Below are 66,117 nucleotides of genomic sequence, written 5' to 3' on the forward strand. Positions count from 1 at the left end.
GTCGAGGCAATTGGAAAAGTGTAATTGTCATAACAGCTGAAGTGGTTAACTTTAGTGTTTGGCACTAGCCTAGATCATCAACAGGAATAAAGGCTATGTCATTAATTTCTACAGTTTGGCCCTCCCCTTAACATTTTTTAGGACAACAAAAAAGGCATGTCAGCACATTCAACAAGAGGTGTGTGTATATGTGCAATGTCCCCTTTCTGATGTTAAGCATCTGATGTCACAGGTGTGTGTGTGTGAAGGGGGCTATGCGCATGAGTTGAGATTACTGCAGTAGTTTGATAGTTTTTTAAACAAAATACATACATACGGAAAATGTCCCCTGTTTAATTGTATCATTTCTGACGGAAAATGTCCCCAGTTTAATTGTATCATTTCTGACGGAAAATGTCCCCAGTCTGATTGTTTTACGATAAGATTTGTTTCGTTCTCCACCAGCTTTTACGAGAAGATTTGCATCGTAAACTTTAAGTCAATATGTTTCCAAAACCCGACAGAGAGAGAGAGAGAGAGAGAGAAAAGAAAGGAAGTTCAATCCTCTTGAAAGAGGTGTCACTTGATGATGTTGTAAATACAGCTACATGTTGGGGAATCTTGTCATGCGAGAGTACTCGGGGTTGAGCTGCAAAGACAAAGCCTGTTTGAGCTTCTGGCCAGCAAAACTTTATTGAAATACTCAACCTATAAAATTATATTCCAATATCAAACTACACAAGCTTACATTACAGATATAAGAGATACATATAAAAGTACGATCTTCTTTCACTTACCAACATCATACATTGTATAATATCTGCCGTTTAGAATGTAATACAGATAATTAAGTATCGAATAAATTCACGATAGCAAAATAATCTAAAATTCAATATTTCAGACTAATACCGTAATTGAAATATATTTTACTGAATTTATTCTAAAATGTCAACATATTAAACTCTATTATTTAAATTATTTTATTTCTAAATTAACTATTACTGAGTATGAAGTTGATAGCGAACGTTGCTTTTACTATAATCAATAATACAATTATAAGTAAATGTGAGTTCTTCAAACAATTAAACTTTCCAATACATTATATTAAAGAATAGCAAAGAAATATTAAAATAATCTAATGTTTAAACATACTGATGTTATGTTAACATCTTAACACTAAAAAATCTTATAACACTAAAAAGTCTTATACAAAGAAAAATTGTACATAGATCATAATCTTACCTGTAAAGACAAAAGTCTGTTTGAGCTTTCGGCCAGCAAAATTGGTGTCAGCCTGTGGCTGGGGCTTTATATACCAGTTTCTATAGACAAAGCCAAATATGGCGCGCGCCTAGCTCTTTGCGAAGGCCAGAATCTCAAGTGAGGCTTCGTAGTCTCTACAGATTATCGTCTAGGTCTATGTACATTATTACGTAAGTACTTCTGCAAGATCAGCGCATTTGCCCTCTAGAAAAATCTATGGAATCTGTCTAGTTCATCTATTTACGTAACCTAGTGAATGTACTTTTTTTGCTGAGTCTGAGATACAAGCAGTGTATGTATAAGACGGTTCGTACTTGATCATAATAGCGTAATCGTTGTTAAATAGTAGTATATAATTGTAATAACGAATAAATGGATTCAATCTCAATATATTTTAATAGAAAATTACTTTCAATATAATTTATCAACTTACTTTTAATACAATTTAGAGAAAATTTCAATCTTGTTAATTGTACTAAAAAATTCTGTCCTAATAATTGTATCATTTCTGATACAGTGTTTATCTGTATGTCTACGTTCCGATGGTAAAAATTCCGATACATTGTTTCTTGGAAATAAACCAAAAAGCCATTGCAAAAGAGATGCACATATAAGATGCATTAGCTCTGTCTCTATACTAGCATGTTACAGTGAAGCCGAGTACACTAAGTTCGACTATATTTACGATGACTAGACGACGATGATTTGCAATGACTAGACGACGATTTCAAAACTTTATCAGACAGTGAGAATGGTATCTTGGACTTTGTACCAGATGACATCAGATAGTGACATTAAAAATATACTGTCGATTAAACAAAATGTGGACTTAACTTTCATTGTGTACGGAATTAACATATTACAGGGTATTGTGAATCGGATCATTCTGAACTATTTTTATACCGGCATGTGACCTATAACTGAATTCATGGATCTATCACATAAGTGATTTTAAATGTCAAACATTGTGGATTTTAATGGATTTAATCAAAACAAATTGTGCGTCGTCAATTATTTTAGACAAATTCACCTTAATAATATAATTGTATATTTTCCCCATTTATCTATACAGTTTGGATTGTTTAGTGTTTTAGAGTGAAACTCTGACTCGCTGAGGACAAATTAACCTTCAGATAGATCTGACTTGCAAAATACATCTCGACTTATAGGAGGGTCAAAGAGAAATTGGCTTTTTGGAGCCCTAAAAATGGGGGGGGGGGCGGTTTATTGTCGAGTCGACTTATAAGCGAGTATAAAGTTTTTTTCTTTTTTATCTGAGAGACAGACAGAAAAACAGGTCATGAGAAAATGCTTCTTTTGAAAATGTTGATGAGCTGCATTTTGGATTTCTACTCTAATACTGTTTCACGAGCTTGCGGTTTTACAGTCCAGTTTGATTCATTTTCACGATTTCAGCACTTAGTAGAATGAGATGTTGCTTTCTCTTTTTTCGCCCCCTTAAATTTCCGCGATTATGGACTCGTTCGAGAAAGCTGCTAAAAAAAACTCCGCCATATGATCCTTTCATATCAAAGCTTTTTGATCTGCTGTAGAATGCAAGATCCTGATTTACATTTCATGACTATAACATCTAGACAATCGGCATCAGCCCTGGTAGTCAAATCAACACGGTACCAGTAAACACAAACTTGTACTTTATAACATCTAGACAATCGGCATTAACCCTGGTAGTCAAATCAATACGGTACCAGTAAACACAAATTCGTACTTTATAACATCTAGACAATCGGCATTAACCCTGGTAGTCAAATCAATACGGTACCAGTAAACACAAATTCGTATCAACCCTTGTAGTCAAATCAATACGGTACCAGTAAACACAAATTCGTATCAGCCCTGGTAGTCAAATCAATACGGTACCAGTAAACACAAATTCGTATCAACCCTTGTAGTCAAATCAATACGGTACCAGTAAACACAAATTCGTATCAACCCTGGTAGTCAAATCAATACGGTACCAGTAAACACAAATTTGTACTTTATAACATCTAGACAATCGGCATTAACCCTGGTAGTCAAATCAATACGGTACCAGTAAACACAAATTCGTATCAACCCTTGTAGTCAAATCAATACGGTACCAGTAAACACAAATTCGTATCAGCCCTGGTAGTCAAATCAATACGGTACCAGTAAACACAAATTCGTATGAACCCTTGTAGTCAAATCAATACGGTACCAGTAAACACAAATTCGTATCAACCCTGGTAGTCAAATCAATACGGTACCAATAAACACAAATTTGTATCAAGCCTTGTAGTCAAATCAATACGGTACCAGTAAACACAAATTTGTATCAAGCCTTGTAGTCAAATCAATACAGTACCAGTAAACACAAATTCGTATCAACCCTGGTAGTCAAATCAATTACGGTACCAGTAAACACAAATTTGTACTTGATAACTTTTACAGAACGACCGGAAAATCTCGTAAGTTTTACAACTGTAACTCTTCAACGATTCAGCAAAGAACATTTATAAAACAGACCTAATTTTCGGAAAATGAAGTTTAATTTGAAATCAGACTGAATTTATGGATAATAACGTTATATTTCAAATCTGACTAAATTTATGGACAATAAAGTTCGATTTCACAGCAGACTTAATTTATGGACAAGTAAGTTCTATTTCAAATCAGAGTTTGATTTCAAATCAAACAAAAGTTATAGACAATAAAGTTCGATTTCAAATCCAACTTAAAGAAATGGAAAATAAAGTGTTTTCAAATCGGGCTCAATTTATGCACAATACAGTTCGAGTTAAAATCACACTGAACTTATGAACAATAGAGACGATTTCAAATCAGGCTGAATTTATGGAAAATAAAGACGATTTCAAATCAGGCTGAATTTGTGGAAAATAAAGACGATTTCAAATCAGGCTGAATTTGTGGAAAATAAAGACGATTTCAAATCAGGCTGAATTTATGGACAATAAAGACGATTTCAAATCAGGCTGAATTTGTGGAAAATAAAGACGATTTCAAATCAGGCTGAATTTATGGACAATAAAGACGATTTCAAATCAGACTGAATTTAAGGGCAATAAAGATGATTTCAAATCATGCTTATTTTATGGATAATAAAAACAATAAAGACGATTTCAAATCAGATTGAATTTAATGGACAATAGAGACGATTTAAAATCAGACTAATTTATGGATAACACATTTCAGTTCGAATCCAAATCAGAGTTCGATTTAAAATCAGGTTAAATGTATTGACAATAAAGTTTGATTTCGCATCAGACCGAATTTATGGACAATACAAATCGAATTCAAATCAGACTGAATTTATGGATAATACATTTCAATATCAAATCAGACTGAATTTATGGATAATGCATTTCAATTTCAAATTAGACTGAATTTATGGATAATACATTTCAATATCAAATTAGACTGAATTTATGGATAATGCATTTCAATTTCAAATTAGACTGAATTTATGGATAATGCATTTCAATTTCAAATTAGACTGAATTTATGGATAATACATTTCAATTTCAAATCAGACTGAATTTATGGATAATGCATTTCAATTTCAAATTAGACTGAATTTATGGATAATACATTTCAATATCAAATTAGACTGAATTTATGGATAATGCATTTCAATTTCAAATCAGACTGAATTTATGGATAATGCATTTCAATTTCAAATTAGACTGAATTTATGGATAATACATTTCAATATCAAATTAGACTGAATTTATGGATAATGCATTTCAATTTCAAATCAGACTGAATTTATGGATAATACATTTCAATTTCAAATCAGACTGAATTTATGGATAATACATTTCAATATCAAATCAGACTGAATTTATGGATAATGCATTTCAATATCAAATTAGACTGAATTTATGGATAATGCATTTCAATTTCAAATTAGACTGAATTTATGGATAATACATTTCAATATCAAATCAGACTGAATTTATGGATAATGCATTTCAATTTCAAATTAGACTGAATTTATGGATAATACATTTCAATATCAAATTAGACTGAATTTATGGATAATGCATTTCAATTTCAAATCAGACTGAATTTATGGATAATGCATTTCAATTTCAAATTAGACTGAATTTATGGATAATACATTTCAATTTCAAATCAGACTGAATTTATGGATAATACATTTCAATTTCAAATCAGACTGAATTTATGGATAATGCATTTCAATTTCAAATCAGACTGAATTTATGGATAATGCATTTCAATTTCAAATCAGACTGAATTTATGGATAATACATTTCAATTTCAAATCAGACTGAATTTATGGATAATACATTTCAATTTCAAATCAGACTGAATTTATGGATAATACATTTCAATTTCAAATCAGACTGAATTTATGGATAATACATTTCAATTTCAAATCAGACTGAATTCATGGATAATACATTTCAATTTCAAATCAGACTGAATTTATGGATAATACATTTCAATATCAAATCAGACTGAATTTATGGATAATGCATTTCAATTTCAAACCAGACTGAATTTATGGATAATACATTTCAATATCAAATTAGACTGAATTTATGGATAATACATTTCAATTTCAAATCAGACTAAATTCATGGATAATACATTTCAATTCCAAATCAGAATGAATTTATGTATAATACATTTCGATTTCAAATCAGCACTTAGTGGTTCAGTGCACGCAGTAGCTCTTTAAATTAAACCATAGGAATTATATAAGTTTACATCAATATGAAAAACACACTCATATACTTCAAAGGATTGAAGAAATATTAAACACTGTTGAAAATAAAAACACATGTCGTAGGTTGGTGTTATGTTGGCTTCTTGATAACATAAAGTAATTTCTTGCTTTTGTTGTTGTTGTTGTTACTATTATTGTTGTTGTTTTCAAGATGTTCATAATGACCGACAAAGATCGGTATCGAAGACGACTTTACTACGATCCTGAAAGTCCAGATGCTTACTTAAATCAAAATCAATCAAGGCTTGAATGTACATGTATTTGAATCAAGGGCAAAGTTTAAATTGACATCCATCTATCTATCCATCCTTTTTGGTGTGATGTATATCTATATTGTCTGTAACTTCTGGTATATGATTTTATTTAATTTTCGTAATTTTTATTGATGGTCGTAAACTGTAAAGAACATTTTTTGTTATAAATTGTGAGCGTAATTTGGCTCTGTTTAAAACGCAAATCACGTAGGATTTATAAATAGTTGTTTAAGTACGTGTTGACAATTAATAATAATAATAATAATAATAATAATAATAATAATAATCGTAATAATAAGACTTAAAATGGCACCGACGTCGTATTTTCTCAGTGACTGATGGATATCGTTGTTTCCAGAATAATTCTGCGGATTTCCATTGGTTGTGTGAGGTCCTGTGAACATAGTTACCGAAAATCCAGTGTATTTTGTCACATTGGTTCTATTGCGAACTGCAGCCGCGATCTAGGATGTATATAAGGAGAAAATTAAGCATTCAATTTCATTCCGATTTCTGGAGTCATTTACACTTTTTATGTTCCTGATGTAAGTCTGCAGACGTTTTTTTTAATGTCGTACTTAGATATTTTTTGAGAGGAAAAACATTTGTTTGGACTGTTCAGTGGTGATAGAAAGTGCTGGACTTTAAAATTATTCTGGAACTGTTATAAATTATTCAAAAGAATTTTGGACAACGCCACCTTGACGACGTCACGACTCTTGGAGGACCAGTACATTTCCGGCATTGAAAATTATAAGGGACTTTTCATTTGTTTAGGACGTTCAAAGACCTTTATAAGGATAAATTTGGATTCACTTCATTATACTGTAAATTCCTCTCACATCTTTTATTTACCACTAAAATAATTAAATTGTTTGTAAATTTTTACAAAACTTTTTGGTTTTGCTTCTTTTCTGTTACTTAAGTTTCTGATCAAAAAGTCGTAACATTTGGATACATACGTACGTAAGTGCGTGCGTGTGTGCATGCATGATGCAGACAGACAGCGATGGATGGATGGATACATAGATAGATAGATAGTTAGATAGATAGATAGGTGTTTGTGTGTGTGTGTGTGTGTGTGTGTGTGTCTGAGAGAGAGAGAGAGAGAGAGAGAGAGAGAGAGAGAGAGAGAGAAGACTTTTAAAAGCCGGATGAATGATAAATAGTATTTACACGTAAACTTAAGGGATGTGATGCATCGCTAAATTGTTGCCTATGAGTTGAAAATTTGCACAGTTAAATAAACGGCTAAAGAAGATTCAATAATTTGCACTATTTTAAGTTTCTACAGTGTGACTGAGGTGGGAAAGAAACAATATTATATAAACTAAAGGAATCAAACGATGTAGAATATTAGATTTTTATAGATAAAGAATTCTTTATTCAGTAATTTACTTCATCGGCACATATTACAAAAAAATACAAGTAAAAAATACAGTGTGGTGTACAGACACAGGATATTTAAAATACCAGAGGAAAAATTTGCATACAAAATCATCACAGGTATAATAACAAAATAGTAAACTTAAAAGGTTTCTACAGTGAGAACAATGTCCTATCATGGTAATAAATGGCATCATGAAAGAAATTTTTAAAAATTAACAAATATGAAGTTTATTCCGGTTAAATCTCAACAGACCTGAAAAACGAATGCATGTAAAAATATACAAGTTAGAATATGAGATTCTAAACAAAATAAAGTGTTATGAAAATCACAAAAATGTTGACGTAATTTAGTGGACATTTAAACTGGTATCAAATTACATTCAAAGAATATATAGCAATCTTGTCCTAAAACAACAGACTCGTCTTCTCATTAATCATGCCTGCAGGACCTTATCATTGTCCTGCGATTCAATTTAATAAAATACATTGGTTAACTTACTTTAGCAATGTTAACACAGCGAATCCATTTAGCATAATACACATTTGCTATGTTGAAACTCACGTACATTTCATTAAACATTTGTGACCGCTCCGGTGGCCTAGTGGTTAGAGCGTCCGCCTCGGATGCGGGAGATCGTGGGTTCGATCCCCGGCCGAGTCATATCAGAGACTTAAAAAATGGTACTAACAGCTACCTCGCTTGGCGTTCAGCATTAAGAGGTTAGTGTTAGGACTGGTCGGCCTGGTGTCAGGATAATGTGACTGGGTGGGACATCATGCTACATGTCTGCAGCATGATGCCCCAGTGCTAGACATCACTATAAACTGCCACATTGCAGACATCGTAGCGATATGACTGAAAAATTGTTAAAGCTACGTTAAAAATCAAAATTACATCACATTAAACATTTGTGATGACTACAATTGAAAATGTGTCACTGGTGACTCTGTGAAAAGCTAAAAATCGCATTGTGACGTGAGATTTTGTTTGAATCCACTAGACCGGAAAGTGTGGATGGCAATGCTGGTTGCGAGATTTCAAGTTTGCTTTGAATGGACAAAAAGTCCCAAATTTAGTCAAATTAGTATTCAAACCATATGTTTATTTTTTTGATACAACAACTTTTGTCTGAATTTTAAACACCTTTATCTGACGACGATGCATTCGAATAAATTAACAATAACATAGATGTGAAGCAACATCTTAAAATTTCGACTACAACATGACTGGACTTAACTCAATGGTGAGAAACAAATACTTCACTTATAATGTACCAGAAGAACTTAAATTTGTACATCACGTTTTCGGGGAGCCTTTATCTGCTGTTACTTTAGCTGCTTATAGAAGTGAATATAAATATATATATATATATATATATATATATATATATATATATATATATATATATATATATATATATATATATATATATATATATATATATATATATATATATATATATGATAGTAGTGTTGAATATTAGAGAATACTGGCAGATAAAGATGAACCTGCTGGCTTGACTTTGTTCTCTCTGGAAAATGGCGATGAATTAAAAGCTGTGGGATAGCTAGATTGACTCAGAGTATATACTCTTGTATAAACCACACCAATGGTTATCAAACTTTTTTTGTCGCGGACTACTTGTATATTGCTGAGGGCCAATTACTGGTCTTTCCTAATGCTAACTACTGCAACTTTTACGCGAACCATCTGAATGAAGCTCGCGGACCACCAGTGGTCAGCGTACCACAGTTTAGGAAGCTGTGACTTACATATCAAGAGCACATGTACGAAACAGAACGTTCATTGCACGGTCTATTTTGTATAGAATCAGACCCTGCCAAAAAGTTAATGTCAATATAAGTTTTAGAACAAAACATTATGGCAGCATTTAAACAATGCATAATGTAACGAGTCTTTTTTTATTAAAACAAATAACAAAAGAGTGATAAGCAACTTCTATTATTAATAATCTTAATATTAAACATATACATATAATATTTTTTTAGTTATGTATCAGTTGTTTACAGAATTTTTAAAAAATCAATAATTCAGGTCAAGTAGAAAATAAACTTGATTTTGGACAAGGTGAAGTCCAACATACAGTACACCTTACAATAGTATATAATGAAATAAAAAATAATTTAAAAAAAATAACTAACAATACCAATTAATAATAGATAACATAATAACAACTACTAGTTTGAAATGAGACTAAATTGTTGGTGTTGATGACATATTATAGTTAGCTACTTATATGGTTATGAAAATGGGTAATACCATAGGATGCAACACGAATTTACAAAAATCCAGTGTCTCATTCAACTCGGATCAAACTCTGTAAGTAGAACCAGTTGTAGAAAAGAACGGTATTCCAAAGTCCGATAAACGATTGATAACAGAACGAAAAGAAATTGTAGAGAACATAAGAGAAGTAAATAAAAACGCATATAGAGACGAAGGATTATAATGATGTTATTAAACCATCTGACGTTCTTCAACACTACAAATGTTCTCGTAATACGTAGCGTTTGATGATCATTATACGTTTGTTTGTTTGTTTGTTAGATTGTTTGTTGTTTTACTTATGTCCACTATTAGCGCTTCAATCTGTTTTTCATACCTTTCAAATTAGACTGCTTACATTATGTTTTCGAATGGACAATTAATACAGAATTTACATAATCAGTTCATTCTCGTGCAACTTGTATAGGGAATAGTTTTTCAATAGGACTTGAAGCTCTGACCTTTCTATTTTGTCGTTACATTCAGCATATGTCTCCATTCTGTCTGTTTTACTGGTTGCCTTTTAAAAACAGTAAGTACTACTTAGGTTATGTCTCTAACATTGGACTGTTTACAATATAACTATATTTAACAAGTTATAGATGTCCTTTAGAAAAACCCATTAGCGTGGACACTTAAGTACAGATCAAGCGAAACGCTTAAGGTGCAATTATTTACTTTTGCGCCGCCTTCAAAATTTCCTCATTGACCTCAAGCAAATGCTAGGGGTTACCCATTAATTATCATCATCTTTATTTCCTTCCATGGAAGATTACATGATATAAGAATAAATCATCTGAATACGATCAATAAATATTTTTAAAAAAAATTAAATTAAATTTTTATAAATAAAACAATCATAAATGCAAACAAAAAACAAATTAATATTAGAATACAAATTCTTACACTATATCATTCAACAAAGTGTTCGTCAAATGCATAAGTTGAACCGCTCCGGTGGCCTAGTGGTTAGAGCGTCCGCCTCGGATGCGGGATGTCGTGGGTTCGATCCCCGGCCGAGTCAGGATAATGTGACTGGGTGGGACATCATGCTACATGTCTGCGGCATGATGCCCCAGTGCTAGACATCACTATAAACTGCCACACTCCAGACATCGTAGCGATATGACTGAAAAATTGTTAAAGCTACGTTAAAAATCCAAATCACGCACACGCATAAGTTGAACCACTCCGGTGGCCTAGTGGTTAGAGCGTCCGCCTCGGATGCGGGAGATCGTGGGTTCGATCCCCAGCCGAGTCATAACAAAGACTCACAAAAATGGTACTAACAGCTGCCTCGCTTGGCGCTCAGCATTAAGAGGTTAGTGTTAGGACTGGTCGGCCTGGTGTCAGGATAATGTTCCTGGGTGGGACATCATGCTACATGATGCCCCAGTGCTAGACATCGCTATAAACTGTCACACTGCAGACATCGTTGCGACATGACTGAAAAATTGTTAAAGCTACGTTAAAAATCCAAATCACACTCATACACTGCATAAGTTTTAGTAACTTATTTGCAGAAGATAGCTGCACACTGCATGACAAAGTATGCTGCATACAGGACGAATAGCTTGGAGTTTTCTTTGTCGATTACACCTGCTGGTAACCTTTTACCTAGAAGGCAGGTCATCTTCTGCAATAAATAACGTAATGTGCAGGCTCAGTGGAAATTTATCAGTAAGGAAATCCCAGAAAGAGTTTCTGAAATTCGACATATAAGGACAAGTAACACAACAATGAAGTATCAAGTCTGTATAAACATTCCCACATCTAATACACATATCAAGCCGTGTTTGAGGAACAGCAGCCCATAGTTTAGCTACATATGTAAATACCTTAGTGTGTTGTCTGGTTTTAGCCGACTGCCACACTAAGGCAGATCGTAAGTATTCGTGTATCGAAGAGAATCTATCAAAATCTGCTTGATTAGACATACGAACTCTCCAGAGGCTATTTTCAAGACCAACAATTTTTGACCTTACAATTTCTTTCCAATTTTATTTATCTGGAATTTCAGAATGATGCAAATAATCAGTTAGATACCCGAGCAAGTCAAACTTCTTTAGCGTATAATATAAATTTGAAATTAACCCGTAGCTTGACATGCATCCGCTCAAAATGAAGTGAAAGAACGCAACGTTAAACACACGTTTAGTATGTACGTTATTAGGCATCAAAAACAATCTGTGTAAAAACATCTATTTTCTTTTATCTATTTCCGACTGCGCTGATGTCCATCCTAGCATTCCCAAGGCGATGTCTGATCTTGTATGTGTTTGTGCGTGTGTGTGTGTGTGTGTGTGTGTGTGTAAGCCGATGCCGGGGGGGGGGGGGAGAGTTAAAAAAAAACAAATAAACGGAATAAATTACGATTTATTTTGTGTAATGTAAATACTGATTTTGATCCCTTAACAATTCCGTCAGTTTAAATACTGCCTGACGTACTTGTTAAAGCATCAAAAAACAGATTAACGGCCATGGAGATACAGAGTAGATCTATTTCATAAAAGAAACAAGGTGTGTGTGGTTTTTTTTTACAGCCATTACTTAATTTTACCCTATTCTAAGTGAGCACAATTCATACTGTATCTGGTAAATACCTATATTTGTCTCCCATAACGGGTAATCAGTCAGCATTGATTTGTATGCAATTAACGTCATTTCTAATGGAAAAGGTAAACTAAAAAAAAAAATCATGCTTACGATTTAAATTTTAGATTTGGACTATATACTTAGGGTGGTAATAATTTCTTTGCTGAATGTATGTCAAATTACTGAGATTTCCTCCTCCTCCTCCTCGTCACCATCACCATAGTCACTCAATTTATCATGTGATTTTCTATCCCGTATTTAGTAGTAGTTGTAGTAGTAGTAGTAGTAGTAGGTGTTGTTGTTGTTGTTGTTGTAGTATAGAGGTTCCAACTCAGAATGATAATTAGTCTTGGTAAGTATTCAGCATTATATTATCCTGCTCAGTATGTACGTGCATATGTCTGTATGAATATGACTGAGGATTAATTGGTTGTTTTAACGTTTTAAAGTGTTACAGATTTTCCTGCCATGTTACAATCATTAAACAATTTTATGTATATTTAATATTAGAATACTATTCCGTTTATTGTATACTTCTTTATGGTAAATCAATTTAACATTTCAGTTCCATCTAAATAAATTAAATTAATAACTGTATTATGTAATGCCAACCAAAGAGTTAGTAAATATATTTGATTTTATTGTCTTATTTTTCTAGTCCGATGCTACCACATTCATTTGGACAAATGTATGTGTGTGTCCATTGTAAACTGCTTGTATTCTCTTTGTGTATGCATATTGTATGCATGTGTATATGTGTTCGGTTTAAATTTATTTGTTTTTATTGTCTTAACTTTCAAGCACAATTTTGACACATTCATACTGGGCAAACGTTGTTTCTGTAGCACGAAAAAATTATTCAAATATATTTATTGAGAATTACATAAGTGTGTGTGTGTGTGTGTGTATGTGTGTGTGTGTGTGTGGTTTGGATTTTTAACGTAGCTTTAACAATTTTCCAGTCATATAGCTACGATATCTGCATTATGGCAGTTTATAGTGGTGTCTGGCATTGGTGCATCATCCGGAGACATGTAGCCTCATGTCCCGCCCAGGTACATCATCCTGACACCTGTCCGACCACACCTTCTTAATGCTGAGAAGCCAGTGAGGCAGCTGCTAGTACCATTTTAAAAAAAAAAGTATTTGGTATGACTTGGCCGGGGTTCGAACTCTCGACCTCCACGGCGGACACTTTAACCACTTAGGCCTACATAAATGTAACAGTGTTGCTATCACAATTATTTCTAATTATTACCGAAGTGCAGATGGCTATAAAAGTTTACTTCCTATTAAAATAAATTATCTTTCAAGATGGCAAGAGCTATCTGACTAGTACAAACAGTCGTGTTAAATCATATCCGTTTCGAATAAATCGATTAATCTAAAAATGCTCAAGCAAACTGTACCAAGAAAATGAACACCACCACCACCATTTTTAGACATAATTGCATCATATTTTCCCCACACCTGATGCTATCATCAATTTAAACGACGTTAAGTAGTTTTATGTCATAAACCCCAAACATTTTCCAATCACAGTGTGCTATAAATAGAGCGATAATGGGTTTAATTATGCATAGCCTATTTAATCCCCTTTAGAGTGATTGTCTGTTTACCAGTTACCGAGATAAACGTCTTGGTGGTACTTAATTACATAACACGATATTATCGCTCCTCTAGCCCTCTATGACGTCACACTGTGGCTAACAGCGTACTGGACGATGCTAAATGGTCCTAACAAGAACGTTATGAGTTAGTAAATATTCGCACCTTGTTTAGTATTCGTTTAGATGTCTACTACATGCCACGCCCAGACAGTGAAACTTTTCGCTCACAGTGTCCTTTACTACCGTAGAGTCTGTCTAACAGCGTATTATTAAAGGGACCGAACAGGAACGTAATAGGGGAGTAAATATCGGCACCTTGTTTAGTATTAGTATAGATGTCTACTACATGCCACACCGAGTCAGTGATTTTACTGGGAATATATAGGTATATAGGTGACAGGGTACTTACTATCTGGTGAACTTAGGACACTGCGGGGATATCACAGACTGACTCCGTCCTTTACAACAGTCGAACGGTGTGATGACTTGTTATTATATGCATGTATGTGTGTGTACATTCAGGTATATTAGTAAGATGTGACCCTTGCTTGGATCCAGGCACCCAGAAATTATTTTCTTGACTATAAGTGTATGATACACATCGAATGACATGAATTAAATTAACGCCAGGATTTTAAACGTCTCATTCTATTCGGAGTTCTTTACAAAAAGTTAGAGGCCAATTGATAAACTACTTTTTGAAAAATACAATATGACGGACAGTGGTTTCAAGAAATGTGGATTTATAGACGTGAAACAACCGGCAAAAACAAGAGGCAGAAAAATGAAAGTAAGTATCTCATCGTATGTATGTATGTATGTATGTATGTATGTATGTATGCATGCATGCGCGTATGTATGTATGTATGTATGTATGTATGACTTTATTTGTTTCCTTTGCAAAACAAACTGCATTCAGCTATTGTCAGTATTACATACACCGGTAGTAAAAGGAACATGAGTGTGACATTAAAAAATAAACAGCACCAAACATGTAATACATTTATAAAAGTACAATGTTTTTGTTTCTAAACCCCCGCATTAAGTTTACATGTTCTCTCTCAATTTCATTAATGTAATAGCCAATATAGAATCACGTGACATAAAACAATATCTTATTGTTAAAGCAAGGCATTTTAAAGAATAGTCAACACTTTAAACATAAGTATGCGGTAAACCATATAATTAATATTTTGATTATACCATCTGTTTCATTTTAAATATAGCTGTTAAAAACTAATAAAGTATATTAAACATAAAATAGGTCTTAAGCATACAAGGTGTTCAAAGTATGTATGTATGTATGTATGTATGTATGTATGTATGTATGTATGTATGTATAACTTATTAAGATAAAACTTGTGTAGATAATGCTCTATACGGGTTTAAAATTTGAATGATATATTTTCTTGTCTGGATCTGGACTCATTGTTGTCGTGCGTTTTCCTGTCTTTTTGAAAATAATTTAGTGATTGTATTGTTCGTTTTATAGAGATAATGGTCTCTTTTTATAACTTTCTGCTACACTATACCTTAGCCAGCGGAAGTTTTAAGGTTGTGCGGGCCCGGAGCGAAATGAGGACAATGGGTCCCCAAAATCTAATTTATATATGACTGTAGAAAAATACAGGTTTGTTTTCAAAATCAATTTTTAAAAAATAATCTGCTTTAATTATATTCTGTTTTAAACAAACTCCAACATTTTTCGAGTCCCCTCCTCCAGCGATCGCACGTTTGGCACAGCTCTAAGGCCGCTGCTGCTTGAGGAAAATACTGTTTTTATAAATAGCATTTAGCCCTCGTAAGATAGTGTTGATCTTTAAGAATAATCTTAGGTTAATCATTATAAACATCGGTAGTAACAATAACAACATTTGCAACAATGAAGACTGAACGGACATGAAATATATTCATCTGTAAGGAGTGAGTAAAGGCTTGACATCGCACATAAAACCGTATCTGTCAAAAACAAGCAATACAGAAAAACCGTTATCTTTAAAAAAATAAGCAATACACAAAAACTTTCAAAAAAATTAGTATTGCACAAAAACGAGCTAGTGACACAAAATTGTACAGGTTCTGCAAAATGTTCTTCTTGGTATGGCTTGTCGGACAGCAAATAGTCTAATTCACAAATAACCGCAGTAGTAATGACAGCTACTTCTACGGTGACGATAATGACAAAGTCGACAACGACGATAACAAAAGGAGCAGCAGGAACAATTCCAAAACAATAGTAGAATGCTATGATATATAACAGAAGATACAATCACTGGCCACACTGTGCCCCCTATCTCCATACATCAACCGGTACAAGGACAATCATGTCTCCATTTTGCTTATCATGTACACAGTTTATGACCGATAAAGTATTGTCCCAGTATAATGTCATTACCTTCACTTTTCACGAGAACTAGTCAACCATCTATCCTTTAGGGCAATCAACATTATATCTTTGTATATTGCACATGTGCATGCAGTTAATATCTACAGTAGCGGTGTAATACGCTGCATTGTTTCAACTCTAAGCAAGTTCAGCTAGATTGTTTGCAAAACACAGATCTACCCAACGCCTGCTTCGTTCCACCCCACCCCAGAAAGCCGTGACCAGTCCCAAGGTGCAGGAATCGACACAGGGCCCAATTTACTTATGCATATCCAAATTAGACCTTTCTTTATATATATATATATATATATATATATATATATATATATATATATATATATATATATATATATATATATATATATATATAGAGAGAGAGAGAGAGAGAGAGAGAGAGAGAGAGAGAGAGAGAGAGAGATCCAACTATACATAATCCGTTGGGGGCTGTGGACATTTCCGCCAGTTGCTGTCACAGTAGTAAACAAGTGGACTTGTGTCGATGTCTAAACGCTGAGACGCCAACTGATGTTTCTTGTGTTGATGGAATACGACATCCTGCACTTGACGAGGTATAATAAATCGCGAGGCGGAAATGGGCACGAGTTATTTCACACAACTTGTAAATTAGACAGTTTTTAGTATTGTCAAAATAGCCTTCACATATAATTTAAAGAGACACGAAAATGCCTGTCATACATTATTATGGTTCACTGAGGGGTGCAAAAGTTGGCATAAATCGTCGCTGGAATCACGCTTAGGATGGTACTTCTTATATAACCAGACAGCGAAGATAATAAAACCAGGAGATGCCATCAAAGTGTGGCATGCTGCTGGACCAAGAATCAGGTCCGAGACTAGGTCATATGGACCAGGAATCAGATCAGAGACTAGGCCATATGGACCAGGAATCAGGTCAGAGACTAGGCCATATGGACTAAGAATCAGGTCAGAGACTAGGCCGTATGGACCAAGAATCAGGTCAGTGACTAGGCCATATGGACCAAGAATCAGGTCAGTGACTAGGCCATATGGACCATTATCAGATACAGAAAAAAGCATGAACCTTCAGTTTTCATTTTCATGAGTCCTGAGAAAGAAGTAAACGTGTGTTGCATAACTAATATGTAAATAACAATAATACATTATGTGTTAACGTAATTACAAAGTACTTCAGGAACAACATTACCACTATAGTACATTCAGTTTGTTATTTCTAGTAATAAGAAAGCAATATGTAAATTACCCCAAATTTGTATATGAACCGTTTAAAAAACGATTATTATTATTATTATTATTATTATTATTATTACGGTTGTTTGTTATAAAGATTTTAGTATTTATCAATCCCCTCCTTTCCAGCTCTTGTTAATTTCTATTTTAGAGTTGTGCGTATGTCATTTGAAAACCACGCAATGTTTATAGTTTATGGTCATGCTTATGATTCAAACTTGAAATGAAGCTGATGTTATCGTGGACTCCTATTAAAGTACTGCCATGGAAACGTTTTCCTGAGATAGCAGTTACTGGTGTCCAAGTAAAGGAAACTGTCGAATCAGAACACACACACACATGTATGTATGTATGTATGTTGTGTGTGTATATCTTTGCTCTGTCAATCTTTTAACTTTACCGCATTAACCTTGGAAATTGTTTTAATTTTCGCCTGAAATGAAACTAGGAAACGCATTTTTGGGTTACTAAATACGTCGAAATATGTCTGCTTCGAAGAGATTTCCGTGTAGTCGGATGATTAAGTGTATAAAAGACACTGTTTTCGGTTTTCTATTTCGCTTGTGCGTCTTAACGTTGGATTTGTCTTTTCTTTTTTTTTTTCTTTTTTTTTTTTTTTTGCATTTTGGACCATGATTGTCGTCTATCTGCCACTTTTTACTCCAAGTCTTAAATTTGTCATACTTTCAGCAAAGGTTCGCCTCCGTGCGCAGTTCTGACCGGTACTTTTTCGGATTTCAGGCCAGAATATCTAAATGTCGGACATGAACTCAGGTTCCTTGTGTGTGTGTGTGTGTGTATGTGTGAGATAGATATTTGGATTTTTAACGTAGCTTTAAAAAAAATTCAGTTATATCGTTTAGATGTCTGCAGTGTGGCAGTTTATAGTGATGTCGAGCAATGGGGCATCATGCCGCAGACGTGTAGCATAATGTCCCACCCAGTCACATTATTCTGACACCAGGCCGACCAGTCCTAACACTAACCTCTTAATGCTGAGCGCCAAGCGAGGCAGCTGTTAGTACCATTTTTGTAAGTCTTTTGTATGACTCGGCCGGGAATCGAACCCACGATCTCCCGCATCCGAGGCAAACGCTCTAACCACTAGGCCACTGGAGCGGTCCGAAAAGTGGTAATTTTTTGCTTCAAAATCGGGTCTAACAATTTAGTTCTTTTCTGGCTGAATTTCGAAATGCGAGGAATTTGGTATCATTGTAGAGATACAACTGTCTACCTTTCTGCAGTATAACCCACTTTATTGTCTCCTAAATGATGTTGATAATGTAGTAAATTTAGAGTATGTGCACGTGGTTGTAGTGCCCCGTTTTAAGCAATTCTTAGATTTGTGTGATTACTTGTTTGATTATTGGAATTTGGCGCCATGGAAATATTCCTGGCCCGAACTAATGAGCTAATCAATAGGAGCAAACGTCACGGAGTGGAGTGTTAGTGTGTTTCCATGATGTCCTGGTTCACTAGTAGTGAATTCCGACCAGAACCGAATGACTGTCCCTGTCGTAAAATAGTACATATTAAAATCTAGTGGTATACATTGGTAGCGTGACTGCAAGGACAGCACTTACGGTATTAAACCGGTAAATTACACAAGGGCATAAATAAAAAGGGACTTGGCAGAGACCGTTTATGTCGCCATGCGGGCGAATATGGTGCAGTTATATCGGCGAAATGTGCCTGGAAAGCATACATTGACTGGCCTAAGGTGGCGGAGTTAAAATAGTTCCCATTGTTAGGGAGTACTCACATAGGTTCTAAGGCGTGAACGGGTGGTGGTACGGAAACATAATGAAGCCAAAACACGCAGATGTACGGTTGATGGATAGTTGACAGTTTGGTTTATCTGTGGTCTTGCATTAATTAGAGGAAAATTTAGGTATAGAATGGACACGTCGGGCTTTCTGATTTACAACTGAGGTTGTATGGAAGTCTTTGGAAAGTCGGGGAAACTTATGACTTCTAGCGAGAATCGCGCCAGGGTTTGACAACCGCTCGGTCAAGTAAATACCCGTGTGCGTATAACAAGAAAATTTCTGGTGGCAGCGGTGGGATATGTGAATAGTTATGTGATATGTTGAAAGTGGTTAGTTTTTTCTTTACTATGTATAGAACAGACTATTCCTTCGCAATTTTGAAAGAAAGACGTGTCCTATAAAATTAAAAAAAAAAAAAAAAAAAAAAAAATCATAAATATTAAAAATAGATATAAATGATACAACACTTTTACAAATTATTTTCATTATTTCGCAATATTTAGTCTGCGAAAGTAGTTAGATTTATTTGCTCTTAAGAAATTTGTTTAATTTGAGTACATATGTCCAATCGAGACGGAATATTTTATCTAGGACGTAATGTCAGCAGTGATGCAGATAAGGAAGTGAAATTGCAGATGGCTCATAGGTAAAAGGAACGCGGGTCAGTCACAAGCATCGTGTCACATTGCTGAGACGTGGATGTCGAATTGGGCAAAACAGCTGATTATTCCGGAGATAACTAAGTTGAAATGGTCTAAAGATATCATAATTTATTTGGCCATGAAATTCTGTGCATTCCCGATTCATGAATTTGGCTGTATAATTATTAAATAATAAGAGAAGAACCGTGCGTAAGATCGCGTGTTTGACACCCCCCCCCCTTCGAAATAGCATAAGCACAGATTAGACCAAAATATTCGTCCATCTCGTTCTATTTTCGTATTAGTAAAACCTCATTTATTTCTGTTTTGACAGACCTGGTACTTTCTCAGTGAATTGAAAAGTACACACATTGGTCGTTGATTTGGCAAAACAATAAAAACAACAACAACAACAAATACATCTAAGCCTGTTCTAAATAGCAATTGGTAGTAGGAAAGTTTCTTTTAAAGTTCATCGCGACAGGCTAATAGGGAATTATTATAAGTTATTATAATGGCTACTGGCAGAGGTGCGCCTACCTCTTTAATTGATACGCCTTTGCCACAGTCTGTTCACTGGCGACTGTTATCGCCCTTGTCGCCTACTATAGAGAGGCAGATAAAACATGTGGACGTAGACAGTAACATCCAGTTTCTTGTGACCTCGACTCCGTGCGAGGCCAATAATGTTGATGGCGATGCCCGTGCATTTGGTGGCAAGTCGGATGATCTGAAGTTCGAAACTTTAAAGGAGGGTACGCCTGAGAACGTGAGGTCTGACGGTTACAATCGAGTTACGTATCCAATATCGAAGAGACAGTTAAGTCCGCCCACTGATAGTCTGCTAGAGACTATAGACATCACAGAAAAGTTCGAAAAATTAGGAACAACCATAGATCATTTGTTAAGTGGAAGATCGGTCGAGAGCCGCAGTGAGTTAAAAGATGGAGGACTAGCATTAGACAGCTACGCATAGACGAGCCCCTCTTAACCGTCTTAGGACTTTCTTGATTTTCGTACGCATGTATTCGGAATTTCCAGTCACAGTCTCGGACCCACGATGTGGCGAGGTATCGTTGAAATGCCTCCGACTTGACATCGAACGACTAGAACTGGAACTTTCAGAAACTAAACAAGAGAAGGTCCGCGCGGCGGAAGATGGTTTAGCTGTCCTTGAGGAAAAACATCAGCTTCAGCAGCTTTACGGGGACCTGGAAAGGCAATACGATGAGATAAAGGCAGTGTTGGAATGTGCCAAAGGGACACTTGTCAAGGAACAGTTATCGTCTCGCAAGCAGAATGCAAGCGGAATCCATCATAAGTAGTACTTCCTACAAGAACTGTTTCATGAGAGGAAGTCTACAGGGAAGAAGTATTGCCATATCCAATTACGGCTCAAAGAACTAAACTAATGGAACAAAGAAGGGCTGGGCGAGGAAGTGTCACAGTGTTGTGACAAGTTACAGACATGTTTTTAAACTGAGTACAGTTATTTCACGAACTTATAGCACTGACCGGTGATAAATGAATGGGTGGGTAATAATCGTGTCCCCGTGATTATTAAATTGGTTGGGTACGGACACATTGTCATAACGGGTTTGAAAATCAAGGCCACGCAGTTAGAATCATAATAATCTGCGCCCGTCGGCTGTGTAAATAGTGTGATTCTAGTAAATTAATTATGTGATGACAGATATCCAATCTTTTTCTTTATTATGTTCCTATGGATAAGATGCATGTGTTGATCGTGTGGAGAGTTAATTCAAAATAGTTGTAGGAGTTGTTTGCTGCTTGAATCCATAGTTTGGTAAATTAGACCTATTTGTTTGGTTTGTGCTTGATGTGAAGCAAAGCTACATTATGAAGAGAAGAGGGTGATTTTATGATGATTGTTTGGAGATTAGTGGACTGGTTTTTTTCTGTCACTGTAGAGTTAGTACAAGTGGTGAATAGATGATGGAAAAGGCAGTGTCACATGCGTTCGGTGGATGACAATGTGTATCGCGCCAGTTTGGCGTTGAAGTCATGGTTGACTTGTATTTGAGGTTCATAAGATACGTGTTCTTCTCTGAAAAGCGCATTCTCTAACCTCGTTGTACACAGGAAGGTCCCTGTTTTTTCTTGTCATTGAACTGCTAAAGACTTGCCAGTTGAGAATTGCTTCGTACAGTGTGTGTTAAAAATTGTTCACTACCATCCTGACAATCATAATGATTCGGTGTGGTTTCCATCATGCGTAGTTTGATTTGTCTGCTTGGATGGAAAAGTGTCCATTTTGAAAATATGTCAATTAATTAGCAGCATGAAGTAATGACATTGCACACCACAGTATAGTGAATTGTTTATATGATGGTGTTCTAAACGTTTGCTTTTGGGAGTACGTTTTATTTTATGGCTATGTTTGGACGCTGTAGCATTAGTTCATTAGTGGTGAGTTAGTTGTAAGAAGATAGGATCGTCTGACACAGACTGAGATGATAAAAAAAAGAAATATGTGTACGCGCATAACAAGGTCTATTTGGAGACGTGTATCCTGGTGAGAACGCGAACTCCAGACCTGAGTTATTTTTGGGTAAACAGGAATGGTCCTGTGTTACATTTACTGTCTTGTTGTTAGAGACCTATGTATAGAAAAGTCTTTCCTGCAGCGAATTCCGAAGATTGTTTTTGTTTTGAGAGAGTTTGAACCCGAACAGCTTGTTGGAACATTTTCATGTTAGATTCAACTTGGTTAAATTGTGTTTAGTGTTCACAGTTAGGTTACTTATAAGCAAGCAGTGGATTCAAACAGAAAAAGAAAAAAAAAAAAAAAAAAAAAAAAAAAAGTTTACTTATGGATGTTGAGTGAGAGGCTATTAGGAACAAGTCATTGATTCAGAGTTTTGTTTTAATCATCTTTGGGAATCATTAATCGGTTGGGTGGTTGATTTTGGGGGAAACAATCAATTTTGATTAGACCACAGAAGTGTGACGTTTGTGTCACTCGAGGTCGAGTGATCTTTTTAAAGGCGGGGGTAATGTAGTAAATTTAGAGTATGTGCACGTGGTTGTAGTGCCCCGTTTTAAGCAATTCTTAGATTTGTGTGATTACTTGTTTGATTATTGGAATTTGGCGCCATGGAAATATTCCTGGCCCGAACTAATGAGCTAATCAATAGGAGCAAACGTCACGGAGTGGAGTGTTAGTGTGTTTCCATGATGTCCTGGTTCACTAGTAGTGAATTCCGACCAGAACCGAATGACTGTCCCTGTCGTAAAATAGTACATATTAAAATCTAGTGGTATACATTGGTAGCGTGACTGCAAGGACAGCACTTACGGTATTAAACCGGTAAATTACACAAGGGCATAAATAAAAAGGGACTTGGCAGAGACCGTTTATGTCGCCATGCGGGCGAATATGGTGCAGTTATATCGGCGAAATGTGCCTGGAAAGCATACATTGACTGGCCTAAGGTGGCGGAGTTAAAATAGTTCCCATTGTTAGGGAGTACTCACATAGGTTCTAAGGCGTGAACGGGTGGTAGTACGGAAACATAATGAAGCCAAAACACGCAGATGTACGGTTGATGGATAGTTGACAGTTTGGTTTATCTGTGGTCTTGCATTAATTAGAGGAAAATTTAGGTATAGAATGGACACGTCGGGCTTTCTGATTTACAACTGAGGTTGTATGGAAGTCTTTGGAAAGTCGGGGAAACTTATGACTTCTAGCGAGAATCGCGCCAGGGTTTGACAACCGCTCGGTCAAGTAAATACCCGTGTGCGTATAACAATAGTACAGAGCACGGAAATATGGTACAGCCTCATGACGCTTAAACGTGTCACGCCGGGTTAATTAGTTAATTTTGATAAAACTTATGGGAATTGCGAACCTATATATAAATTGCACTTCTTTGAATTACTTCCCTCTCTTTTCTTTCAGTCCTGGAAAAAGCGTTGGTTAGTGGTTCATACAGTGCCTCAGCGAGCTGCTGGAACATATGTCACCCAAATCGACATTTTCCCGTCAGATGAGGCTGCCAAAAATAAAATAGGCTGCAAGCAAACGATTATCCTGGAGAACTTGACTGCAATTCAACCTGTCAAGTCCAAAACCCACAAGTTCGCCGTTGAAGTGGTGGAGAGGGAACCAGTATTGCTTTTGGCTGGTGAAACAGAGCTCGAGTCTCAGGAATGGGTAGAAGCGATCAGACAGATTTTCCGAGCTAGAAGCAGTAATCGTTTCGTTGTTGGGAAAGGTAAGAAACTTGCACGAAGAAAGATCTAATGCATCTGTTGCTAAATACAGAGAAGCAGAATGAAGCGAGCGGTTTTGTTCAGAGCTGAAGTTATTAAAATGATGGATTCCTTAGACTTATACAAGACGAGTGAGACCGAAGGATGATTTTGTGTTGTATTCAGTTTACTGTTGGATGAATGGCTTAATGTTTTATGTAGCATATGTGTAAAATTTATTTGCTTTTTTATGTTAGCAATACTTTTTATCTTATCGCTCTATAATTGTATTATACGTCTAATATACACCTGAGTCATCATATACGTCTAATGTAGGACTGACAGTCATCATATACGCTTAATACAGGCATGATAGTCATCATATGCGTCTCATCCATGCCTGACAATCATCATATACGTCTAATGTAGGCCTGACAGTCATCATACACGTATACTGTAGGACTGACAGTCATCATATACGCTTAATACAGGCATGATAGTCATCATATGCGTCTCATACAGGCCTGACAGTCATCATTTACGTCTAATGTAAGCTTGACAGTCATCATATACGTCTAATATAGGCATGACTTCATCATATACGCTTAATACAGGCATGACAGTCATTAAATGCGTCTCATACAGGCCTGACAGTCATCATTTACATCTAATGTAAGCTTGACAGTCATCATATACGTCTAAGGCATGACTGTCATCATATACGCTTAATACAGGCATGACAGTCATTATATGCGTCTCATACAGGCCTGACAGTCATGATTTACGTCTAATATAAGCATGACTGTCATCATATGTCTATTTGCTGTAGAAATAGGTTGGTCAGTCTCACACTCTATAACCTTCGTATCACTTTTCTAATATTCTGTAGATATAAATTGTCTTACTACTGTATTAAAATAAAACTAAGAGATAACGAAATTTGAATTACATTGTAATATAATATTATAGTGGACAAGGTGTTGTGGAAGCTTGGTCTCAACGGGATATACGTTGTTTTACAATATATTTGAGTAGTTTTGTTGTTTTCATATCTTATTAGGGGCCCCGAGCGGCCGAATAGTCTTAAGCGCTCAACGTTCCGGATCACTGCCATCTCACCTCTGTCTGCGTGGGTTCGAGTTTCAGGCTTGGCTAACGTGGGTACGTGAGAAAGCTTGCCAGTAGCTTCTCGTTGGTCAGTGGTGGTTCTTCCTGGGGTTTTTCTAGGGTTCTCCCTCCACCAGTTATACTGGCCGCCATGTATAGCCTATCTTATGCTGAAATATAGCGACAAACCCTACAACAACAACAACAACAATAAATCACATTTTATTTATTGTCTTTCTAGTTATATTTGAGACTAAACACATATTGAGACTAAACACATATTCGCAATTCCGTTCATTCCAGATATACTTCAGAATTGATACATATTCACAGTTCTCTTCTTTCCAGATGTACATCGGAATGGATATATATATATTCATAGTTCTCTTCTTTCCAGATATACATCGGAATGGATATATATATTCATAGTTCTCTTCTTTCCAGATATACATCGGGCTACAGTAATTGAGAGCAAACATACAAGTCGCCTGGGTCTAGGGGGAGAGTACGAAGTGCACATCTCTCCAGAGTACATCTCGATTTATAGCTTGGACTCGTACAACTCATACGAGTGGTCACTCAAGACGCTAAAACGATTCCAGTTACTGGCCGAGAACAACAACATTCTTATCTTTGAGTGTGGGCCGTAAGTCTCCGTTGTTAAATCATTTGCGGCATACGTTACTTAGTACAGATTAAAGATTGACCTAAGTCACTTCTTCATGTTAACCATCTACTTTATTATGTTGTCTCTGTTCAAATATGGTATTCAAGTAAGTGACAGAGAAAGAAGTCATTCATATATATATATATATATATATATATATATATATATATATTCTTTCCCATTATGGGCAGCGGATCTGTAAAATATTAGGTTATTCTGTTGGTTTTCTTATCGTCAATATCCACTTTGCCAGGTTTTAACGAGTTTTTCCAAAATAGCACTTCAATTCGTGATTTGTTGAGGTTCTGCGTTTTAAAAACCTATTTCTTTCAATATATATATATATATATATATATATATATATATATATATATATATATATATATATATATATATATACATATATATATATATATATATATATATATATATATATATATATATATATATCCAGTAAAGAACAAAAGCACGATATTGAGTGCATGGGACCTTCTCGTCAAATATTGCAATCATATTCAAATTAATGGAGATCTGATTGTTGAAGTTTAAATTTTTACCGAGATGTTTTTATATCATTTTCTTTTCAAAATACTGTTTGGAGAATATTATATTTGGTTACTTCAGTATTGTCATTACACAGGCACTCAGCTTGACGAGAACGCCCACATCTTACAGTTTAAATTATACCAATTCATTTTTTTTATGCGAGGCTCTTGATCGAAAGAAGCTGTGTAACAGAAGGACGTATATCAGCGTATCGACAAGAAATGATTCTGAAAATGATGTAATATATCGATCCCCTTTGAATTTTGTATTTTTGGTTTTTCATGTTCAAAGGAGATTTGGAGAGTTCTTTTGTTTAAATAGAAGACGTATAAATAAACAATTATCTTATTGAATTTCAATGTTTTGTAATTAACATGTAATGATTGTGGATACATGTTGCGTATCATGACTTGAAAAAGGAACGAAAAGGATATCTAGAACAGATTTAAACTTTGATCGTTAGTTTATTGCTTGTAAACAAAATTCATAGGAACAGAAAGAAACATTATTACGGAAAATTTACTGGAAAGATCGGAAACGTTTTCATGTATTATCATGGAAAGGCTGTGTATAGCCGTGATCAATCCACGAAATTTTCAATGGTCATCAAGCATTATTCAGTAGCAACACAATTTTTGGAGGCAAATTTATAATTTGTTTTAACAACTGTCATAGTGATATTCAAATGGTACACTGTAAGATGTCTCAGAAATTTGTCCTATTGGAGTGATCTGTTAATAATGTAATTTATTTGAATGTACATATAACGCATAGAAGGTTAATTTGGTGTAATGGAGAAAAAAACCCACCTATTGCGTAATGATGAGGTAGGACCAATGTATCACAAATGTATGATTTATCATTGGGTATTATGCAGTAGAAAAGACCAGACAATATACATGTCACTGACAATCTTATTTTAGAATTGGATATGCATACTTGCTTGTGAAGCAGTATTATTTTCAGAACGAGGCACAGTAATGCTTGTGCAATATATTTTGATGAAGTGACCAAAGGTCCACATATTTTCATGGTTAAAATAAAGCTATTGCTTGTATAGTATCGTAATCGAATAACAACAATGTAAATGTGACTGACAATCTTATTCTGAGACAGGGCAGGAATAATTGCTTGTGAGGCAATATTATTTTCAGAACGATACAAAATTAATGCTATTTCGATATACTTTTGTGTAGTGACTAGAGGTCCAAAATAATTTCATTATAAACGCAATGATTATAAAGCGATTCATTTTTATGAAGACGATGGTAAATGAGCCATGGCTAAGTTCTCTTACTGTCTGTATAAATAGTTAAACAAATACTTATTGAAATCGACCGCTCCGGTGGTCAAGTGATCAGAGTGTCCGCATCGGATGCATGAGGTGAGTCATACCAAAGACATAAAAATGGTACTAACAGCTGCCTCGCTCTATGCTCAGCATTAAGAGGTTAGTGTTAGGACTGGTCGGCCTTGTGTCAGGATATTGTGACTGGGTGGGACATGATGCTACATATCTACGGCATGATGCCCCAGTGCTAGACATCACTATAAACTGCCACTCTGCAGACATCGTAGCGATATGACTGGAAATTTTTTAAAGCTAAGTTAAAAATCCAAATCGCACACACTTATTGAAATCCATTCACAATGCAAATTATCCATATTTCGTCCTCTTTTTTCAGTGCGTCAGAGAGTGGTGAAGCGACCTTTCAGTTCATGTCCACAGTTGCACCACACATTCTCGCAACCATCAAAAAGAACATCTTCATCGCTATTTCCTCGAAACAAAGCATGCAAAAACAGATATCTCCAGAGGAGATCGACCTTCCGGATAAATCACGATCAAACTCAGTAACAAACAGTGAAAAAGTGTTACGGGGTATGTTAGAAAACTGCAATCAAAGAAGAAACGAGCCTATCAAGCCTCTCACGCCGGAGAATGATGCAGTGTCTACTGCATCAACATTGTCTGTAATTTCTAGTAGAAAAAGCAATACTAGCGATTTATTTATTAGTTTTGATTTACCTTCCAGAAGTACAAGACTCGGTAGTGTGGAAACTTTACAATCAACGGATTCTCGTGGTATTATAAAGAGTCCTTTATCAGAAACACCGATGTCCAATTCCTCTTCTGAACTTCCAACCAGATCGGAAATAGCTGAGGTGACGCCTCCATCGAGCGAATACAACACTCTAGATGATTTTGCTTCAAAGAGAGTGTCTACGTTAACAAACTTTTCTGTAATACCAGCCACTATTGATAACCAGAACATAAAATTCTTTTTGGATGAGTACGGTTATAGTCATGTAAACATTCAAACAAAGATCACGTCAACAACAGATGACAAAGGCCGAACTCTGTCAAATCTTTCAACAGCTTCCTCAGTTTCGTTCCGCACTAACTCAACAAGTTCTAGAGACTCTGGTGTCTTGGTACATGCAATAGATTCTCCCATCATTAATGCTAACACGGTGCAAAGAGAACAAAAACGTATTCACAGACCAACTGACTCCTTTGATAGTGCCATTTCTACATCATCCATAAGCGAAGATCCCGCTCAGACTTTCCAAATTCCCATTGAGGAAATCGAAATTTGTCATAAAGATGAGGTACATGACACTGGCAATGACTACGGTTATTCAGTACTTTATCAGCATAAGAACAACCACACCAAAATCACCGACAGTACAAATACTGCTGCACAACACAGAAAACCCAGCTTACAAAAATCAAATTCGACTGGAAATGTTGTGCTTGAAGAAAACATATACGAAGACGTTGATAAATATAGAAAAAACCTCGAGAAATTTCTTGGACTTGATCCAAAAATAGATCCATCAGCTATCCCGCCATCTTTGCCCGAAAGACCGCCAACTCTGAAACCCAAGCGCAAGCTCATGAACATGTCGGCTAATTCTCGCTCATTGGAGAGAAAATTATTCACACTTCCCAAACTCTCAATGTCGAAGGGAAAGAAAAAAGATAATTCATCTTCTGAATCGGATGAAGAGTTGTCTGAATTTAGAAAAGGCCCTTCAAAGGTTGCAGTTTGGCCTTTAGGCGCAATGTCAGTAACAGACGACAATGAACTCTATCAAGGAGTGGCTAAAGTTCATGGAACTACTGAGTCCAGACCACTAGCGCGACAAAGGAGCAATTCTTTCAACGTGAGCGTATTTTCTACCAAAAAACAGAAGTCACGGGAACAGCGGAAGAAAGACTTTGTCGATCTTTTGACAGGTGACAACATACCAGAGTTTTTGTCAAGTCCTGTGGAAACAAAAATACTTCGTCCGGAAATATTCGGTCCGAATTCAAATTCTACTCCATACGATGCTAAAAATGGGATTGATTTAGACTGGGCTAGAAAGCAAACTTCACGTACGTATGGGCAGGATGTATCACTGTTTGACGACCATCAATCATCATCGGAGGAAAATCTCCGGAATTCCTTACATTTTTCAGAGGAACCAATTTATGCTGAAGTAAAACCTCGTGCATCAGATGACATTCCATTTGAACCACCGTTTCCAGATATAGTACATTGGTATCCACATCATGGTTGCATGGATTCTGAGATTAAAGATCAGTCGGATCTAGCTGTTCTGGACCTCTTCCATTTCGGTTTTAACTTCCCAATGAGCGAGGAAACGCGCAATAGCAAAGAACAAAATGAAAGCAGTTTGTCATCAGGTAGTATTCTATCCCAAGCTAGTGTATTCTCGGAAAAAAACAGTCAGAACAGTGGAGTCTCCAATGCATATTTATCGACATTGGGTGACCACGACTGCATATCTAAGATAACGACACATACAGAGTTAGCAGAGAACGTATATACTGATATGAGCTTCTGTGCAAGTGATGATGTTTACGTTCTCCCGTCAGATGTTGTGCAAGCCAATAAGTGATCCTGGAATACAGTCACTGTCTATAATTTCACACACACACACACACACAGAGAACATTTTGAACCCTGGCGCAACGCAAATATTTTGTTCAGGTGTTACGGGATGGTCATTAATTATTCTATAGTCACATTATATGTTTGTGTGATAGACTCGTGAAGATAGAAACTATAAAAGAAAAATATGGGAGGGGTAAGAAACAGATTCATGCACAAAATATAAATCTGGCCATCTATTTAATACTAGGTTGTTGAAGTCATACAAATAACTTTTTCATGGATACTCGTGCCACAACGAATATTGTCCCTTTCTTCAAACCAAACCGGATATGAGATTGAGATTGTATCATTTCCTTATGCATATTCATGTAGCGAAAGATCCAAAGTCCTCATCGACCTCAGTATATATATATATATATATATATATATATATATATATATTGAGAGAGAGATTTGAAAAGTTAGAAGACTATAGTAAAAGACATTCAGGTCACGTTAGCGTGCGTTTAGGTTTGACTATCTTGGTAACGGCTGTCAATTCTTTAAATTGCAATTATTCATTTTATTTGGATCCTCATACATCCCTATTCCTTTGGAATGTCATTATTTACACGCACCGAGAAATACATATGGCGAACTCGATGTTAAAATACGTGGTTATTTTTGGACAAGGTCATCCTAAAGGTGACACATTATAAATAAGACTGAATGTCGCACATTGCGATACCACAATGAAAGCAATGCATATGGGAAAAATGGTACTACTCCGTTAATTGTTATGATAGGCCAGACGTCCTCTTTTTACCCAGTCCACAGCTATAAATAATTTTCCTCTGCAAGTATTTATGAGGACATTTAAGGTGTCGGGCATTCAACAACCAGGAAAGAATAGACATTGGTTAAAGTATTTTAGTATTACATTTTACAACAGCAATTAGTTTTTGACTTGATTTACATGACCACATTGACATAAATTTTACAAGGATTTATTTATGCGTGAACTTTGCCTTTGAATTTAAGTTTTAAACAACAATACAAATATTTACTATTTTTCTACATGTATATTTTTAAAGATACCAGTTGGAAAATACAGTAGGTTGTATAAATGAGATAAAAGTGAAATTGAACGATTTTTCATTCTAAAAATAAAAAAGGTTAAAACTTTCGTCTCTTTGTTGTGGATGAACATACATAGTTTATAAATTTCTAACTCTTATCTATATCCTATATATATATATGCCACATACATAACATGATTTTTAAGGTTTTGGTGTAAAGAAATTTTATATACCAATACTGTATATCAAATTGTGATCCGACTTGGCGCAATAATATGCATATACAAATAATGTTTCAACATTAGTTTATATTTCAACAGTAGGTTATCGATACTCTAAATCTGTGATAAGTGAATAATCATTAGCATTGTAATAAAATAACACTAATAATAATCTCTCTCTCTCTCTCTCTGTGACGTTAGTAGAAAGATATCAGCGAAGAAGTTAGAAATGGAGGATCGAAACAGTTGTATAGTTGGTAGCAATGTTAATTAAATCAAATCATAATATTGACTTAGATGAACTGTAAATACACTTAAATGTTTGAATTACCTCTTGCTCATTTCCCTTACTTTGTATTTCCAACTCGTTTAAATATGCTAGCCAGCACGTGAAAGCCAGCGCGTTCAATGGTCAAGTAATTAACCATGCTGCGTTTGTATTGCTTTACTTTCTGATCTATGTCATCTTTCTGGTTTTAATCAAATTTGTGTCTTATATTTAATTTATCCAAATGAATGAAAATAGAAGTTAAAAAAACTAAAAGAAGCAAATTATCAATTTGTAAAGGAGATTGCGATTATTCGCAAAAGGTTTATAGTACATTTTGTAGCAGGTACACTCGACAGGGCTGTGCAGAGTACGTTCATTCCGTCAATACACATTTGCTTGTACTCAATCTTAACTGCGTTGGAAATGCAAGTATGTGTATTTGTATGTCATATAAAAAATATATGTATAGTATGTACAATGTATCTTTGATCTAACACTCGTATATATTTTTTTATTAAACGGAAACTCGGCAAGCCTCGTTTCCTTGTAATGAAAAATGTATCCATCTTGTGTATTCTACATACATACATACATACATACATACATACATAGGAGCCCCGAATGGCCGAGTGGTCTAAAGCGCTCTCCGTTACGGATCACTGCCATCTCACCTCTGTCTGCGCCGGTTCGAGTCTCGGATTCAGCCAATGTGGGTATGTGAGAAAGCTTGCCAGTAGCTTCTTGTGGGTTTGTGGTTCTTTCCGGGGTTTTCCCGGGTTTTTCCTCCACCAGTAATACTGGCCGCCATGTATAGCCTATCGTGTGCTGAAAAATGGCGTTAAACCCCACAACAACATACATACATACATACATATATACATACATACGTACGTACATACATACATATACCCTCTTGCATCCTACCCTAATTCACAGAAATCTACAGAACTCTCTCCATAAATAAAATTAAATGAAAATTATCTCCAGCTCCAAGTCGGAAAGGGAAACAGCTCCTACAACAATTGCTAAAGCATAATGATTGGTCTGTACGCACATCTTCAGAAGATGACCATAATATATAGTAAATATATATAAAAACCATAAACAATTGCAAGGCTAGCAGCGGTCACAATATTGTGTTATATTTTGTATCCAGCTTTGAAGGTCAGTAACTCTAAGAAAACTTGTGGGAATACATATCTTTGCTAAGATGCCTATACAACCATACACTGCATTCGTCAGATATTCCAAAAGGGCAATAACGTTGCCAAATCATGGAAGCAAAGTTATTGATTAACATGTGCATCTTTAGGCTATGTGAAATTATATGCACGAAGTTTATAAAATGTGCATTTTAAAAATGTGCAAGACGTATGCTTTCAAAATATTATGCGACGGGCATAAAGAATGCTATACAAAAATGAAGTACCAGCAGCAGCGGGGGTTAGGGGATGAACCGACCTTTTTATGGCGTTTTTAAAGGTTCATTTTTAAAATCGAGGTCCTAAAACATGTTGAGATCTTATATTAAAAGCGCCGATCCAAGCCTTGTATCTTCCACAGACGCATTGGGGGGATGTTAACGGGTGCAAGGGGGTAGGGGGTATAGGCCCCCATATATCTTTATACAATAACTGACTTATCATTGAGCCACAACAAAATGAGTTGTCGCTTTCAACAAATTAGTAATCAGTAATGAGTATCCCTAGAATAATATAATGCAATTGCTCTGGCATGTCGCTAGTTTTACCGATATCTGACGGTTTGATGTAGTACATTTTAGTATATAATCTATGTGCTGATCGGTTGCTAAACCAACGATTTTATCGAGTCCAATGCAATATCGTCTTCTTGGATCGTGTAAATTAATTGTAATGAATCTATGTGGGGTTTTCTGAGCATGTGCAAAGAAGTTTTTAAACGTTTTTGTATCCATGCTGCCGGGGACTCTAAGTCCGATGAATATTTCGCAGCGTAAGTGTATCTACGCCGTTAAATATAACCAAATTAATATTTATCTCTGATCACATTGGAGATCTGAGGGTATCTTTCTTTAAGGTAAATGACATCCATGTTTTTATGCCTGCCTCGTCAAAATATTTTGGCTGGACTTGTTTGTTTGTCAAGCATGACATCGTTTTAAACCACAAGATTAATAATGCTACCGTCAAGATCATCGACCGTCGGTACATCATTGATGTCAGTGATAAATTCAACAACATCTTTCATCGGGCAATGTGGACAACCTAACCGAATTCATCGAGGACGTTGTAACATCGTTGGTTGTTTGCGGATGGCGCTACTAAATAAAGTTTGTCCCACTTGAACTATCTTATTGTCAGGTTAAGTAGCAAGTTTTACCACACCCAGACGGACTTATGATGATGGCGCGGATAGAATTTGTTAATGCTGGGTGATGCTGGATTGGTTCTTGCTCTTTTGTTGCTCAAAAGTCAATCAAGTTGATGTAGTAGGAATATATTATTATGTATAAATATCAACGACAGATTGTTTAAACAAATCCTAGTGTTCCAGTGATAAATAATAGACCGGTTATAACGTTGTGAAATTTCGCTGAGATATCTGCAAACCAGCATCAACATTCTGATTACACCCCATACATGTCATCAAACGATGATATGCATGTGCTACTTGATTGTTCCCAAACTCCGACAACACTTCTTCAGATGATTCTTGATGTCCGTTTATTCTCACAGAAACTCCACTAACCCCAAAAGTATCAAGCGCTATTGTGAATCTACTCAAGTGTTAGTTATCCTGAAGCGCTATGAATATGTGCCGTGGTGCTGCTAAAACTCCTTGCTGTGATGCTGTCGGCCATGCGAATAACCCAGCAAGATTACTTTGATTTATGTCTGTGGTCATCGTCAGCCATGACAACGTTGATTTGACGCCGCTGTCCATAAAAGAGATAGTTGTCACAAATAAAGTTTTTTCAGTCTTACTTTACCAGCATAAACTGTATCGGGGCGCCGGATTGCATTGTTATCAATAGCTTTTCAAACTGTGTGTTTAGCACCCATAATAACGTTTCTAACATGAAAATGTTTAACATTGATCAACGTGCTGCGGACCCTGGTTGAAATTTTCTTTATCGATTCGACTGCATTTTCATCATCGTTCATTAATACGGTGTGATCATTCATTCGGTGTGATCAGTGTTATCTTTGGCGAATATCACTGATGGACCAGCAGACCATGAATGATCATCGGAATATCTTGCCAGACCCAGTATCATCGTGTCAACGTCAATATTTTCGAGACATGATTCAATATTCTTTCCATCAATTATGTATGTGGCACTGTTAAAAAGCGCCATTGTTAACAAAACCAGACTAGATCTCCATGTCTTGTATCATCAGTTTTCAAAAGTTAACCTTAGATCTCAATGAATGCATCTGCTTGTATCATGGACTTGCAGTTCGAATCGTCCACGTACGTCTGGTATACATGCATCATAAGAATAATACTGATAATCACGCACTGATTCATCCTTGACGACGGGCGCATCCATGTCCAATGCGTGGTCAGATACTTGCTTGAACATTTTCGTATATTCTTTATTTTTTAAAACGACCATGATTAATACCACTTCCTGCTATCAGACTTGCGGTTATATTTTTTTTTCTCTCAGCAGCTTATTGTTTTGTCAGTCGAAGGTCACTGGGCGACAGCATGACAACTAATTCTTTTAGTCGTTTATTTGCAGCTGGATTTATTATTTTACTGACACTTACTGCCGTCACTTAGCTGCTGGGCAGTTTTACTGGCAGTGGTTTTCGTGGTATTAATCGTGCGAGTTAGCATCGTATCGCCGAGAATACTTACCAGCGACATCACCAACTGTGTCAATAGCCTTAACAGGAACAACTTCGATGGGTTTGATTCCTAATCGTTTTGCAATCAGGATCGCTTTGGGGACCGCCGTTCTAAATAGACCATGAACAACATCACCCATTTCATCTCTGTAGATAACTTTATATACTGGTAATCGTGAATTTATAACCCTGACCACTACAGATCCATGTTGGACATTATGTATAATCATGTTATTTTGTTATAATCGATCTAATTGTGTCGTCGCCAATCATTGTAGTGATCTGATAACGGATCCTCGTCAATATTCACCTCGATAAGTGCCCGATAAACGTATCCGTCCATGATGTCACCTGTGAATAAACGCTGACAAATATCAGCTGCTTCATTTATTATTTCGGAGGAATTATTGCCGGTTCGTCTTCCACCAATCAGAATTTCTAGTCGAGCATCAACAGCGAGGACATTATTGGAACAAAGTTTATTTTGAATCTCCGGCGATTTAAGAATTACATTACCATTTTGTATTTTTTTCGACCACGATATGCAAGCACATCACGTGTTAGATCCTCTCCATTTTTTTCTTCAGGTGACGATTCGTGATGCGAATCTGGCTTTGGGTTCTAGAGCGCGCTGCTGAAGCGCCTTTTTACGCGGGGTTTTCTCTTTCCTTATTTGTTGCAGATCTAGTTTTTACACCTGATTTTATCCTTTTCAAGCTGCTTTTTCAAGTTGACGCTAATTTTTTTCTCTCACCATTTTTCCCTTTCCTGTTATACTCTTGCATCATTTTCCTCTACTGTTTGTTAAAGATTTCAAAATTATGTATGTCTTCCTTAGATTTGACTTGCTGAATATTAAAACCAACACAATATACATTTTTAACCCAATCGGCAGCTTTTAGACTGTAAATATATTCGGGTTTTACATATTGTTCTCACGACCCCATCCAAACGCAGCAATATCAAGAATTTGGCCTTTATCCCTGATAGCAGCAATACCTTCCTCAGTAAATTTATCTGTTACATTAGTTCTAATGCGCAGAATTGACTCCGCTCGTGTGCTTGAACTTCGGGTTGCTGGGGTACTGGTCGAACGGGTTAAAGACGACCAGTAATATCAGCCGGTAATGTCTCAAGAACTATTTGTGTTGTCTTAGTTGCTGTAACAGTTTTTTGTTGTTGGTTGGTTCGACAATTGGTTAAAATAACTGATCTGTACCTTCTATAAATTCCACTTGAGCTTCCTGACGCTATTGTAGCTGTTGTTTGACAGAATCACGTACAGGGAGATATTTCTTAATTGCCTCTAGTCGTTGTCGAGCTAGTTTAGCTGTACGAGATCTCATCGCTAGCGCAGAATCATTCGTTATTATTGATACGACAGTGTATTAATAGCACATAACCAGTCAGCACATAGATAATATACTAAAATATACTACATCAATAGGTCAAATATCGGCAAACCTAGCGACGTGCTAGATCATTGCGTTATATTTTTCTAGGGGTACTCGGATAATCATTACCGATTATTTTTGCTTTAAGCGACAACTCATTTTGTTGTAACTCAACGATAAGTCAGTTATTTTGTAACACATATCGGGGGGTTTGAGCACCCCACCTCCCTGCGCCCGTGGACATCGCCCCGATGCGTCTGCGTGGAAACAAGGTTCGGATCAGTGTTTTTAATATAAGACCTCAGCATTCTATATTATTAGGGCCTCGATTTTAAAAATGGTCCCTTAAAAACGGCAAAAAGATCGGTTCAGCATCACACCCTGCTGCCCCACCTCAAATATGTATACACACACGCAAACACACACACACACACACACACACACACACACACACACACACACACACATATATATATATATATATATATATATATATATATATATATATATATATATATATATATATATATATATATATATATATATATATATATATAAGTATACAAACATGCTGATTGATAACAGTAGCCTTATGACTAATGAACGTCACCCATCGTAGAAGACCCCTTCTATCAAATGTCCACCTGTGTTTAATCACTAGAGCTCTTTAACTATTAATCGTAGATCTTCGTGTTATCATGCATTTATGAGACGAATATATATACCTTGTAGGCATTTCAGTAGTTTTATCGTTTGCTGACAGGGTTGAGCTACTTATCAGTTTGGCTAACAACCGGCATGGATCAGCAAGCATACTAAATATAGAGATGGAGACTTACAATGCCCTTTCGTGGCATTAGTTTTGCTTATCTTCAAAGAAGGTATTTCCCTTGATAACAAGAGCCTTACTGAAGTTATTTCCCTTGATAACAAAAGCCATAATGATGCTATTTCCCTTGATAAGTCTTTTTAATAGATTTTTCTTCTTTTAACCTAAACAGCTAAGAAACCATCAAATTAGAACATTTTTACCATTTGATACATAGACTCTGATATCTGAAGATGTGCGATTTAAAATTTACTTCTTTTCCCCGCATGAGCCGCGAAGGCTCTGTGGTATGTACCGTGGTCAGAAGAATTCGAGTTCGATTCCCAGGATAGAATCAGTCCGGATCGGTTACCGTGGTATGTGTCCTTGTGAAGGACACTTTATTCCACTTGCCTCGGCACTTTATAACCATCATAATGTTTCTGTAATGTAAAAACACTCAGAATAGCAAACTTGTTTAGCGAGCATTGATGCAAACAATATAAATTTTGATGCAGCAATGTCCGTAAACTTCACATTTTGGCAATCATTGGTCATCTTGTGCTATCGTATCGTCCTTTGCAAACCTTTCCTTAATATGAACATGTGTTTAGCAAATGCCTCCTTTCAGTTTTTAAAACATCAATCTAAAAGTCAATTTGTGCATATTTAACGTCTTCGGTAGCCAGTTCATGACAGTTTTGATGGCCTCTATAGGAAGGCAAGTTTTAACTAATAAATTTTCTACAGCTGGACAAGACCGAAGACGTCCATTGGAAAAAAAATATATTGATAATAATTTGATAACATTGGAAATGCACAAGGTCATCTGTAAGAAAGTTGCACCAGCCAAAGCATGTCTAGTGATCGTTGAGCTATGAGGTTTGAAAAAAAACACTCCGTCTATGATGATATATTTATGATAAAGGACCATACTTTTGCGAGAATGACACCAAGTAACCTTTCAGAATATGTATTTTAATTGTTTATGGAGTTTCGATTCCATGCAGTGTTATTTGAATAGTTCACAAAGGTTGGATTGACTGAGTATAAAAAAATATTTAATCTAAAAAACCCAAAACTGTGACAGGCTTTCAAAATCCTATCTTCGCTAACCAAGATAAACATGATTTACAGCTGATTGGATGCAGCTGAAAGAAACTATTCGATTAGGATTTCTAGTAACATTATACCTAGGACGATGAAAGGAACTAATCGATTAGGATTTCTAGTAACATTATACCTCGGACGATGAAAGGAACTAATCGATTAGGATTTCTAGTAATATTATACCTAGGAAGATCAAAGGAACTACTCGATAAAGATTTCCAGTAACATTATACCTAGGAAGGTCAAAGGAACTACTCGATTAGGATTTCTAGTAACATTATACCTAGGAAGATCAAAGGAACTACTCGATTAGGATTTCTAGCAACATTATACATAGGAAGATCAAAGGAACTACTCGATAAAGATTTCTAGTAACATTATACCTAGGACGATGAAAGGAACTAATCGATTAGGATTTCTAGTAACATTATACCTAGGAAGATCAAAGGAACTACTCGATTAGGATTTCTAGTAACATTATACCTAGGAAGATCAAAGGAACTACTCGATAAAGATTTCTAGTAACATTATACCTAGGAAGATCAAAGGAACTACTCGATAAAGATTTCTAGTAACATTATACCTAGGACGATAATGGAATAATCATAATTGTAGCCTTCGAATTGGCACAGATTTATTGTCAGTTTATTTGATTGAAAACGTTCAGAAATTTAATTGATTTGTGAAAGAAAGGCGGGCATAATGAAAAATGTCATATTTAATGAATAACGAATGCAAGAAGCTTTCTCATTGGTCATCTGGTTATTTTAGTTACTACAAACAGTTAAGGTTGAACGAAATCGATCGAAGACCACTGGCTGACGAAAATTATAAAATAAAAAATGTAATTTTTATTTTAAGTTTGCATTTACGCATTTAAAATTGCGACGACATGAAGCATGCGTACAAACGTTACGTTTAGGTCAAAAGAGACCATTTGAAAGACATTTTTGCTTTATTCAACAACCAAGTTCATATTTTAAAGAAGTTTTAACTTTAAAACTGAATTTTTATATTTTTTGAGGAGGGGGTGTTGCCCTACCGAGGTAACCTAAACCTCCTTATCAACGTTTTAAACAATGTTTTTCCTAATTAAGGGTTGTCGCTCCGCGTTATTCCACGTCTATGTGGATCGACAATAATTCACTATCGAATTTTCACGTTTTGGCTGTTTCTTGCACATTTTCTGCATCACCCGTATCCAGTTCACCAATAATTTTGTAGTAATAATCAGACGAATGTGTACAAAATGTATTTCTTACAGTTTTCATTTTCTTTCTTTCTTTCAACACAACAAGACAAGTTATATGTATTTTAGGACGAAGTACAAAAACGTCACTCTCGATATCGATGGGAAACGAACACGGTGGGTATCATATTCTACTGTGGGTCAGTATGAGCATTTAACATGTCAATACGAACAAACTGAAGTTATTGAAGGCTGATGACAGCTGTAGTCATGACGACAATATACTTAATGATGCTTAGTGGTTAGACGCATGTATTCTAGTTTTATATATAAACCATTACCTGTGCCTCAGATTATGCTGGCGGTGTAGATAAATTGGGATATATTGTGCTGTTCTTATAAAAAGTCGTAATCAAGTAAACCAGATCATAATAACTCCAAAATTTCGAGACTGTAACATAACTTAACAGACACTAAACAAAAGCACGTGAATATTATGGTGGCGCTCAACAGTTTCGTATGTTGCATTTAGAATTTTAAAGAAAAACAATTTCCCCGGCTTTCCTCACTGGTTTTACTGGCCATTTAAAAAGACCTAGCATATCATAGGTATAGTTCAAAGAACCTTTAATTCCATTTAGTTTGGTGTATGATTGATGGCTGTAATATGGGTTATAGAGTATACAGCTTAGCCTTATTCCAAATGTGCACCTTTCAAAAAAGTGCTAGCTCCACTTGGTCATTTTCACTTCCTGAACTTCGGAAGTAATTTGTATAAAAAAGAGCCGATAACTTTTTTTTTACATTTTATATATTTGTCAAACTTAAAACGAGCCTGTCGCTCTAATAACTGACAATAATGTATAAGATTTCACGGACAGTTCGATTCTTCTCTTTCTTTCTAATTCCTGGTTTTTAAATTCGTTTAAGATATGGTGGGAAATTCTAGCATACAGCTTTTAATACAAATATTTTTTCTTCTTACTGACCCTTGTTATAGTGTCAATAAGATAAGGTCAGTACACATATCTTTCTCGTATCCTTTGACAATGACTTTAATATCATGGATAAAATATAACTGAACTTCTTTTGAATTCTCTCAAAATATAACACACTTGCTAAGTTTAGTTTAATCCAAAATTAAATACGTCGTTTTGAAAAAAAAAATTGTTATTAGACTGGACAGTTGCTCTCCAGATACACACACAAGAGCAGTAATAGTGGGCTGTTTAGCTTTAATATAAATCTAAGTAAAAAAGGTCGTGGTCACGTTTAGCGTCAAAGGGAGTTGAACGTGGAGAATATTGGGCCTGTATAGTGTCAGGAGTGGAGACCCCAAGGCAGCTAGACGATGTACTACATCCCCTTCTGGCAACTCCTTGGTCTGGAGAGGGATGGGCTCCGCCAGACGACTTTTGCCCAGGACACACTGATAATGCTGGACAAATCTGAACTTACCATACCGGATCGGTCGTATCCCGGGTCAACAAGGACCGCGCTTGCCGTGGTAACCAGGGCGGAGGTGACAAGTGTGCTACTGGTACTTTGCATAAAATCAGAGCGAGAGACAGCATCGCTATCGCCACCTGGAACATTAGAACTCTGGCGCAAATTGAAGACTCCAATAGTTGACACATGAGCTGGAACACTACACACATTCTGGGACTCTGTGAAGTCAGATGGAAAGCCCTAGGAGAACACCAAACTGAAGATGAGCATATATTCTACTATAGTGGAGAGTTTGACAAGTCCATAAATGGAGTAGGCTTCCTTGTAAACAAAGCCATCAAGGGATATGTGCTTGAATGCCGCCCCATATCTAGCAGAATCGTTTCCATTCGTCTGAAAGCATCTCCCTTTGACATCACAATTATCCAAGTCTATGCTCCAACTACCGATCATGATGATGAAGAAATAGAGGAGTTTTACAACAAATTCCAGAGTATTCTAAACATGGTCAGTGAAAAAGACCGGAGACTGGAATGCCAAAGTTGGCAAAGATGCGCTAAAAGACTGGGAAGACCATTGTGGACCTTCTTGCAATGAGCTTACCAATGAAAGAGGGAGACGGCTGCTCGAGTTCTCAAGCTACAACAGCTTGGTACTAGCCAACAGCCTGGGCCAACCTAAAGCTTCACGATGCTGGACATGGCACGCCCCAAATGGAACCCATCACAACCAGATCGACTACATAGTGGTTCAAAACCGTTACCGATCTTTCATCAATAGAGCAAAAACAAGGACGTTCCGAGGTGCTGATGTTGGGAATGATCACGACCTCGTGATTATGAACTTCCGAGTGAGGCTGAGGAAAATTAACAAGTCAAAGAACATCAGGCTCAAATTCAACCTTGAACAATTGAAGGACCCTAACATCTGCAAGTCTTTCCAAGGGACAATTGGAGGAAAATTTGCTCCACTTCTTGTGATGGATGGTGATGTTAAAGTCATAACAGACACTTTCAACACAGCCATGACAGCAGCTACCAAGGACATCACTGGCGTCCATCACCCAAAGAAAAAACCTTGGTAACAGAAGAGATTCTGAAGTTGTGTGATGTCCGAAGAGATCTCAAAAACACCAGACACACAACAGGGGCAATGGATTACTGATAAATAAACAAGAATATCAGAAAAGACTTGAAGAAAGCAAAAGAAGATTGGATTGGTCAAAAGTGCACAGAAATAGAGATCAGTCTGATAAAGAATAACAGCAAAAAGGCATTCCAAATTGTGAAAGACTTCACCAGACAGAAGCAACCAAGAGTCAGTACCATTCAAGATAAAAATGGAAAATGCCTCACAGAAGCGAGTGACATTGAAGAAAGATGGACTGAGTATTGAAAAGAACTCTACAACCATCAGTCCACAGGACACCCAGAGGTGCTTGAAGTTCCAAATTCCTCAAATGATGATGATTTCCCCAGTCTCAAAGAAGATGTGGAGTCAGCAATAAGAGCGCTGAATAATGGGAAGGCAGCTGGAGTAGACAACATCCCAGTTGAACTTATCAAGAATGGGGGGGGGGGGATCGGTGATAGAGCTACTAACAAAAATCTGCAACAAGATCTGGCAGACAGGTGAATGGCCAACACAGTGGACCCAGTCATTGATTATAACACTCCCCAATAAAGGCAATCTCCAGCTGTGCCAGTATTACAGAACTATCAGTTTGATCAGCCATGCTAGTAATGTGATGCTGAAGATCATCTTGAACAGACTGAAACCACAAGCAGAAGAAATAATCGCTGAGGAACAGGCCGGGTTGCGGAGTGGAAAAAGCACAACAGTACAAATATTCAATCTCAGGGTTCTGTGTGAAAAGTACTCACCAACAAGACATCTATTATGTGTTCATAGATTTCAAAAAGGCCATTGGCAGAGTGTGGCATGAGGCATTGTGGGCCACAGTGAAGAAGTACAACATGGGTCAAAAGTTGACCAATACCATCAAGCAGCTGTTCGCCAAGGCTACCAGTGCAGTAATTGCCCAAGGTTTAGTGGGGGACTGGTTCCAGACAACAGTCTGAGTACGTCAAGGCTGTCTCCTGTCACCCACGCTTTTCAACATCTACTTAGAGCGCATCATGAGCGAAGCCAAGGAAAACCATTGTGGGACAGTCAGCATGGAGGGCGTAACATCGCCAACCTCCGCTTTGCAGACAACATTGACGGGCTGGCAGGAAGTGAAGACAAGCTTGCCACCTTAGTGAAGAAGCTGGATGAAACATCTTCCAGATTTGTCATGGAGTTAAGCGCTGAGAAGACAAAGCTGATGACAAATAGTGGCAAACAAATCCCAGCCAAGATTAAAGTCAGAGGACAGGAACTGGAAACAGTGAGCCAGTTCAAATATCTTGGTTCCATAATCACCGAAGAGGGACCAAGAACAGAAATTTTGTCAAGAGCGGCACAAACAACGGCAGCTATGTCAAAGCTAATACCCACCTGGAGAGACAAAAATATCCGTCCGAAAACTAAAATCAGACTATTGCGAGCACTAGTCATCTCAATCTTTTTGTATTCATGTGAGGCCTGGACCCTGACAGCAGAATTACAACAAGGAATCCAGGAACATGAAATGAGATACTACAGAACCATCCTTGGCATCTCTTACATGGACCACATCACAAATGAAGAAGTGCGTAACACCATCAGGCGCAAAGTAGGCCAATATGAAGACCTCCTCACCACCGTCAAAAAGAGAAAGCTGAAATGGTATGGCCATGTCACTAGAACCAACAGTCTATCAAAAACAGTCCTGCGGGGCAGCGTCCAGGGCGGCAGAAGGAGAGGTAGACAGAGAAAAAAATTGGACTGACAACATCACATAATGGACCAGGAAAAGTTTTGCGGAGACACAGGGATTGGCACACGATCGAGACAAGTGGAGGGAACTGGTCAGATATTCAGCAGCACAGCGCCTCGACGACCACACTAGGTCAAGAGACTGATGATGATGATAGCGTCAGGGGAAAAGGGTGTTGTTGTATAGGGATCATAGGAATGGAACAGGTGAGGTGACGTCACGGAACTGGAGATTGGTAACCATGCAGCAAGGGGCTGACCTGAATACGCGCTACTCTATGGAGAGACAAATACAGTATATATATATAAACAAAGACAAACAAACACACATATATGGCAAAGAGAATAAATATCTTTTCGAGGCATATGAGTGGCCCTGAAAAGAGCCTTTGGGGTTGTTTTTTTTTTTTTTTTTTTTTTTTTTGTAAACATCATTCCGTTAACATAGAGGGCATCGCATAGGTCGTCTTCCCTTCCTGAAACATCTTCTGACATCTGGACCGTAAATGAGGACTCTCTTCAAACAGCCTTGTCTTTCCACATAGATTCGGATGATTGTCCATTATGATCTTACATACATGGTTAAGTCCGTACGGAACAGCATCGATGATACGAGGTTAGATGATTTGACGTTAGTCCACATCTTGTGATGAGAACAGATGAAGGGAATATAGTGAACCGCTGTTATTTATAGTGGAAGAACAGATCGTAAATGGATTGCGTTTTTTCACCAATCCCCAGTACGCATTATAAAATTCAGTCACAGTGTGGAGTCTGTCTTCCAATCCGAAGAGAGCTGCCTGTGACGTCACAATCCCTATAAAGATGCGTTAGCGTCTGTGCGCAGTTAATCAATGCGACAAAATTTTCAAACATGACGGAAACTAAGAAGACGATGAATCGGGGTGCACAGGCTATAGAGACGAGAAGCGATGGCATAACAGCGGCTGCCAAATTCAACACAGTTTTACTTCCAGGAGAGACCAGTTTTAATTGGGATCTAGTGGATTTTCTCTCTTCTCAAGAATTCTTTTCCGGTTTTCGCCTTCTTTACCACGTGTCGAGGATTTTAAACAGAGACAGAAAGAACAATTGGAGAAATTTCAACAACAACAGCAAGAAGAAGAAGCAAAAAGAAGGAATTAACAGGAAGAAGAATCAGTAGCAGAGAAGAAACAATATCTAGGAGAGAAAGAGGACAGTGAAATTCAAACGGTAACGGTACTCTTGCACATTTTGGCAGAGTTAAGGAGTCTGAAACAAATGTATTAGACTTCTTTATTACGACCCAAGAGAAAAAGACCTTCCCGATACCAGCCCTAATGATTTCTACCAAAGTCATCATCGCCACGAGCAGGTCCAGACGTAGGCCTTGGCCTTGTCAAAGCCTTAAGGCAGTTAAAGCTGATTGCTTCCCGTTTAAATAACAAATACCCAACGGTCCTTTTCAGGACCACTCACCTCTGTCGAAAAGAGATATCATTCATTTTGTGTATGTGTGTGTGTGTGTGTGTGTGAGAGAGAGAGAGAGAGAGAGAGACAGACAGAGAGACAGAGACAGACAGAGAGAGAGCGTGAGTGCGTGAGTATCGGCTCTTATTATGATTACAAAAATTAAAACCAAGAGGCACGTTTTCTGTCTGGTCCATTATGTTACACATTTTACATTCAAATTCATAACACAACACTTTAAAAAGTTCATAGACTTCTTCTGTGTCTTTTTTCACTCTCTCTTCTTTTTGAATTTCTTCACATTCGCAAGTTTTTCCCCCTCTTCTTCTTCACATTCTCATCTTCTTCTTTTCTTCTATTTTTTCTCTTCTGGACGTGTCTGGGTCCTTCCTTTTGGGGGGATACCTCTTCTTCCTGTTCTGAACCCCTCTCGTACTCTTGCTCCTGTTGTTTTTTAGGGCATTCTGAAGACCAATGACCTTTCTCTTGACAATGATAACATGTATCGTTACTTTTGTCTCTTCTGACACCTGTCTTGCTTTTTTGACGGTCTGGATGCTCTGTATCCGAATGCCCGTTCTTCTTACAGATATAGCAAGTATCTTGCTTTTATCTTGAAAGTAGGATGAGTAGTCCGTCAGCTTGCCTGAAGAAAACTTTCGTATGACACTTTGCAAAGCTCTGAACAGAAGTTCGATCTGTGTAGGCTCTTCCATCGTTCTGGTCGGTTTGAGAGTGAAATGAATACTGGAAGGGAAGGCACGACACTGATCATTTATATAGGGAAGACACTTGTCTGGCATGGATATAGGGGACAATGGCGTTTAAAATGTGGTCAGTTGACGTTTCACAGTCAAGATGAAACGATGCATCATTTCGTGGCTAAAGAAGAAGAAAGTAAGAGACAGAAACGTGATTTATCGTCTCGCACAGTAGCTGAAGCCTTGGCTCAAATTCATGCCAGTGATTTTGAAGATGACATGAGTGAGCCAGAATCCAGACCCAATGAGTCTACACCCAACCAAAGTCCACAATTAACTCCTCAAAAGTACTACCACATTCGAGAGACGGAAAAGCGCTCCTCTAGAAAATTTAGAACTACAGCCTACACGTACACAGCGAAGTTTAAAGATTTCAAGTCCGAAGTACCGTTGGAGAAAGAAGAGGGGTTCATCGCCGAGGTGTGGGATTCTTTGTTAACGGCAGCGTGAAGCCAAAGAAGACGATCGCTTTAGATTTCTCATTCATCACGACAGTCTGAAGTCCCCCGTTTGGATCGAGTTTAGCAGCCCAAAAGAATTGACAACTTCCAAAGTCATCGACAAGATTCAACACGTGCAAGTTTCACATCAACGATGGAAAAAGAACACTGATCAAGACCCACGTGTCTCTTCCCCAAGGGACAGGACTCAAAATGGTGCTATTGGTGAATGACGTTCGCAGCCCCCAAAAAGGTCTTGTCCGAATTAACAACCCTAAAGACAAGATGTGTTTATCCCGTGCCATCGTCGTAGGACGAACGTATGCTGACAAGAACGACACGTTAGAATGGAAAAGAGTCTGGAAAACTATTCAACAATCGGACCGAGCCAAACCACGAAGAGAAGCAGAACTCCTGTTACAGCAAGCGGGGCTATCCAAAGACACACCCTGAAAAGCAAATATTGCAAGACGAGTTGGATCCACGCTACACCTTGAAAGTACACCCTCAAGAAGTGCGCGGAACTCTGTTGTTTTAATAAAAATGTTTCAAAGACGTAACATACATTCACATCTATTATCACGATGAACATTTTGATGTCATTACCAGTATCGCTGCATTCCTGAGATACAGTTGTTATTGTGATAAATGACTATAACAATCGAGAGCAACACAAGCATTGGGGATCGAAATGTGAGTGATGTTTGACCTCTCATCCCTGTCTTGACGAAGGACAAGAACGAGTGCATTGCCCTTCTTGTCAGCGCACCTTTGTCAGTCCAACCTGTTACCAACAACTTCTGAAGACGCAAGGTTCACATAAGAAAAGTTCTTGTCAACTCCTGAGATTGTGCCTTACTTGTGGACAAGGCATACGTACCAATAGTGCCAAGTTACACGTCCCTTGTGCCATACTTGTGCCCGAAACGTGCAACAAATAGCAACCTTGTCAGCACACCCAGGAAGAACGCGCCTCGATAGGAACGTGAGTCAGCGTGGAATATTTAATGCTCTTGATCTGGGATATCAACTGTTGGAAGTGTACGAAATTTACCACTTTCCCAAGACAGAACAGTACCGCAAGGGTGATGATACTTATAAAGTCAATTTCGCAGACTACGTGGATGCCTTTTTTAAACTGAAAATAGAAACTAACCGCTATCCTTCCTGGTGCCACACTCCCGAAGACCAAACTAAATTCCAAGAGAAATACTTGGAGCAGGAAAGCATCATTAGACCTCATGGATAAAAACAAAGAAAGGCGATCGTTTGCCAACGTGATGTTAAATTGCTTGTGGGGAAAAATGACACAACGACCGTGTTTACCCAGAACGGATCATTTGACAGAACCTTCCCGCTACTTTCGGATGATTCACTACACGTACATGAAACACGTGGACGTCCTTCGTGAGGACTTGATCCTAGTCAATTACGAAGAAGAACTGGACTTCGTAGAAGCCAACGAATTTGGAAATGTCATCATTTCGGCTTACGTGACAGCCCATGCTCGCTTAAAATTGTACGAAGTTTAGAACTGTTAGGAGATCGTGCGTTGTATTTTGACATGAACAGTTGCATCTACATCGTTCGCCTGGGTCACTGTTATCATAAAATCGAAGGAGACCGTATAGAAGCCTGGACGGACGAGCACCCCCACGGCAAAATTCTCAGTTTTGGTAATGGCGGTCCTAAAAATTATGGCTAGGAATCCCACACATCAAAATTGTCAGTCGGTCTTTAAAAACAGTGTATCAAATCGTGTACCAGAAGTGAGTGCAACTTCCCAACCATTTCACTTTACCGTACGGACACGTCGATAATGGTCAACATATAAAAAAACCAATAGTTTATTGTGACTACAAAGACCAAGCTAGAAATATGAATCCTAGTAAACAGCAAGTATCAAGAGAGAGAAAACTCGAGTGCCATGCTGTGCATTGCGATTGCATGAATGCTGTACGCTGTGACCTCAGCGATTTAGTATCACTCATGGGAACTTTGCTATGACTACTACTACCACTACATCTACCGTGGAATGTGATGCTGTGCGTGTCAAACCTGGTGGTTGCGAAGATGATTCCACTTGTTACAGAACACCAATCCCTTTACTGGTTTTCAAGGTGGATGTCATCCTCCACGTGAAATCATGCAGTTACCACCCTACGGATATCATGCAACCGTAAGTAAACGTCTGCGGATTTCACCGTACCCTCATCGAAATAAGCCTGAGAAAAACGAATATTCGTTCCCTGTGCGTTTGCCTGAATACTACAACTTTTAAAATAAATTCCAAACTTTTCGAGGAGAATGGCCTACATATCTGGGAGGACCTACCCCGAAAAATTAGCCAGAGCCGGATTTATCTACTTGGGCGAAGGGGATAAAGTCAAGTGCTTCAGTTGCGGTGTGTCACTTCACGAGTGGGATCAGAAATATTCGGCTTACCAGAAACATGGTCTCCGGATTGTCACTACCTACCTTTAGTGGGACGACCTCAGTAATCTCTGGATGAATACTTTACAAGAGAATATTCGTGGTTTGCCTGTGGAGGTGAGAGAACGCATTTACCTAGAGCTGGTCAAAATACAAGTGAAACGCAAACTAAAAATCATTTCTCCATTTTGAAACTATGCTCTTTTCCAAAGTAAACGAAGATTGATTATGGGAGGACACTACTTCAGTCACAAATACAAACGAGGCTGTTGACCACGATCCAGCGATTACTGATTCTTGGAGGACACTGAATGGATACTTTACAAGAGAAGATTCGTGGTTTGCTGTCGAGTTGAGAGAACCCATTTACCTAGAGCTGGTCAAAATACAAGGGAAACGCAAAGAACAATTGCATCTGTCACGTCACTGATGTTTAAACCACTGGTACCTGAAGGCTATAAGAGGGCTGGTTCAGATGAAAGTGTTCCAGTGGTCAGACATTTTTAAACTGGACGTGAGCGAAAAGGATTGGTTTGTTGTGACATTCTTTTTACTACAATGTAGACTTACTGCAATGAATTCCAGAGGAAGAGTTAGAGGGTTACAAAAATCTTTTACACAAGGAAAACTTCTTTCAAAAGGAAACTTCTGAACGGTGTGTGATGTGTAAGTTAGTGACTAAACCATTTAGATTCGCCACCGGAGCACGATCATCTTTGTGCAGAAAGTACTTTTACAGCCTCCGACAAAATGAGGTATTAAAACTGGCTACCATGCCACGACCTTTATGAGGGTATTTAAACGGTGCAGGATTATCAACACTTATCACGAGAACTGTGTCCATAGATTTGGGGTCGACGTTAGGTATGTATCTCAGTGGCTACCTTTCTGGGTTTTCGTTTACCAGCCAATTCCTTGTGGAATCTTTACGAACAGTACCTACCACCAAATAAACATGAAAGTGATCCCTTTATATGTCCGCGAGAGGCTAAAAGCCTTGCGTTTTCATCTGAATAGTTCTCGACTTCTACGGGAAAACAAGATTCGTCAACTTTTAGGTACTGAAGATATGTACGACGATGTGTGTGTAGCTTGTGACCTTCACCCTCACTGGACAGATGTATGTGATTGGAAAATTTGGGGTTTCGAGGCTTGGATCAAAGAAGTGGCCAATTATACCCAAGCGTTGTGATCTTAAATTCAAACGCCCAGTAAAAAAAGTTACTTTTAAACCTGTGTTAGTGACAGCGTCAGAAGAAAAAGAATCCGACACCGAGTTTAACTACTCCCTTCAGAACATAACTGTGATGGACATTCCCAATAGACCATTCCGGGAGAACCCCTTTGTGACTGTGCCCAATGTAGAGACTGTAAGAACATTACACACTGTCCCTAGGACACCTTTGTTACCAAATAATATGGTGTACAGAGACTTGTTCATATTCCACTTTAATCGTTTTGATTTGTATTTTATCGTTGTACTTAACCATCTGTGCTTTATGTTGTTTTTTTTTTTTTTGTTTTTTTTTGTTGTATTTTTGTCTTTCGTGTTATTCCATTTTAAACATGTGTTGAAATAAACGTTTCCTGAAAAAGTATAAAAAATCTTGTCTTGTCTGTCGTCGTGTCAAAAGTGACATTATCGATGGTTTTGTGACCATTATGGATATCTTTTGTCTTTAGCTAGGAAACGTAGTGTACTTCAATGGCCCAATGACTTCCATTCCTGGAAGTATAACTTGACTTCACAATGTTGTCAACCGTGTCAAAATTAATTTATTCGATAAATTGTTTGCTTTATTGTTAATTGTTGAATGTCAGTTATTTGAATAAAAATGTTATGAAAAACTTTTCTGTCGATTGTTTTCGATTTTTATCATTATTCATGCTCTTTGACTTCTTTCTATTCCTCTCCCTAAAATCAATTATCATAGCGTTCTGATCCAACAAAAAAATAGTAGGGATGTTTTCTATCGTGTCCGCCTTTAAACCATAAAAAGCGAGGCATTCTCGAGTCTGACCATCCATTGCTGACTCATCCTCCTATGAAGATGTGTTCAAGACTAGCCAAGCTGAACGAAGCTTACGTGAATTTACATTGCGTCTGACAAAGCCTGATACCGAATCATGAAGAGATTGTGAATGTCAGAATGTTGAAAGTGACCGAAGACCTTATAGAAGAGCTCTTCAGAGAGAAAATCAAGAAAGAGAAAGAAGGAGAGACGGAGAATTACAGACTTCAGAAGCAAACAGAGCAGAGAAAGAGCAGCAACAAAAGCAGCAGCAGTAACAACAGGAGCCAGACAGAGGATTTGTCGACTGCCGTGTATATATGAAAAAGTTACCATTCTCTTTCCGGAGAAGCAGGCCCTATCATGTGGGAAAGCCAGACTGGGACGCAATCTTTGACTATAAAAGATTGCCATAATCCCCGTCCACAAGCAAATGCCCTTTTCAGGGCTACCCCAATACTCTAGAATAGACATACTATTTCAATTCCCAAAAAGGTGAGTATTTGTGATTGTACGATAAAAAAGACGTGTGTCTATAAGCACTTCGTTTCTCTGTTTTATGTCCCCAAAAAATAGAAGAGTGTCTATAGGCACTTCGTTTCCGTAGTTTGTCCAATAGTCTGTTTTTGTTTGTAGTTATTGATTTTAAGTAAAAAAGTGAATAAGTGTTTATTTTATGTCCGCACGTTCCATGTTTTTTGGGTGATGATATGGGCAATATAATGTTAATCCATTTGTGCATGTTGATATTGATTCCATAATGGTTCAATTTGGCAATGAGACCATCAGACCGAACTAAATCGAAGGCTTTCTCAAGTTCTAGGAAAATACCTATGAGGTGTCTATCGCATGAGTAACAGATTTGCAATGCTGCTTGAACTTCAAATGCACCTGGAGTATGCCAGACATTTATTTGATGAGCTGGATATAGAGGCCATAGCAGAACAAGGCATGATAGAGGAGGAGGAAGAGGAACAAATAAGAAAGAAGAAGAGGAAAAGAAGAGAGGGATCCTGCCTCACCTCATGCTAAGACCCCTGTGTGAGGTCAAACTTGAAGTGAGGGCGCCTCCACAGCCAGTACCAGTACCACAGCCACAGCCTCTGCCACCAGTACAAAGACCAGTGGTTCGCCAGACTGTAAACTGGGAAGAGGAAATAAGGAGCCACAGCATTCACGCGTATGACATAGGAGAAGACAGAGCGAAGTCTTCACTATCCTCTGGGTTACCAGCCACACACATCAATTGGGAGCAGGATTGGAGCTGGAGATGTGTCTGTGGTGCCAGGCCTGGGAGAATTAGCCAGGTGTATTTGGAGTTTTAAACAAAACAACAGCCCTTCTCAGGGCTAACCAAAATATCTAGAAAAGAGACTATTGAAGTTGCCCATCTGCGGGAGTGTGGAGTAGTGTCATTATAAACACTCACTCCTTTACTGATGTGATAGTGTGTGTGTGTGTGTGTGTGTGTGTGTGTGTGTGTGCCTGTTTGTATGCGTTCGCATACGTTTGTGTGCATGGTAGACAATGTGTTTGTATGCATTCGCGTACGTTTGTGTGGATAGTAGAGTGTTTTCCCTTCCCTTCTGTGTGGATAGTAGAGTGTGTTTGTATGAATTCGCTTATGTGGATCGTAGATTTGAGTTGTTTTTTGTTTTTTTTTCTCCTTCCCTTGTGTGGATAGTATATGTTTGGGGTTTGTATGCGTTTGCGTACGTTGTGTGGATGGTTTGCACGTTTGTATGGATAGTAGAATTGGGTTGGTTTTTTCTCCTTCACGCGTGTGAATAGTATTTTGGGGTTTGTTTTTCTCCTTGCCGTGTGTGGATAGTATATTTGGGGTTTGTGGATAGTATATAATAGTTTTTTTCCCCCTCTGTGTGCATTGTGTGTATAGTAGATAATATATGAAGTGAGTGTAAGGGATGTTTTCCTTCACGTCAGTGCTTCAAGTATATAAACTTCAGCATTCATCATTTGACCCGTCGCACATGCCCTTCAGGGCGCACACGACATAAATCCAATCAATCATTCAATTTGGGCCATTATACACGGAATAAACCAAGATGGCTTCAGTCAGATCGACATCATGAAGATATTGCAAGAGGCAATAAATGACCTTGGAATAGTAGAGATTTCATGATGATTGGAGTATGGTGTCTATAATATCCACAGGGTTAAGATGGGGACAAACAGTGTAAAGACGATGAAGGAAAGATTGAGAGAGCTTTTGAAAGATGTAAAGGAGGACAAGGAGGACGAAGCAGACAGAATAAGGATGAGATCCTGGAACGAAAAATTAAAAACGAGGAAGAGAATAAAAAAGAAGAAAAAAGAGAAGGAGGAGGAGAAACAGGAGATGGAGAAAAGAAGAAAAAAAGAAGAAGAAAGTATGAGACAAAATAAGAAGTTGGTGGAGAAAAAGAAGAGATTAGAAGACAAACAAGAAGAAACCCAAAGGCCCTTTTCAGGGCCACTCATATATCTAGAAAAGATATTTATTCTCTTTGCCATATATGTGTGTTCGTGTCTTTGTCTATATCTCTACTGTGTTTGTCTCTTCCTAGAGTATCGCGTATTCAGGACAGCCCCTTGCTACATGGTTACCAATCTCCAGTACAGTGACGTTACCTCATGTGTTCCATTCCTACAACCCCACTTTCCTTGAAGCTATATAGGCCCAATATTCCCCATTTTCAATTTCCATTGACGCTAAACGTGCCCGGGGTGGTGGTGGTGGTCTGAAAATTCTTGACGCTAAACGTGCCCGGGGTGGTGGTGGTGGTCTGAAAATTCTTGACGCTAAACGTGCCCACGACCTTTTTGACCTGGATTTCAACTGACGCTAAACAGACCCCTATTACTACTCACAAGCAGGGTTTGGTAATTCATTCCTACTTGTTTGTATTATCATATTCACAAGATATCACAAAAACTAAATCAAAAGACATTTCACTTAATGATTAATGTCGTACTGCTTTCAATGTATTTACTGAAAAACAAGAACAAAATACAATATCTGCTCAAAATGCATTTGTTTATGAGCTCACTGAAGTATAAAAAAGGTCCAAGTGGGACGGATATCGCTCTTTTTTTATACACTGAGATAGTCAAATGTATTCATACAAAAGGTGCCTTGGACTGACAGATACAAAATTTCATAAAATTTCTAGCAAATTGGTAAAAATTAATGCTTTTTGACATTTTTTTTTACACCATTTGAGTAACTTTGGTTTGACATCTTTTATGCGAATGTGAAAGGTATTCAGGCTTGCATGTTACTTTAGTAATCTACCTATCATGTTTGGTCTAACATGGTACTCAAGCTTGCATCTTACTTTAGTAATCTACCCATCACGTTTGGTCTAACATGGTACTCAGACTTGCATCTTACTTTAGTAATCTACCTATCACGTTTGGTCTAACATGGTACTCAAGCTCGCATCTTACTTTAGTAATCTACCTATCATGTTTCGTCTAACATGGTACTCAAGCTCGCATCTTAATTTAGTAATCTACCTATCACGTTTGGTCTAACATGGTAAGGTAGTATTGCTGAGAAGGTCGTTTCATGAGATTTTTTAAACAATAAAAATGTTTGTAACATTAGCCATATCTGATGCCAAAGAAGTATCATTTGCAGGTGTTTCACAGGGTTTTTGTTGCCTGGTTGGTTGTTTCTTAATGGCACCCTGAGCTCTTTATTGGCTTTATGATGCAGAGGAAATGGGAGTTATGTGCCCCTCCCAGGGTTACAGAAAGGCAGCCGAGTTTCAAACAAACTTTCGTAGCAAGATTCACGGAGACTGACCCAGTCATTCTAGGAAAAAAGTAGGAAATAAGTATTCAACCCGGCTATCGAGTAAGCCACATCGTTGCTAAGTGAGCCTTTCAAGAGAACATTTTCCCAGACCATATCCTAACAACCATGCTTTAATGCAATCGGCTCAGCGGGTATGGAGAAGCTAAAATTATGGTTTTTCATAGGGGTTTTATGAAAGCTACATTGTTGCTAGGATAGCCGCTCCGATTAAAACTTCATGAAACATCCTCTAAGAAATAATTATTTAAACCGACGATTTTTTAACATATATTTGGCCTTTCAGGAGGATCTGTCGAAAATAGGATTTCAAATGAAGCCATAACGTTGCAAGGGAAATAATTCGCAAATAATTTTAAGTCATCTAAAAGAAACTAACATTCCTGAAACTTTTGATATATATTGGTTGAGCTATTCAAGGTAAAAAGTCGACCTTGGTTATTTTGGAAACCACACCGTTGCTAGTGGTGCCCTCTTCCCAAAACATAACTTTGATAAGGCATGACGAGAGGAACACTCCGACCAAATTTGCTTGAAACTTTTTTCAGTTTCTTTTTGCAGAAGAAACTGCAGATAAGTGCTGACGGACGAGGATGACAGATGATGCATGCCGGACGCACGGACATGCAATAACCTCAGCTGGCCTTGCGACTACGTAAGTTATAAATGCAAACAGTCACCTTTGACTTGAACCCAAGGTCAGTTAGATTTGGTTTATAAATTTGTTCAAAATAGGGCAGGCACGTTGGTGGTGAGATCTGAGTTATTTTCAGTTAGTACTTTGTGAAAGCAAAATATAAATGCCACCATTTTTACAAGGCAAGAAGCCTAAACAAGAATTTTTTTAGATGGCCACTATGGTTGCCATGTTAGAGGTAACGCAGTTTTTTTGCATAAAAATATGACTTAAGAGATCCATGTTATATGTTGGTGATTCTAATAAGACTAGAAGAATATGTTATTTGCAGAGTGTTTACAGACAACAAATATATTAGTATTTTAGTAACTGGGAGAGATTAGTCTTTTTTAAAGAAAAAAGTCCTTTAATGCTTTCGTTAAGCCTCTGTAGATGTCATTTGTCAGCTTGTTTCAGTTAATACTTTTAGTGACAAAAAGTAAACTTATAGTTATTTCACCTCTATTACACATACTGGAAGCACGAATATTGTTATCACTCTAGTTCGTCCTAAATGAAATGGTGACTCTCGGACACCCAGCATGTTCGCCATGGCAACCATCTTAAAAATCAACTTAACGCTAAGACTCTTGAACGGATAGAGACTTCTTTTCTCGTCGTATTGGTTCTGAAAGGAAATGATTTAGGTGGCGCTCACCAGGTAATATGTACTTTTGAGAGAGTGACGTATGTAAGGTGAAGTAGTTCGCATTTAAAACATGCACAGTGGAGAGAACGTTTGCATACCTCTATGCTACATTAATGTAATGTGGATGATATTTCTTTTGCATATTGTACTTTTGGAAATTTTACATGATTTAAGCACACTGCTAACTAAAATGACTGCTCCCTTGTGTTAAAAAATCAGTCTGAATTAGTCTAAAGTACACTATACATAGCAGCTATTAAAATAGGGAAAATGAATTTTGCCAGACTAGACAATACCAGCTTCTGAAAGTGCAATGAATGAATTACCAAATATATAAAATGTAAAAAAAGTTATCGGCTCTTTTTTATACAATAGACCTCTGAAGTTCAGGAAGTGAAAATGACCAAGTAGAGCTAGCACTTTTTTGAAAGGTGCACATTTGAAGTAAGGCCAAGCTGTCTACTCTATAACCCATAGTACACCCATCAATCATACACCAAAATAAAGGGAATTAAAGGTTCTTTGCATTATACCTACGATATACAAGGTCTTTTTTAAATAGCCAGTATAACCAGTGAGGAAAGCCGGGGACATTCTTTTTCTTTAAATTCCTAACCCTTATGCAAAATGCGAAACTGTATAGCGCCACCTTAGCGCTAACATCCAGTATGATCACCACCGCATCCATCTCGAAAATATTATTACTAGTCCTCCGAACGGAGTTATATCAGTATTAGGACTAATTTATTGGACTTCACACTGGTGTTTTGTTGTTACATCCCTCAATATAAGGGTATGTAACGTATAAAGTGGATTACTTGTATGTCTCCCATGTTATGCTGAGGGAATATTGCGGTAGTAAAAAAATGTACGAGGTAAATTGACATTTATTATCATTCTTTATCTCTGCAGGATAACATATACAAGACAGGAAGTTACAGCTACATGTACCTGATATTTATTCTCTGTAATGATTTTTATCCACACAATCTCGCACAAGCATGGAAGTACAATAATTAAAACTAAACTTAATTAATTCTGTTCGCAATAAAATATACAATATGTAATAAGCCACTTTATAATTGTACCAACATTATTAACAGTATGCATTTGGGTTTCAATCAATGGAACATTTAAAGGCCAAAGTTCAAAACTGCCAATCGCTGTTATGAGGCAGGTAGCAGCTGATATCTATGAATTATGATTGGACGAATCGGTGGAACTTACTTATCTAACAGGTGAAATAACTTAATTATCTAACAGGTTAATAACTTGATTACCTAACCGTATCAAACAAGATGTAATAAGTAGGCGAAACTTAGTTACTAGTATCAGCAGCAAGTTGAAATAAACTGGATGAAACATAATACAGTTAAAAGTTTAATTCCTGTAGAAAAAGCCATGTAGAGTTTTGCAAACATAACCATTTTTCTGTTTTATTTGCCTTTGAAAGAAACTCGTTAAAAAGTCGAAAGCGCTCAGGCTAGTTAGATACTAGTTCCGCACTGTTCGTTGTCAGTTTATTGCATACATTATTATAACTGATTTAACATATATATATATTTCAATTTAATTGTATGTTGCCTTTTTTTCTTTCTCTTCATTACATGCTATTGCAATGTAAATTTATTCACTGGAGATGATACTTTTTCCGGAAAATAGTTTGACCTTGACTGTTTTAGTAAACACCAGGTGTTGATCTAGATCTTGACCTTGATTCAAAATTAATAGCAACCACGTAAATTAAGTTCCATTTTATTTTAAAATGTTTGGTTGTTGTTGAGGTCATGATGGGACTACCTGTTTAAGATGTAAACATTTTTTACAATTTTTATTTCTTATAGTAAAATGATTGGTTTTCGTCAGGGCCACACTGGGTGTACATGATCTTTAGCAAGTAAATAATTTCTACGAGGTTCTGGAATATAATCACGTGGCCCCTTTTTGCGTTTTAGAATACAATATAACTAATGTTTTGGAGAGATATTCTCAGTGTTAGTTGGGCTGTTACACTGGAAATTGAATGTTGTGTTGTTTGAAGTTATTTCAAATTACTTGGATTCAAAAGGATTAATTCTTTTTTCCTGGAAAATATGTGCTCATATGAAATTCCTGAGCAAAGACAGCTCTTATAAAAATTTATTCAGATTTCCAAAACTGTAGTGATATTTCTTGTTTCTACAAGGAACTGTAGACTTCAACACTACATATTACAGCAAACGCCATCGTCTTCCATCTTGGATTCTTCGTCAGGACTCGAACTTTAAATCATTAGAACATTTTGTTATTAGGATTACTAAAATTTTATTTGTGGATTATTCTTGGATATTTCTGGATCTGATTCTATAAAACCATAAGTTCATATTTTTTATTTTTACAGAATTTTTTCCAGGGAAATAAATTAGCGTGTTTTTCATAGCTTTGTTGTTTTCACTCTTTCTTGTGTTACTGGTTATTCGAGCCTAAACACGTAACACAGAGAGCTCGTCCTAAGGATAATTTTGAATTCTGGATAGAATATTTCAGAAAACTTTGTTTTTTGAACTTTGAATTCCCATAGTTTTTGAAATGTGTAGTGAAATCGGCAAGCTTCTTCTAAACTGCCACCAAAAGTGGAAATCTTTCTCTCAAATCCTACTGAGGAACAATTGGATCTTTTCTAAAAAGATGAATTGATTCAACTTTCCAGAAAATACGATCTTTCTGAGGTAAAGGCTTCCTTAACGAAACAGGAAATAAGAAATATTTTGGTCCAGTATTTGGTAGAAAATAATGTTTTGGGTAAAAGTGCATTGATTTATCAGTAAATCTGTATCAGACTCTGACACAGAAATGAAGGAATTAGAATTAAAATACAAGACGGAATTGGAGTTGAGGGAAGCTAGAGCTTCAGAAAGAAGAAAGAGAAAAATAAAGGCATTTGCAAGCTGAAGAAAAAGAGAAAAAAAGACAGATGCAGTTACAAGAAAAACAAATGCAGTTACAATATGAGAAAGATGATACAGGAAAGAGAGCAAGAAAAACATATACACAAGCCAACTGTGGTTGCAGTGGTGGAATGGTATGATGGGCTGTGGTGTCAAGACATTCCTTTCGAGTGAAGCTGTATAAACCATCCAGCCGAGCAAGTACATTTGGCCGTAGTTCGCCAAACAAGAAAATGGCCAGACCAGGGAATCTCAAAAGGATAGGGACTATGTCTTTCATCGACCAGAACAGAGGTGCTACAAGACTCGTTCAAGAAGCACGGAAATCTTGTTATAAAGACCTTGACAGGATACATATAGTAGCCGAAGATCTCTCTTTTCTCATCACATTGCCCTATTCGTCTCTCTGTCGATCTCGAGTGAGTGACGACCTGCGACCACGACTCAGTTGAGGACGCAGACTACAACTCAGTCATCGACGCAGAAGACGACAAAAAGCCAGGAAAACGATGGTATCCCGCCGGGGTAGAAATCTGTTACACTCTGGAGCGCTAGTCCTCAGACAGAAACAGCCAGATATCGCTCCAATATAAAGACTTATCCGAAAGAACCCGAGATAGCGAGACTCGAGGTAGTGTAGCGAAGTGAGTTCCGCTACACTATATAATGACATGAAAATCAGACCTACTCGCCTTTCTCAAGAAAACACATATGCAGTCGACTGGGCTGACCTATGCATGTATGAAACCTTTGACCCTTGGTTTACGAGTCCGACACTACCAACTGAACAACAATGGCTCCCCCCTTAGTGAAAATAACATCAGAAACATAACATGCCATAACACTGGTGACTGGTTAAAAACGATATACAGCTGCATTGAGAAAAGATCGATGTCATTAGTTGCAAGATACAAAGCGTATACTCATCAACAACGGCATTAGGCATGATGTAGAGCAGAAGCTTGTAATGTGGGGATCTCTTCCCATATTGTGATATTGTGTCTTGTGCATAAAAGACTTAGGAGGCCTCTGGTGGCTCAGCTGTCTAGGGCGCTTGCCTCGCCTCTGTCCGCGCGGGTTCGAGTCTTGTCTCTGCAAGTGTGGGGATGTGAGAAACCTTCCTAGTTGCTTCCCATTGGTTCTTCCTGAACCAAATACACTGCTGGCCACCATATATGCCTGATCATGTCTAAAAATGGTGTTAAACAACCAAATTCGCAATCGCAAGTCCCAGACGGCATAAAGATATACAATCTTCTGGCATGAAGAACTGAGGAATGCAGACAGTAATAAAAGTATTGATGTATCTGACACAGAGTAAATTGTAGTCTAAACTTTCTTTCCTAACTGAGATAATGCTCATACCCTCTTCCATCTTTATGAATACGTGTTTTCTGATAGAATTGATCTGGCGCTTTCTGAATAAATACTATAAGGAAGAACTCGAGAACGCAAACTAATAAAATTACTGATGCATCTGACATCCGTTAATATGTAGTGTAACATAAACCTTCTTTCCGAAATGTACAAAATGAGTTCAGAAATACACACATCTTCCATTTCAATATATCTATTAAAAATTGTAATCGGTCTCACACTTTCTGAATGATTACTATATAATTATTGGTATATCCACTATAGCTTATATTGAGTTATCCACCTTATTCATTATCCTGAAATATGACCACTCATTTGTGTGTTTGTCTATCCAATGACTCTTGAATCTGATGATTATTGTGTCTGTCAATTTACACATTTACCTGACCCAATGTCCTTCCACCCATTTTTTCAACCACAACTTTGTCCATCATCTGTCTCTGTATTTCCACCTGTTCATTCATCCACAAGTTTGTCCATCATCTGTCTCTGTATTTCCACCTGTTCATTCATCCACAAGTTTGTCCATCATCTGTCTCTGTATTTTCACCTGTTCATTCATCCACAAGTTTGTCCATCATCTGTCTCTGTATTTCCACCTGTTCATTTATCCACAAGTTTGTCCATCATCTGTCTCTGTATTTTCACCTGTTCATTCATCCACAAGTCTGTCCATCATCTGTCTCTGTATTTCCACCTGTTCATTCATCCACAAGTTTGTCCATCATCTGTCTCTCTGTTTTCACCTGTTCATTCATCCACAAGTTTGTCCATCATCTGTCTCTATATTTCCACCTGTTCATTCATCCACAACTTTGTCCATCATCTGTCTCTGTATTTCCACTTGTTCATTCATCCACAAGTTTGTCCATCATCTGTCTCTATGTCCTTCCACTATTTTATTCATCCACAAGTTTGTTCATCAGTAAATTTGTTCACCCCATTCTTTATCTATTCACTTTTTGCAGATCCAGCAATGTGTGTTATTCATTTCTGTACATGTTAGTGTCCATTTCAATATCTCCTGGCTGTTGCCACATCGAGACATATTGTCTGCATATTCATCTTATTTTATATCCATGTGTCATGTTTGTATATATTTCAGTCTATTCACCACTCATCTGACCATTTATTGGATTGTGCACGGCCTGTTCCTTTATCTGATCACACACCTGTCTGTACATTGTTCCATCCTCTCATTTGTCATCAAGTTCCTGTCTGCAAATTCTTGTAACTGTTTGTATGCCCTATGCCTGTTCATCCATAAACTCTTTGCAGATCTGTCAATTCGTCAGTCATTCAGCTCTCCATTCCTTTGTTGACATATCCTGATCCAAATCTTGACTATCTGCCCCCATCCCTTATAACAATTCCCTCTCCATGATATACCATTTCAATTACTAATTTGATGTCTGCCAGTCTTAGCAAACGCATGTCTCATAAAAATGGTCCATGTGGATCCTTCAGTGAATATTTTTAAAAACTGACTGAATTCCATGCTATATGCTTTTGCTAACACTTCTCATATAATCTGTAACTTCATAGGTTCATATCTCTTATCTACAAGGTCATGGGTTGTTGCAATGTAAAAAGAATATAATCATATATACCATCAGCAAAAGAGAGAGAGAGAGAGAGAAAGAGAGAGAGAGAGAAAGAGAGAAAGAGAGAGAGAGAGAGAGAGAAAGAGAGAGAGAGAGAGAAAGAGAGAGAGAGAGAGAGAGAGAGAGAGAGTTCTTTAACCTAAACACAAATGGATCAAGAGGAATCTTCAATTTAAAAAAAAAAATAATTATCACTTTTTCAGTTTGGAGATAACAGCCAACTTTTTGGCTAGATTTGCTTCTCTTTTTCATTTTGCATTTAGTGCAATATTTTTATATATCTATGAATGCTGAAGAATTTTAACATTCAAACAAGGCTATGAATTTTGAAATTTTTTTTCCTTGTAGGCTCCTCATTGATTTATCTACATGCAGTTCACATATTCTAACACAGAACTGCATCTGCTTTCAGACTCTATGTAATTTTCTGTAATGAGTTCAAGGTTTCTATGTTTATCCTCGCTGCTTTGGAATCATTAATATCATTCATGACAATGAAAGATGAATCTATGTGTGGGCCATGAAAACAACTCAGTAAAAGACATGACAATCATTGATAGGCATGCATATTTTGCAACAATTTCATCACTTCCACACCAGTGATGTATGTTGTCCGTCCTTAAATTCTCAAACAGAATCAGTTTGGTCTAACATCCAAACAATACTGGTCCGACTCCTTCACATTTAACATGCTAGACACTAGTATTTGCCTGTTTCCAGTAATATGAAAAACTGCAATAAAAATGAAGATAAAGTACTGAGATGTCAAACCCAACTGACTTGAAATAGGAATGATGACTAAATAAAACTAGAATCTCAGCATTAAAATAGGAATACCTGGTATAGTGGTCCCCCACCTGTTCAGTACCCATGACCAGTATCCGCCCTGTTTTTATGACCAGAATATACTTTGGTACTGACATGTACCCCTCAAGGACAGCCACCAATTTAATGTGGCAAACATCTTAGTACAGGCAATGTTAAATTTACCCATCATGAGCAGACACATAATGGGGTTTACAGATGTACATCTCAAGAATATGTTGATTTCTAAATTCAATACATTGGTATTTGTTCCAGCTTAAAATATCTAACTTTAATCCATACAAAGAACAAGTAATCCGATTATCCTTATTGCTGTGTGTTTCTTAGATGCCAGGTTGTGTCACTTTGATAAATACTGGCTATTATTACCACTGATCATACCACACATGCTTTGAAGGAAATCATCAAGAGAGATCAAGAAGGATTCCACAAAAGTCAATCTTGATTTAATCAAATATTTAACCTTCAACAGATACTAGACTGAATGATAGAATGGAAAAACTACCTCTTGGTGATGTTCATCAGTTTTGAAAAGGTATTTGACAGTGTACTCTTTGGAACAATTTTTAATTAATGGAATAGTCCAGAAGACAGAAAATAATGGAAAATATCACCCAGAAGATGGAAAATAATGGAATAGCCCAGAAGACAGAAAATATCATCAAGATCTTATATAATGATTTCATCTACAAGGTCATTTGTAGAAAACCAAGCAAAAGACAGCTTTAAGGTTAGGACTGGAATGAAATAAGAATGTGTTCTTCTCCCTTTCTATTCATTATAGCAATGGATTGATCGACGGAAGAGTCAATCAAGGACAAGAATCAAGAATTTAATGGTCATTAACTGCGTTTTTGGAGGATTTGGACATTGCTGATGTTGCTCTATTATCTAGCCATCATCAAGACATCCAACAAAAAAGAGAAAGGCTGGCAGCAAAAGTAGAAACAAAAATAAACACAGGAAATACTAGGCTTTTCAATAACAACAGAAGAAATAAACAAAAAAAACACCATCAACAAGGATGAAGTAGATGAGATGACAAACTTCTCATACCCAGGCATCAAAGTTACAACCGATGATGATGGTGAATCAGAGGCTTTATCTAGACTGTGGAAAGTCAACCAAACATTTGCCAAGGTACATGGAATATGGAATCGGTTCAGCTCTCTCTTAGGACAAAGTTAACAATCTACAAATCAAATGTATTAAGAATTCTACTACACTTTATATGGACCTAAATGCTGAAAAACCACACAAGCCATCAGCAAGAGTTCTACTACACTTTCTATGGACCTAAATGCTGAAAAACCACACAAGCCATCAGCAAGAATTCTACTACACTTTATATGGACCTAAATGCTGAAAAACCACACAAGCCATCAGCAAGAATTCTACTACTTTCTATGGACCTAAATGCTGAAAAACCACACAAGCCATCAGCAAGAATTCTACTACACTTTATATGGACCTAAATGCTGAAAAACCACACAAGCCATCAGCAAGAATTCTACTACTTTCTATGGACCTAATTGCTGAAAAACCACACAAGCCATCAGCAAGAATTCTACTACACTTTCTATGGACCTAAATGCTGAAAAACCACACAAGCCATCAGCAAGAATTCTACTACACTTTCTATGGACCTAATTGCTGAAAAACCACACAAGCCATCAGCAAGAATTTTTTTTAAACTAACATGATACAGCACGATAAACTGATGACAAGATACAATGCAAGGTCTCTATCAGAATACTGAGGTATGAATTGCAGATGGAGAGGGATTGTATATGCCTTAAAGATGAATCCAGAAAGCCTGGCCAAAATGGCACTAAAATGGGCACCACAGGGGAAACAGGAGAGATGATGCCTGAAAAAGACCTGGAGATGCTCAATGGAAAAGAAACTTGGACAGATCAATCTGACATGCATAAATGTATGCCGCCAAGCAGCAGACTGCCAGGGCAAAAGATTCATGGATGCCTCATGTGCCACCTGTGCACATGACAACAACTGAGAGAGTGAGAATGAAAGAGAAGATTCATAATTATCAACATAACTAAAGCTAACTGCTGAGAAGTACAGTATTGTTCAACTCAAGTATGCATGATATATGATCACCATAAAGGAAAAATGATGTTACCCATCATGGCCTCTCTGTTAAACAAAGAGCTGTTTATGAATTGGTTCCAGATTATAACTAGAAAATCGTGTTACAAATGCACTTTCTTTGTAAAACACTGAGAATTTTGTGTAATAGTTGGAAGTACATGAGAGATAACCAATATAACTAATGTAACAATTAAATTGGACTAAAACAGAAGAGGGAGAATCCTAT

General features: G+C 37.1%; 1 protein-coding gene across 1 annotated transcript; it reads left to right on the plus strand.

Moving 5' to 3' along the window:
* Positions 1 to 13,758: 13,758 nt before the first annotated feature.
* Positions 13,759 to 31,770, plus strand: LOC149779851 (uncharacterized). Its single transcript, XM_089936522.1, has 4 exons — positions 13,759 to 14,923; positions 24,085 to 24,400; positions 25,929 to 26,130; positions 28,383 to 31,770. The coding sequence occupies exons 1-4, from the start codon at positions 14,846 to 14,848 to the stop codon at positions 30,607 to 30,609; spliced, it is 2,823 nt and encodes a 940-aa protein (XP_089792648.1). The 5' UTR covers positions 13,759 to 14,845; the 3' UTR covers positions 30,610 to 31,770.
* Positions 31,771 to 66,117: the final 34,347 nt, after the last annotated feature.

The sequence above is a fragment of the Sinohyriopsis cumingii genome, chromosome 16 (genome assembly GCF_028554795.1).
Source record: "Sinohyriopsis cumingii isolate HCF-2022 chromosome 16, ASM2855479v2, whole genome shotgun sequence".
Lineage (NCBI taxonomy): Eukaryota > Metazoa > Mollusca > Bivalvia > Unionida > Unionidae > Sinohyriopsis > Sinohyriopsis cumingii.

Excerpts from the sequence above, each read along its gene's own strand:
- LOC149779851 (XM_089936522.1), top strand. The coding sequence starts at position 14,846 with ATGACGGACAGTGGTTTCAAGAAATGTGGATTTATAGACGTGAAACAA. Across the intron at positions 14,924-24,084 it reads CAAGAGGCAGAAAAATGAAA|TCCTGGAAAAAGCGTTGGTT; the intron begins GTAAGTATCTCA and ends CTTTTCTTTCAG. Across the intron at positions 24,401-25,928 it reads TCGTTTCGTTGTTGGGAAAG|ATATACATCGGGCTACAGTA; the intron begins GTAAGAAACTTG and ends TCTTCTTTCCAG.